Genomic DNA, 72,089 nt, shown 5'->3' with positions numbered 1-72,089 from the left:
AAACTAGAATGGGAGGATGCATAAATAGAGTTTGAATTTACCCGCCCTAATAAGTGCATCCAAAAGCTCTTCGGGTGTAATGCAACCATTGTGTTCAACATCAATGGCTTGAAAAATGCAATAAAGCTCAAGTTCCTTGTCATCCATGTACCGCTTAAACTCCAGGTACTCGACACGACCATCTTGATTGGAATCACACACACTTAACAAATCCTTGGCATACTTGTACTGGGATGGTATTTGGAGTGCAGAGAGGCCAGCCTCAATCTGTGTATAGTCCAAATACCCCACATTTGTGGTGTCAAAGAAATTGAACAGACTGCGGATTCTCAGGTCCCTCTCTTCTTTGGTCTCTCGCAGCGCCAATAGGACATGATCCATTGACACAGGCCCTGGTTTCCTCACCGGATTGCAGCACTCTTTCTTTGGTTTTGCATCCATCATATAGAAACCAAAGCTGTAATGCCCAAAATCCAAATTCTGCTTGATAACCACTGTAACCTTAGTGCTCTTGACTTGCAATTAAAATTTACCGCAATACATGCTAGAGTAACTAATTTCACAATAACAATTTATCATCAACAATACCAAGCCACAAAAAACATATTAAAAAACCTCCAAAGCAAGACAGATTATAAAATTGTCACAGTAGTAAAAAAATATTGAGTCTAGAGTCCCTAGTGCCTCCACGATCATCTGCTTGAATAAGTTGTACTTGAACCAGAAATGTTATTTAATTGAATGAGATAACTTAGTAAGAAGAGAAAACTAACACCAGAATGGGATCGAGCCATTTTCCAATCACACTTTTATACAGAGATATGTAAAAACAGTTCTATATCTTTCAAAATTAATGCAGTCCATAAACCTTCAATTCAAATTTCATCCCACTTTGGGCAATAACATCTAATTTAATATTACAAAAACCAACTCCCAATGCGTTTCCATTCTTGTCAAACACTCTCACCCCTGTAAAAGAGATGCACTTTGGAGTCTTTTAGCTATGAGCCCATATTACACAAAGAGTCTACCGATAGACCAATTCAAGAACCAACATAGTTACACAACCCCCATTGCAAATCTATTCTTCACGCCCTTATAATAGGACAAATCTATCACCTCACTTGCTATAGGGAGTATTTACAGTGCTCACCGGTATGCATAATTGGAACAAAGTAAAATAAGAATAAAAACTATAACCATATATCTATACAGATACAGCCAAATTCAGTTTGCACCTTTGCTTTTATCCAATATCTCGTCACACTCCTTTTCATATAAATCCATGGCACAATTCATTTATCATTTCCAGCATGTGCACATCACACAGAAAAAACCAATTTATCCTTTCTCAAGGCACCACTATACCTAACTCAAAATATTCCCACATTTAAAAATTCAGCTCAACTCTTTTCTTTAAACACTATTAGGAGATTATCAGTGGCAAACTCAGATTTTTTTTATGTCTAGGAACCTCTCCAAGGCCTACAGAGTAAACCCCGGTCCCATGCACCGCACCCTCGGAAGTTTCCCTACATGGAACTAGTTAAATCGCTAGCTTTTCACTAGGGGGTGTGGCCTCTCGAGATTGTTTGCACCCAAGGGGATTTGAACATTGGGCCTGGGGGAGCATACCCCCAAGCCAAAGGCCTTTACCACTTGAGCCAACCCCTAGGGGTTGCGAACTCATAGATTTAGTAAGGTCCTTCTTCATCTCGAGTTTTAAATCTGCTTTTCTCAATTTTGAACTTAGCCATTTTGGATGAGGACAAAAGAGATTGCAAGATCTTTCCTCACCCCTCGGGAGAGGGTGCTTATTGGTGTTCATATAGTAAAAAAAATTAAAGCATCAAAGATAGATCAGAGAAGCATAAAAAATATAGTAAAAGTTTCATTAAATCGCATTCACCCTTAGACATTAAAATAACACAGATCAATGGAAAATTTTCTTTAAATATATCACCAAATACATATTTCGTGTCATTATCCATTTTATAGAAAACATTGCGCTTAGGGTTACTTAGAAAATCTGGGCTAGCCAAATCTGCTTAGCCAGCGTGTGCACACCAAAAATCTCAAATTTACACACGTTTCCTAAATCAGTTTTACGCTGTTCTACAATAAAATATGTATTTTAATATTGAAACCCAGAATAGACAGTTAACATTCCTAAATTTACCGAATCTCTCATTCCTTTATACTTCAGTTCTTCAAATTAAACCCCCACCGATAGAAACCAGCACCACCTGTAATATCTGATAGCCTACTCAATCTCTCTATGCATTCGATTTTCTCAAATTCTTCCAATTTAATCAAAATCAACTAAACTTAAAAAAAAATATATATCCACATAGCAAAAACCCACCACATTTTCGGATAACTAAAACCCTATATTCAATTTTCTCAAATGATTCCTATTCAATAAAAATTAACTAAATTTAACATCAGAATATCGAGATTTGGGTCGAATTACATACCTAGAACACACCAATGTTATGAAAGTACCCTTAAATTCGAGATGGGTGAATCTGGTCTCGCCACCTCAATTAGACTCCGGGCACCAGCTCTATTTTCGGCTATTTTAGGGGGCGGCAGGAGGCGGAACAAGGTGCTCTCCTCTCTCTCTCTCTCTCTCTCTCTCCTCTTGTTTCGGTAGCTTCAAAATTGGAAAGAAAGTGCTCTCTTGTTCTTTTCTTTCATGTTTTTTTTTTTTTCACGGAGAGGAAACATTGGCTGGGAGAAGGGACACGTTTACTTCTCCAATATATATATTTACTTATCATTTAAGTCGAGATGAATTGAGGTAATTTTATATCAGTTGAATAAAATATTATTTTTTAATATTATTAATATTTAAAAATTTAAAAATTAAATTATTTATTATATTTTATATAAAAATTTAAAGAAGTTATAATAATGTGATAAGACAAATTGAGATCACTTCTCAATTCAAGAGACCTAAATTCACTGTAATAAATTTAGTCATTTCCTTTAAAATTCCTAAATTTTTTCTAAAAATTAATATCATTAACAATATATTTTTATTGAAAAGGTTTAAAAAATATTTTTTTTAGAATCTCAAAAGTGGTGGAATTCATTAACAATATGTGTAATAAAATTGTGAGAGTTTTTAATTTTATGAAAGTTTTTTTTATTTGTTGTTAAATCGGGGTAAAATGTATTAATGGGAATTATTCTTAAGATTTTTTAATGTAAAGATATTAATTTTCTGAAAATTTTAAAAAGGTATCCAACGTACTGTTAAAAAAAAAAAAAATTCTTTGACAGCACATTATCACCATCATGAGCATTAATAGGACCTAGATCAAGTCATTCAGAAGATTCTCTACAACTTTCTTTCCAAAATAGAAACAAATTTTCTTCACTAGTGTTATTAGTGGCTTGGATTATGTTCATTGCATCACCCTCAAATACAAGCCTTTCAAATTTTAGCTCAACACATAGTTACATTGCTCTCCTCAATATTAAAGCTTCAGCAACACTAGGAGTAGCCAAATGGTTGTATCTTGCACAAAGAGCTACCAGAATTTCACCCTTAGAATCTCTTACAATTATTCCAAGCCCAACCATTTTTCTTTTTCACATCTACTGTTGCATCCCAGGTTTTTGCCATCTTGCTCTGCCTCTTGCATCCATTGCTTCCCATGTATCTTGGCTACAAATTCTTGGGCTTGCTGAAAATCCTCAAGGATTGCAATGGCAGCTGAAACAACCATCTTTGGACTTTCAAAATGATTTCTAAAAATAAGGGCATTCCTTCTATTCCATATTCTTCTCATAATAATTGTAACCACATAAAGCTTCTCTTTTTTCAACTCCTCATTTATCTTCTTTCATATTTCTAAGAAATTTGTATCCGCGCATGGCCATTTACCCACAGGGTTGTTTTCCTTAGACCACACATCTCCATAAAACATGACACACAAACTCTTCTTCTTGCAGACATATAAGACATAATGCATAATCAATTACCTTTCGAACATAAAGATTCCTTTTTATAGGCGAAATTTCATGACATGTCTTCCATATAAAATCTTTTACACACCCAGGAACCTTTAATCCCATGGAAAACTTTGTTTGCAGGAGAGTTGGCGATGTGGCGTAGGAGATGCGCACGAACAAATGCGAGAGTCTACGTGGAAATTAATACGGTGCGTTTAGGAATTTTCCTAAACGGTGTGTTTCATCCCGGTTTTCCAATTTTTGAAACCCATATCGTGCTCCCCTTTCCAGTTTCCTCCTTCTCCCTCCTCCATCTCTTCGAAAGATTCATCAGAAACATTGGATGGGTTTCTGAACCCCATCTCCCTCCTCTGTCTTGCGCCAAATGATGGGTTTTTGAACCCTAGCTCTTGCCATCTCCCTCCTCCATCTCCTCCGTGTTGCGCCTCGTGATGGGTTTTTGAACCCTAAGCAAAAGCAGTGGCTCCTCATTGACACGCTGCGGCAGCTTAGCATTGACTTTAAGCCCAGTTTACCTCGTTAGCTCTGTGTGTGTGTGCGCGCCGCAGATGTGCATCTATTGCTACAGATTTTCAACTTCAGTCTATTTTGGTTACAGTGGAGGCTGAGCGAATAGCAGAGTCCAAGGAACAAGTATTTTTGCTTACAAGATAAACTTGGAGTGTACAGGATCTGGAAGCCTAATAGTTAGACAACATGACTAGCACTATCAAGAGCTTTGAGTGACTACTGTTTAAAGGACCTTGGGCTTATTTCTTTATTTCTTGTATGAATCATGTGTACATTGGCTTACATTTTAGATAGTTGCACACTTAACAGTCAAATTCTTTTTATTTGCTTGGTGCTTTGTGAATTTTGCTGGTTTTGTAATTTGAAAGTATGTCTTGGTTAGTGCCAGGTTGACTGATACAAAAATTATTTTCTCGACTATAGTGTTCTATTATGAAGTTAGTATCATATACTGTAAATTAGTTAGGAGTTCTTAACATTTTATTTCAAGAAGCATATTTTGTGTTCATCTGAAGGTCTTTATTGAGTTTGAGCGTCCTTGTTAAATGAAAACTTAATTTTTGTGCAAGGCAAGTTCTTAATTTTTTGTGTCTTGCTAAGTAACTGCTATTATACTGTAATGGAAAAATGAGAATACAGTGGTTGATGAGAGCCAAAGACAGTGCAATGATGAAGGGGCCTCTTCTAGATTAATGCAAGACAAATTCAATGGTAAGTTATAATGCTATAATCTATGTCAGGTGGAGGTTCTTGAGTTGGAAAATGCTAGACGCTTTGCATAGGAGATGGATTGCAACGATGGAGAACTGCAATTTCAAAGGTTCTCGAGTCGGAAAATGTTTGAAGTTTCTCTGTGTGTGTAGAGTTTTCCTTTTTTTTTTCATCTTTATTCACTTTTTCCTTTTTTTATTTAGTTTTTTTATTTTTTTAATACATGTTGATATGGCATCCCTGCGCAATTCTCTAACGCAAAGTCTCCTGAATGTAGCGAGATTGTAATCCCATATATGATGTCATACATCAGCTTCTGCATGCAATCTTGATGGCTCACCTCTCAATTTCTTTTTCCATGATAACTTAAAATGATAGGCACTTTTAACCGTGTATTTTTCATCCTTTGTAAATATCCAAACCATTCTATCTTTAACTCTCATTTTACTGATAGGGAGATTGTAGATTGTATCAACTTCTCGCGAGTTAAAAATCCTTGTAATGTATGTCTCCTTCCAAGAACCAGTTTCACCATTAATAATTCTAGTCACTTTTGCATCTTATGGTAAACTGTAACGGGAGATTGTACTTTAGAAGAATAATGAATTGGTAATCACTTATCACCCCATATTTTCATATCTTTCTCATTTCCAACTCTCTATATCAAACCATTATGAAGTAAGTCCAAAGCAGTCCAAAGAGTACTTCTCCATATCATTGATGGATCATTCCCAATCTTAGCTTCCAACATAGTCTCATTTTTAAAATACTTTTCTTTCTTGATCTAAGTTATCAAAGAGGATTGATTAGAAAATAGCCTCCAACATTGTTTGCCCAACAAAGCATTATTGAAACTTTCAAGATCTCGAAATCCCAAGCCACCATTCTTCTTTGATTCACTCATTTTTTACCAGCTTATCCATTTAATCTTTTTCTCATCTTTTTTATGGCCCCACCAAAATTTGAAAATCATCGATGATATGTCCTTGCATAGCCTTTTAGGCAGTTTGAACACAGTCATTGGAAATATTAGAATTACTTGAATCACTGCCTTTAACAATACCTCTTTTCCTGCTTGTGAAAGAAAATTATTCATCTTATTCCACACCTTTTCTTTTATGCTTCTAAAAGTATTGAACTTTGATTTCCCCACCATGGTTGGTAAGCCAAAATACTTCTCATACTTCTCAAAATATGATTCCACAGGAGATACAAAAGAAGTTGCAGTGGCAAGAAAGGGTAAAATGATAAGTCATTTAATGTTTACGGATGACTTTGTTCTATTTCGCAGGGCCAACTTAAATGAATGGTACAAAATACAAAGATTGCTGGAAAGATATGGGGCTACATCGAGTCAATGCTTAAATAGACAACAAGCAAGCATTTTTTTAGTTCAAACACAGAAAAATTAATGCAGTAGCTGATTATTCAAGTGGCTGAAGTATCTCCGAGTGGTAACTCACTTCTCTTTGTCATAAGATCGTTTGGATGACATTAATTTATATATCTTATATATAATAAGTGTCAATAAGCAGGTCATGGTTTATCTTTTTTTTTCTTCCAATTTTTTCTTTCATTTGTGTTTCTTTTCTGTTTCTGTCCCTCAGCTCTGTTATTTATACTGATTTTGTCCCTACTTTTTTAATTGTTTTCCCTTTTCTTCCATCGGTTTGTTTTTGTTTTATTCATGATTTTACGTTTCTACCCCTCATTTCCATGAACGGTGCCTTTATATCAAAGGTCTGGTACACATTCTTTCCAAATATGTCCCTGCTTTTCTCATTCTTTCTTACGCTCAATCTATTACTTCTTCTTCTTTTACTCTTGATTTTATAACCAAATTTAATCCTTTTTACTTTTGGTTTTCCTTTACAGACTAACAATATTATCTTCTTACATTAAATCATACTAAACTATGATCTCTGAATTTTTGCACTATGATCAAATAGATCAAACGGATATACATGACAGAAAATAAAACCCAAATATACTTAACAATTTTATTCAAAAAAAAAAAAAAGACTCAACAATATCTTTGCATTTTTATAACTTCAGTAATAAAATCATGCTCATATACATAAAACCAAACCAAATTCAAACACAATTTTTAATACATTATCCATTCCGCAGCTTTTTCCTCACTTTTTCTTCCGTTTATAATAATATCGTTGGAATACTCTATGATTATAAAAATTGGTCACATGCATCTCAAAATTGTGACTTGATTCTTGTAAATTGTTATATTATAGTTATAAACATTATACATATCATGCGTATAATATGTATTGTAAACAAGAAAAAAATTCTAAAAATATAGACATAAATTTGTCATTTTATAGTTAAAGTTTCTATGTTATGGTTATCAATATTTTGCACAACATATGTTATATTTTTTATGATCAGAAATAAAATTTTAAAATATAGATGAAACTCTATCCATTGATATTTTAAATTAAGAAATTATATGAATTTAAATTGTCATTTTGTTATTCATTGTGGATTGATAGTAGCAAATTTTTCATATTTTTTCAATTAGGCACACGTGCACGTGTCTGCCCTTACTAGTATATATATAAATATATATATATATATATATGAGCTTCAACAAATAATTAATTTACAAAAACATGGCTGTCTATATTGAATGAATTTTTAAAATACACTTTCGAGAAAAGAAAATTCTTTTAAAATATAACGATTAGGAAAACACCAAGTTTTAAAACTATGATTGCTTGAAAAAAAAAGTAAATAAAGAATATTTTAGTTAAATGTTGAAAAAGTAGGATATGAGAAATGATATTTACAGTTTTGGACTCCATAAATTTGCTTTCAAGCCAAATATTGGCTAAATCCCATAAAAAGAACCAAATTCCATAAAATAAGATTTTCTACTAATTAAAATAGGATGAATTCCATTATTTATTAAAAGGATGTTGTGATTGGCTATGCTTAATCTCAATACAAAAACACCTAGAGAAGAGTTGAAATTAGAGAAAATATTCCCCCATAAAATATTGATTTTCTTTAGATCATAATGTATCCATAAGAACAAAATTATCTCTATTTCATTTCAAATGAATGGTAATATAGAATTTATTTACTGTGGTAAATAAATATTTTATACTGCATGAATATTACCCGTTTTTAAATAAAATGATGATGATTTTTATCCCATATCATGATTTAAGATTACGCATTCCAAATATTTTTCATTCAATCATACCATGGGTTGAGAGTGCTTCTTTTGGAATGTGCAATTTGTGGTACTAATAGTTTGAGATCCAAGACCCTAAAGTATAAGACAATTTATTTTTTCCTAATTGAAATGAAAAACTCTATACGCCACATTACATCTCACTATGTAAGATGTGATACATACATCATCACCAATGGTGATATATGTGTTATATTATAGAATGAAAATGAGATGAAAATGTAGTGTATTATTAATAGGGTTGTAATCAGTCTGGTCCAGTCATGTAGGGATCATGGACCGAAAATTTCATTCCACCATTTTTGCCAGACCAGACCGTTAGCTATCGATCTAGTTGGTCCATGAACATTTTTTTCCTCTTTTTTATTTTTTTGATCGAAAAATTAATACAAAAAATTAATTTAGTAAAATTAAATTACAGATTGATAGAACCAATATATTTGTTGCAACATATTGATTCTTTAGTGTCAATATAGCTCGGTTTGTCATTTGGATTAAATTTTTTAAATAATTACAAATATTTTCATAAATGACATCTATCAAGCAATTTAAAGAGTCAACATCATTGTTATAGGGAATAAACATCTCTTTTGGAATTTTGATCTTTTCATCAATAATTGTTGGTAATGTCTTGTTACCAACTTCAATTAAATAATGTGAGAAGTAAAGATCTAATATAGATCTCATATTTTCAGTTAATTTGATTTTCTTTAAAGTAGGTCATAAATATGAAGAATCTAAAGTTGCATCAATTTGTTCTTGTCTTGTTTCTTTGCAAATCACAAGTAAAACTTGATGAAAATTTCTACCAAATACAACAACTTTGCCACCAAATGATAATTTTGTATCATTTATATCTTGTAGCATCTTATCTAATGCCTCAATAGATTGTTTTCTAGACATAGGCACTTCATCTCATGTAATTAATCTCACAACACGTAATAGTTTAGCAAGAGTTCTTTGTTTGCTAACATTAAATGTGCTAGTTTAGCAATAATTGTCGTGCATTTTTATCAATTTGATTAGTTGAGAAAAATTCAGTTAGCATCGATTTTGTTGATGAATTCGAACTTAAAACATTGTTCAAATTTTCATGTGGACAAAAAGTTACTAAATGCTGATCTTCAAGATGTAGAAGTAAACTGTAGACCGACGGATACATTTCATTAAGTGTGAAATTATATTTTTCCACATAACTACAGGTGGAGTAATCCATCAACCTGATTGAAATTGTTGGATCTCATCAATTTCTTGATTTTGTTGTTCACCAACTAAACTGGAAGCAATATGATCATGTCATTTGTATATTTACTTGTAAAGATATTTAACTAACTTAATTGCAGAATAAATCTCAACGTTGATGTGGCAATTCAATTTGAAAATAAGATATGGATTATATGGTACTACCCAACGGTTATCTAAATCTTTTCCTCTAACTTTAGTAGTTATTCCATTATCAGGACGTTTATATAATGGAAAGCAGTCAATCCCAACAGTTGTGCTAGATGCAAATTATTTAGGATATTGATTCTTACAAGTACCATTTTTTTCATACATACATTAGTTGAATTTAGTATTCCGCAAGGGTCATGCATCATATGTCTAATGACCATGTTATATAAATGCAAATTTTCTATTTTATTAGGTATTTTTATTGAAACAATTTCATCAAAAGATTTGAGAGCGTAAAATCTCCAATCTTTTTCTAGTATAATTAAGAAATGAGCATATAGAATACTCATTTTTTATGCTCAATTGTATAAACATATGCTGCAACTTTACCAAATATTTATCGCTTAAATAAGTCATCTTTCAAATCTTGTAGTTTTGCCCTAAATATGCATGCAATTAGATCAGAATGATTTTAGACTTCTTCTCATGAATTCAACTTATCTAAGATCTCTTTCCAACCTAGATTACACGTTATGGTTACAAAAATATCAAGTTTAACAAAACACTGTACTAAGGTCATTGCTTCTATACATCTTTTGCGCATGTCTCTTGAACCTCCGATAAAAGATGAATGTAAAATAATACGTTTTCCAATTTTTGAAGCATTAGTTTGTCCAATCGAAATGCTATCAACAATACTTTAACAGACCTAAAATCGAATTTCATATTATTTCGAATGAAAATAATCTAATCTTGAAGTTTCAATTTTAACATACATATCAACAATAAATTGTTGCAACAAACGACCAGATAACAACATAATAGATTTGTTTCCTTGTCTAATTTACAACTTGAAATAATAGTATCCATGGCATGAAATTGTTGGTTCCTTTCTTTTTTTCTTTAAATCTATAAAAGTTTTGGAGGGTAAATCACAAAGAGAAATATTTAAAATTTAAATATCAGAAAGTTAGAACATTAAAAATAATTTTGACCTTTTTCTTCTCTTCTAAATAATTCTTCTGTATTATTTGATTGTTGCAGATGAACTGATGTTGAAGTTTTAGCAATTAGTAATATTATTCATCTTTTCACCCTTTCTATGCCTTGATGCCAACTAAAATCACTAAGAGGAAATAATAATAAATATTGAAGTCGATCATAACAACCAAAATAATATTGAAAAATATGACTTCCACCTTTATGGTTAAAAACTAAAATATTTCGTCCTTATTTTCATTCATAATCATCATTTTCAATCTAAATAACAGCAACTTGTGACATCAATGGAGTGTTATATACACGCTGATCTAAACCAACGTATGACCTTATATAAATTATATGATTTTCTAAATATGGAATATCACCCAGACTTTGAAAGAAACCAGAGTAGGGATTAACATCGAGTATATTCATGAGTTAAGCAATAATAGATGAATCTAATCTTCTTGAGTCATTAACATAATTTTCTAATTCGTGTTTATTGTCGTAAAAATATAACTGTAAGTAGGACGACCGTCTATCTTCAGAGAGTAAATCATTAATGTAATGATAGATCTGTCTTTGAGCTCTGAATGTATAAATTCATTTATTTCTTCTACATAAGTTCCTATTAAATTTGATTTCAAATGATGTAAAAATAAATTTGTTATTGTATATGTAAACATATATGCAAAATTTTATGGCTTTAGTCGAGTTAGAAGTAAATAGTTAATAAAAAAAAGTAGATCATGAACATCATTGCTAACTAATTAGATTGTTCCATCAGTACAATAGAAATCGGTTGTTTCATGATGAAATTTTTTTACTTTATAATATTTACATAATGACACTGATGGTAAGCAATTTGCCTCAAAGTCTACAGTCTGTAGCACTTGTCTAAAACCAACGGACATCTCATGCTGCTTTTCTATAATATAAAAGAAGTATACACAAACTAATTGAGCTAATATTTGAGGCAAATTTCAAATTTTTTTTTTAAAACAAATCATCAAGTAGGAAGGAACAAATGGAATAAACTTAATGTAAAGTTACAAGGAGCAGCTCCCTTACAAAGTACACATTAGAAAAAGAAGAGACAATAATTTTAGAAAAAAGCTATTTTGCCTTCTCACTTTGACCACTTCATTTGACTGGTGGTCAATTTTTTTTTTTTTTAGTGATTAAGGAAATGATTTTAAGTGTATTGGTGTATTTTTTTATTTTTTAAAAATATTTAAATGTATTAAAAAAATGTGAAAAGAAAAGAGAAAAAAAAAAACCGCCCAGCGATAAAAGTGGGGCAGCAGAGTAGTCACACTCATAATTGTATGGTTATATTTCTTAAATAACACTATATTAACATATTAAGAATAATAACATATGTAATAATTAAATTCAATATTTATAGAATCCAAAATTGAAGGAAATAAAACGCTGCATCAAATAAGATTTCTTATTAATAGTGTTATCAATATCAGATTTGTTATTAATATAAGAATTTTTGTTGAACGATTTTTTATTGAAAAATTAATATGGAATTTTGGAAATATCAGATTTGTTATTAAACGATTTAATTTATCCAACAATCAAAAAAATATTTACATTTCGAAATGATATATCTAAAGAAATCATTAAGTCAAAATCATTAATAAAAGAAAAAAATTATATATAAATAACTCAAAATAGAAGCAAATAAGTATTGTATAAGATTAAAAGAGAAGAGTATAGTCCAATTGGTAAACTCACACTTATTTCTAATATTATTTATTTCTCACCTAAAGAGCAAAAGAAATTAATTTATTTTTAAAAAAATTGTAGTAATTTTTCATAAAGTGTGTTGGTCTGTAGAGTCCAAAAAGAACCACAAAAACCCAGCCCACCCATTTCCTCCTGCGACGCCGTTTAAAGAAAGTACTAAACCCTAATTGTGTTTTTATTCATCTCCTTCCCCTTTTTCAGCTGCTGCGCCCAGACCTTCATTTCTCAACATCCTCTCTCCTTTTCTCTCTCTCTGTTAATTACTCTCTGCGCCGACAGCCTCACCACTTTGTCACAAAACTCTCTCTCTCTCTCTCTCTCTCTCTCTCCGAAGACTCCATCTTCCAGATCTCTCTCGCTTTCTCTCTGTTTTTCTCTCCGTTAATGAACGAGACTACCTCTTCTCTTCTCGGGTTGCCGTCTCGCCAAGCTTCGACGAAAAACAACTACCACGTTGTTACTCTGCCGGTCTTAAACCTCTGTTCCGTCAAGTTTCGACGACAACCAACCGCAAACGTCCAGAAAATTCAACACACACGACGAAAACAGCTGCCGTCGCAGTTCACTCTAACCATTTCTGGGATCTGCTGAGTGTTTCTTTACAGACTGTAAGCATTTGTGAGATCTGCTGAGTGTTTCTTTACAGATTGTGTTTGGATCTATTTGTTTATTTTCAATATGTTATTCTCAATACAGCAACCCAACGATATAAACCATCCCTTCCTCATTACATCATAACAATTTCACAACAGGTTTCTAACATATCTATTCAATTTTAGAGATTATTTTCAATTTTACACCAATCACAATCTGTTTTTTGTTTACAGATTGTATTTTCAAGTTTTTTTTTTATCTTCAATTTCTACAACTTTAATTTAAAAAAAAAAGCCCAAATAAGATGAGTGGAACTTATATAAGCTTTCTTCACAAGCCTAAACCAGGTCGAGCTCATGCGAATCTGGTTAGTTTAGTGTTTAAACCAAGTTTGTTTTTCAAGAACGAATAATTTATTAAACGAGACAAGTTTGAACCTTTTATTAACGACTCGGTTCAGGCAAGTAATTAGCCTTTTTGTCTCTCAATTCAATTCTCTGCTTGGACTTGCTAAAAAAAATCAATTGTTTGTTTTTCCTTCTCAAATATATCGGCTGAGGGGACTTTGATTTCAAGGTTAAATTAATTCTTTTGTCACATTGTATATTTCTAGGATGGGCTGGATTTATTGTGAATAGAGCATTAAGAGTATAAATTTTGTTCTTGTCCATGATGGTGATTTCCAATTCTCTGTGTCCTCAATATCTGAGAGTTTCCTCTGGAGGTCGTCTTTGCATTCCTAGTAATAGGTACAGTTGGGGCAACCGTAAGAAGCAGACCCTTCGTCTTGTTTGTGCTTCTGCTGATAAACCACCGGTGAAAGACCTTTGTGTTGAATCCAAGGTACCCTACTAACTTAATGTAAAGCTATTGTTGTTTTGTTTGCATTTTCTTGTACATTAATCATTTGTTTGTATTTCAAATTGCGATTCTCATTGGCTGTTGAAATAGGAGAGTTGGTAAGGTTTGCTATGTGGCTTATGTGTGAACTAAATGTGTTTGTGCAGAGTTTTATATTGACTTGGGTAAACTTCTCGTGCTTATTCATTTGAAATATTCAGTTGGTGTCATTTCTTAGTAAAACATGATGAAGGCCTAATCAGGCTAACTTTTGGATAAATGAACTACTAGCTTCAAAAAAAGACTTATGGATTTGCAGCCTATGCAGGGCTTAGCCTGTGGTGGCTAATAAAGACGACTTGCTTTGATATTCCTGAACTAGAGCCTTGGCATAAGTTGTCTACCAGAATCCTCTAGGAACCTTAAGCATCTAATCATTTAATCTGTAAATAAATCTTTCCAAGTGTATGTTAATTGTGGAGGGGGGCAACCTTGTTGCAACATGGTTATGTATATCATGAAGCTCAATTAAACCATACGTTGTGAGGCTTTAAAAATGTGGCCACCTTGGTAGAGATTTAATACATGCCTTGAAAACTGAAGTCAAACAAGGAAATCTGGTGGAGGTGTTTCCCATTCAGATGATAAACACCTCTTGAAGCTGACTGCCATTGCTTGATTATATGTTTTAATTGTAATGCAAGCCACCTCAAGACTCCATGCTTCCCGTAAAAAAGGACTTTGAATCGTAACATCCCCTTCCCTCACACCTTCCGAAACATAATGTGATTACAACAATATATCTATATAACTAATGTTATAGTGCATGAATGATTGCCTCTATAGCTTTTCAGACAAATGCTTGTTATGTGAGTATTTTGGTATTTATCAATGCACCAACATTAATTGTCTTTTGTTGTGATGAAGATGATAGATGTGTGTGCATGCACGGGTCCATGTGCACATCCCTGTCTTAATGTTTCTTTAGCTATCAGTCCCTACACCTTGTCTGATTCTAAACCGTTTTATGGTAACATTAACCAGACATGGTTGGGTCAATACTATTAGTCATAGTAATTTGGACCTTTACGTGTCCAACAAGGAAGAAAAGGAACGACACATGGTTCAAGAAAAGGAACAAGAAGTTGAACCACTTGTTCTGTTGGGTTTGTCTTTAAGAAAGAAAGAGAAAAGTATAATAACAGAGCAGAGAAGAAAAGAAGCCAGAAGAGATAAGAGAAGAAGAAGGCAAAGAGAAAGAGGGGGGGTTGGAAGAGTGGTGGCTGTAACAAGCGGTTAATTGTTCATCTCCAAAAACTGCCCCCAATGTTTCATTACAAGCCTTTAAATAGTGTATAACACAAACCCTAAATAAACCCTAGAAAGTATATGGGCTAAAGCCCAAGCCGATTAATACAAACCGAAATAAAATAAATAAAACATAAGTAAAATAACAATAATAGGAGATGTCCTCATCAGGTCAGGAGTAACCGGATCAGTTTTTGGCATGATTTATGGTGTGGAGATGTGGCCTTGAAGATTGCTTTCCCTTCTCTCTTTAGAAGTGCTTCGGATAAAGGCGATTCTGTAGCTGATTACATGAGCAACACTGCTGGTTTTATTCAGTGGTCAGTAAGTTTTATTAGAGATGCCCACGATTGGGAGGTGGGGGCAATCACTGATTTTTACATCTTGCTCTATGCATTAAATTTAAAATCTGAAGGGGAGGATAGATTAATCTGGAATCAGCTTGGTAATAAGAAAGTTTTGGTTAGATCTTTGTACAAAGTCTTGGTGCCACATCCTTCTAGTTGTTTTTTCCCTTGGAAAAATATTTGGAGATGCAAAGTGCCTCTAAAGGTCCAATTCTTCAGGTGGTTGGCTTCTCATGGGAAAATCCTTGCTATTGATAAGCTGAGAAAGCGTGGTATTGTTGCAATGGATTGGTGATTTATGTGCAATAGGTGTGGAGAATCGGCGGGTCACCTTCTTCATTGTGATGCATCGAGGGCTTTTTGGGACGAGGTCTTTGTCAACTTGGCATTGCTTGGGTGATGCCTAAGAGTGTGGGTAATCTTTTGGCCTGTTGGAGAGAGATTCATGGAAATCGTCAAATAGCAGTTGTTTGGAAGATGATTCCTCTGTCTTATATGGTGTATTTGGAACGAGAGGAATGGTCTCTGTTTTGACAATAGAGAACGCTCAGTGGATGGGATTAGGGCTTTCTTTTCTCATACCATGTTGCTTTGGGCTTCGGTTATTGTAATGGATGGTTTTAGTTCCAATGACTTTCGTGCTGTTTTTCAGCTTTAACTAGTAATTAAGTGTTTTCTCTGGTATACTTCTTGTGTATTTGGGTTATGCCTAATTACGTGGTTTTAATAAATTTCTTACTTATATAAAAAAAAAGACATGGTAAAGGAACTGTTCCATGAACTTTATTTTTGTGTCACACTGTGAAGTATCCATTGCATAATTACTTGAATTCATGGTAACTACGAGTATTACCTTGGTAACTACGAGTATTACCTTCGTCCATGCATGTGGCTGGCTTTCTTATTATTATCTTTTTTATTTTGAATAAACCATTCTGATAATGTGTCGTAGGTTTCTTCCTATGAACCCGGAGGCATTATACTTGCATCCAGATTATTTGAATTTATTGCGTGTATGATATCTGTGTGTGAGTATCTTTGCCTCTTGTCTTTTTTCTTGTGTAATAAACCGTTCTAATAATGAGTCAGTCATAGGTTTCATCCTATGCATCTGTAGGCATTATACCTTTTCTTCTTATGGTGAAGATGATTCAAAGTTGACTTTTCCCTTCATGGCAAAGCGTAATGCTCCAATGGAAGACTCAAGTCATATGGACTATACTCCAAAATGACTAGTCAATAGTACAATTGAAGCCCCATTGGAACCATTATAAAGAGTAAAAACTTATTATTCTCACACAGTGTAGGATCCCATACACCACCTACCCTTATCCTTATCATATGTATCACACAAAGTCATAATAATGGACATTGATTCTATGACCCTCTTTCCTGTTAACTTAATCACACTGTTTTAGCTATACAAACATTATCCCCTCAATTTGGGTGAGAGTCACAATCTATGCTTGATCTTGGCTTCATGGCTCTGATTAACTTTAGTATCGTATGCTTTAAATATAAGCAGTTGAGATGACATGTCAATAAAATAGTGAGATGCTACTGATAAAAAAAATAGTGAGATGTAGGTTGAGTTCCCCTTGCAATTGATGGATAGAGAGGTTTTGTGATTTTAAAAAAGTGCATTCCCCTTGCAAGTGGCGAATGCCTTGGTCTTGGGGTATCACTCCCTTCAAGGTTCAACACCTCAGGGATGCAAACAATCCTTTGGGGCCACACTCCATGGTGAAAAGCCAGTGATTTAACTAGTTCTATGTAGGAAAACTTCCAAGGGTGTGGTGCACGGGAGCGAGATTTACTGTGCATGAGTGGGTCTGAAGGGCTCTGCCTTGGAGAGGTTCCCTGAGTTGAGGAAGTGCATTATACTGATGGTGGTTGGAGCTGTATAAGACCACCCCCTTATTTGCAGTTTAATATAAAAAGTTGAGGAAGTAAAGAGATTTATAACAGTAAAAATTCCACTCCTTTTTTAAAATCCGCTTATCCATTCATTATTTATTCTCAAATAAGGAGAAAACTTTGCATATCACATATAAATGAGAGTTTTACTAAATGGTATAATTTCAGGTTCAAACTTTGTTAGACAGTGTAAAATGGGATGAAAAAGGTTTGGCAGTGGCAATTGCTCAACATGTTGATACTGGAGCCATACTAATGCAAGGCTTTGCAAATCAAGATGCAGTCCTTACGACCATTTCCTCTCGGAAGGCAACATTTTTTAGCAGGTCACGGTCAACGTTATGGACGAAGGGAGAGAGCTCAAAGAATTTTATCAATATTCATGATATATTTCTTGACTGTGATCGTGACTCTGTATGTGTCGGAAGACTTTGAGTTGGAACATCCATTCACATTTATATTTTTTTAGTTTACCCAATACGTGAATCATCAGTCTCTTGGGTTTCTTAAACTTTAACCAATTATTTTTCAGATAATATACCTTGGGAAGCCTGATGGACCTACCTGTCATACAGGTTCAGAAACTTGTTATTACACATCAGTTTCTGACTTACAAGAACAGGTACAGGTTTTCACCGTCAACCATTTCATGTGTCATTGTCACATATCTATTAGCAAGACTTTTAGTGATTCAGATCATTTTTGGCAGGTTGAAGGAAGTAAATTGGCATTAACCACTCTGTACTCATTAGAGTCAACAATCTCCCAACGCAAAGTAGAACTAGCGGCAGCACAAAGCGGAAAACCCTCATGGACAAGACGGTTATTACTTGATAACCACCTTCTATGCTCAAAAATCAGGTAGAGCATTGGATTGTCAATTTGTTTTTAGTGGACACCTCTCTACTCTAAAATTAAAAAAACCTATAAAAATCAGAAGATCTTTAAGAATTTCAATTGTAGATTTTTATGGGTCTGAATTTTTCTTTGCAGGGAGGAGGCAAATGAGTTGTGTCAAACGCTGGAGGAGAACGAGGATAAGTCACGAACTGCCTCAGAGATGGCAGATGTCCTCTATCATGCCATGGTTCTCCTGGCAGTTAAAGATGTGAAGATAGAAGATGTTATGCAAGTTCTCCGGCAGAGATTTTCTCAGTCAGGTATCGAGGAAAAGAGCAGTCGGAGATCAGAAGGCTAGTCATGAGCTATTTAGGCTGCCCAGTCCTTGGGTTTAATAATCGAGTGCCCCCAGGACTTAGCGTTATCCCAGGCTCTTGCATCCTCACCTCAAGTTGCTGTAGTCTGGGAACTCTGGTTGGCTCTGGGTGAATTTGGCTTAAACCTTTCTGGTAAAGACAAATTTGTAACCCGTAGGGGTTGGCTCAAGTGGTAAAGCCCTTAGGCTTGGGGTGTGCTCTCCTTAGATCTAAGGTTCAAATTTTATTGGGTGCAAACAATCTCTTGGGGCCATCGGATTAGGGTATTTACCTCTTGAATTACCTGATATGCACTTGCGGAAAACTCTTTGTCAAGGACTTGTGCACTCTCGGGATTGGCGGGGACACTATTCCTGGACACCCAGTGCTATGCAGTCGGCTGATGTGGACTGTTGATGTGGCAATTGCTATTAATTTAAAAAAAAAAAAAACAAAAAACATTGTAGTGCATTTTGGATTCTATTCTTGCTTCTCATCGCCACTTCTCATCTTTTCTTTCTCTGGACTGGAATTTGATTTATGCTTCTCATCTTTGGCTAGAAAATTTCTTCAGCGATTTGTGTTGGCAATTGTATTTGGTCTGGTTTTCTTCGGTGATTTGTGCTTCTCATCTTCGGCCAGCTACAGTATTTGGCGATTTTTGCTTCTCATATTCTTGCTCTAGTAGTTCTCATCTTTGGTGATTTGAGTGTATTTTGAAACTTCTCTTACGTTGGTGCTTTGGTTTTCTTTGGCGATTTGTGGTCTTCAGCTCGGCAACTTGAACTGGTGTGGTCTTCGATAACTCGATGTTGTTTATTTTTAAGCGGGTTAGAGCTTGAGCTTCAAGTGGTTGAGTTCGTGTGGGTGATTTTTTCATTTTCGTGGGTTGATTCTTAGTAATTTTATTATGGTAAGGACTATTTTTTTTACTTGTTCATGATTTCGTGGGTTGCTTCTTACTTTAGGAACAATGTTGAGAAAATTTGTTGGTAGGAACTTCAACGTGGCACATTGGTTGAGTTTATTGAGGAAAAATGTGTTTGGACTTGTCAGCTTCTTCATAATACATGTGTAGATCTTGACAACTTGGTTAATACACTTAGAAGAACTTTGACAATTTATATAGAAACATATAAGGAAATGGGAATCCCTAATTATCGAGGACTAAGAAAGCAAATCATATAGAACTTTGAACTTGTTGGTCAATTTCAAGAATCTGTCAACACAGAGGAAGTCCTGATCACAATAGCAAATGTAGAGATATTAGGCCAAAAGCTCAACAGCTTCAGTTTCACTTGTTAGCATATTTAATCAAGTTGGTGTAATTAGAAATCAAAAGATGGAAGAGAATAAATAGTATTTCTAGGACCAACTGTTATATTTCCTATAAAATTAATAGGAAAGAAACAAACTTTATAAATGAAATATATTTAAAAACAATGTTGTTAATGTAAAAATAAGTGTGTTGGCATATTCTTATGAAAACTTTTGTAAAATTATGTTGTAACAAGTGTTGAAGTGTGTTAACGTGAAACAAGTGTTCAAATGCAATATTGGCAACGGAGTTTTGCAGCCACTAGAAACAACAAGAATTAATCACTGACCCAAAACCCCATTTCATATGAACCAAAATTATCAAAATATCTTGAAATGATGCAAGATTAGTCAATTTGATAAATTGTGTTTTGTTGAAAATAGGACATTTCATTTTATGTACTTGGGCTCTTGATTGCTTTAGAATTGACAACTTGGTTTGGCCATTGGTTTGGATATCGAACAACTTGTACAGGGTATTGGAAAAGGGAAAGAACACTCATCTCCGCTAACACCATCTAGCTCTAATCCCCCAACCTCAGTATGTTATTTTAGATTTCAAAAACTTATTGTAATGGGTATTCTCAATGTTTGTCATCTTAATTATCATTATTATTTTTATGTTAAGACATCCCTCAAACTGGTATAGTAAACTTTCTAAATTATATGCACAGTTACTATGAACTAGTTCCTACATAATCACCAGCTTTTCTGCCATACCCAGATGATAACCAATATCCAAGCAACATTTAGGTGGTTTTCAACTTCGTTTTTGTCTTTCATGTATAAGTTTGGGTTTTTTTGGAGTTTAATGTTTATTATTTTTCTTTGTTTTAAGCAAAATGCTGGTTACCAATTTCAATATAGGATGAGACCTCCAACTCCTCACATTGGTACAAGCTCCGCAACAAGCGTAAGAGTTGGTAAAGAGGATTCACTAGATTGTAGGGAAACTGAAGCGTCATATACTTCTTCTAGAGTTGATGAAGAAAGTAAAGAAGATAAACCAGATTCACGGGAAACTGATGGTGGCACTACCGGGTCACCACACTTAGTGCAAATGGATGGTGATGATATAATTGAGAAGCCAAAGTCGGGGATAAAGTTTAATTATTTTGAAGATTTATAGAGCTATTATAAGGATTATGCTAAGAAATATGGGTTTGGGATGATGACAAAAGGGAGTGGGAGGGGAGAGGTACGCCACCCCTGGTTGTGCCCGTGGATATAAATTTATTTATGATATAAATTAGATTCTGGAAATGAATGTGCAATATAACATTTATTTATGCTATAAGTCTGATTTTGGAAAGGAATGCACAAAACCATTGCATCCATTGATTATAATATAGCTATTTTACAACCAATTTAGTGCTTTTCATGCCACAAGCATAAGAGGCAAGATGCAACAAAAAAAGTCATCAACTATTACATTGCACTCACTAAACAGCCTAAGCTATAACAGTCCCCAACTATTACACTGCACTTACTAAACAACCTAAGCTATAACATAAAACCACTACCAAGTCAGTAAGTAGCCACAAACAATAACTACAAAAGCCTAATACGCCCGGAGAAGTCTCCGCGAACGTCTTATTCCATCTTTTTGCTCAAGAAGCATCTCTGATTCTCTGTCTTCTTCAAAAACTCCTCATGTCTACCATCTTGTACCATCTCTCTTTTCTCAATCTCATTCGCCCTGTTACAAAGCTCAATCTCCCTCTTCTCAATATCATGGAGTCTCTTCTCGACCTCTTCCTCATTCCTTAACAGTTCATTTGTCTTTCTTGTAGATCCAGCTCTATGTATTGATCACTATCTTCTCACTTGAAATACTTGCAGTATGGTAATCCCTGATATTTGCAAACATATATAAATGTTGTTAGATATACGTAATATTAATCAATTTATTTTAAAGTTACATTACAAGTCATGTAGTTACTTTTGTGTTATACTTTGGACACCTTAGGAATAGTCGTCTTGGATTTTTTGTAGTACTTGAATATCTCAATGTAGCTTTAAGGTCACAGAAACAGAATGCTTGACCCAAAGTACGTATACCGGAGGATGAAGTAGACAGAGTTGATGACGACATTCTTATATGAACCAGAAGCACAATGTAAAGGCACACAAATGAAAAGACATACATTCCATACATGTTCTAAGTATGCATTATGAACGAGACCACTTCTAAAGCACATCAAAGTAGGTGGACAACGCCAAAATCTTGCCCTAATCTCTTTCATTCAGACAACTAATTTTCTAAGCCAAGTATTAGCTTTTGTTGTATACAATTAAACAAACTCGATCATCAAATAGTGGCCACACATATAGTTCCATGAAGACAAACCTATCTTTATATTTGGAATTATATTTTGTCATTTCAATTTCCACAATTATCATGCAAAAACTTGTCCAAAAGAAAAAAAAAAAAAAAAAAGCTAATCATTATGCAAAGAAAACAACAATGAAGTTCTTTATGAATGTACATTTTCTTCTCCCCTTGGTGCAAGCTTCTCCTAGGCAAACTCTATAGCCTCTTCTACTTTCACATTCCAAATTAATTCTATCAACCTTTGTTGTTGAAGATGGAAAAACAACTGTGGATTGGTATGCAATATCTGCATATAAATTTTCACATGATAAACAATTAATTTAGAAAAACCAGAAGAACAAGTAATTTCCAGCCATCAAGACTCCATTATGATTCATTAGTTGCTTTCAATTCAAGTGGCTATGCAAGTTGCTATCTTCTTTTGTATAAACATAAAACTTTACCAAATTAAGTCAAGTCAATACACTATTTATTATCTTTGGAGGTAAGTAGATAAGTAAATTAGATAATATCAAACACGAAACCTATGATCAATGACTAGAACCTGTTTTCAAAAAAAAAAAAAAAGAAATATTAATCAACAAACATCAACAAATCCATAGAGAAAATGAAATAAGCCTAATTTAGGCTTTGCAAGAATATTTGAGAAAATGGTCGACATTGATATATATGTATATGTATATATATATTAAACAAATATAAGAGGGTACATTAAGAAATATCAAAACAATCCACAGAGAAGCATCTTGAATTCTACAGAGAAACCTCCTTCATAGAAATTTCAGCTAAATTTAATATCTAAGCACTTGATACAACACAAAATAAGTACTAAAATCCTATGTAAATCAGAACCTTAGCTTTCATGAAAAATTCTTGTGAAAAGTAACAAAAACCCACCAGCCAAATCCCATGTTTCCAAGGAATGAGACACCAAATCCAGAGCTAATCTTCGGCGAAAATACATATGCAATATTAACATATAAAACTATATAAGGTTTGAAATTCAAAAAAAATATATTGCAAGAGTTTGAAGAAATTGCTTGCCTTCAGGATAACTGGGAAGGGGGCTAGGGTTAGGTCTAACTGGTTTCGGGATGAATGGAATTGGGGTGGGCTATGTAGGGTTCGAGATAAGGAAACTGAGGAAGACGACGTAACGCTGTGGTTGAAGATGAAGGCGGCGGCAATTTGTGGTCTCAGACTTCCATTAGTTGACTGAGGGAGGGAGGGCAACGGGTTCGAAGGGAGGGACCGTGCCGTCGAGGTTTCTTCGGTGCTTCTAGCGGTTGTTGACTCGTGGTCTTCAACGGGATGCACAACTTCGTGGAAGGATCGAGAGATGGAGTTCTTGAGATAGAGAAGAAACACAGAGAGGGAGGGAATGAAATGGAAAAAAAAAAAAAAAATTTGAGGGAAGCTCGTGGAGTGAAACGGTACGTTTCCAATTTGCCACATCAGCAATCGCTTACGTGGGGTTTGCTCGAGTCAACTGAATGTAGAATTTTTCTTACTCATATTGCTTTGGGTGAATCGCTCATTCTCATCCCTTGTATCCGGCCATTTATTTTTCACCATCAACCGAGGTTTCTTTGCAATTATGGAGTCCTTTTGTGCCCTGATAACTTGCCCCTCTACATTTTTCCACGAAAAATTTATTTATTACCTTGCTTATTGATGCACTAAATAAACTAGCGATGTAGAAAATTAGCTTAACTTCTTCCTGCAAATTTTGTAATTTTGTTGGCATCACAAGATTTGGTTTGCAAAAAAAAAAAAAAAAAAAGATTAAATTAAATTAATTATGTCACGTAACAAATAATGTACAGGAATCGGAATATGCTGCAAATAGCAAAAGCAGAACTCTTAGGTCTTATTTAGTTACACAGATGAGATAAGATAAAAAATATATAAATAATAATGAGATAGTTTATGAATAATAGTGAAATGATTTGAGTTTAAGATGTTTTATGTGATTTTAGAAAATGATAAAAAAAAAAGTTGAATAAAATTATTATGAAATCAAATATTATTAAAATATAATTTTTATTTCGAAATTTTAAAAAGTTGAATTATTTTTTATGTTTTACTTGAAAGTTAAGAAAATTTGTAATGATTAGATAATGATTAGATAAAAAAATTAAAAAATTAAAAAATATTTATATTTAAATGTAAATGATATAAAATAAGATGATTTGGAACTTAATAACTCTATGAATATGGAAACCCAGATGAAAATGTCTATTTACAGAAAAAGTGCTCCACTTCACTGAGAGCCAGAGAATACAACAAATGATAATGCCTAATTGATAACATTTCAAATGCTAAATTAACGATAAGAAATACTCAAAAGATTTATCTAATCCTACGAACTATCAAATTGGTCACGGGCTTAGACACTGACACTTGGCTCCCTCCTAATTATCTCTGTATGGAGTCATAAATGATCAATAACTGCAACAAACATTCAAACCTAACGCCCCTGCAAAGACAGCGCAACAAATATCTGTAAATCTACGAATTGAACTTTATTAATACGTTAAATTTATTTTATAATTTAATTTATTATATTAAATTACGTTAATTTATAAATTTATTTTGATGAAATTTTTATCAAGTTAAAATATTTTTCCTTTTAAATTAAAACCTTATTTAGATTTAAAAATTATTTCAACTTATTTTATCTAATTATTATAATTTTTTTAAATTTTTAAATAAAATATAATAAATAATTAAATTTTTTTAAATCTTAAAATAAAAATAATATTAAAATAATATTTTAATAATATTTTATTTAATTTTTATCTTTTATCTCATCTTATGTAAACTTAACTCAGTATCGAACAAAGAGTAATAATTAAACATAACTTTCTTAATCTCTATATATCATATTTTTTTAAAATTTATTTGAATTTATTTTTTTAAATTAATTTAATTTTTTTATTTATTATTTATATATTAAATATTTGATAAAAAATAATAAAAATTAAAAAAAATATTATGCGTAAAGATTTTATGAATAATAAAAAGTTGTGTATATTTTCTCTTCCAACAAGACAAACAATTATAGAAACCCCTTATGATCTCACACTCTGAAATAGACAAGAAAGAGACTACTGCGGGCACCTACGTAGGTGGTACTTTCGTGAAGAAATGTGGCACAATATCTACCATCTGTTAGAATAGCCTAACCCATAGCTCACGTGGCCACCATCTGCATCGGTCATTCAACCTACCCCCATTCCCTCCTATAAAAACTCACATAAATATTGTTCAAACTATTCACGAATACTATTCCCATAATTAACAAGTGCGTACGTACGAACCTTGCTATATATATATATATATTTATATATACAGAAATCAAGAAACTAGGACCGAGCAAGAGGCATGGCGTCCATGGAGGAAATCCGAAAGGCTCAGCGAGCACAGGGTCCAGCCAACATTTTAGCCATTGGCACAGCCACTCCCTCAAACTGCGTCTCTCAAGCTGACTATCCTGACTTTTACTTCAGGATCACAAAGAGCGAACACATGACCGAGCTGAAAGAGAAGTTCAAACGCATGTGTATGTGTCCACATGCATCTATATATAATTAGATTATTATAAGAGATATGCATATATATATATATATATAGACGTAATTCTCATAATCATCTCACTATTAATTCTATCATATATATATTGAAAAAACTCGCACTAGCTAACACAGAACAATTTTGAGCTATATATTAACAGGTGACAAATCGATGATAAAGAAGCGTTACATGTACTTGACTGAAGAAATTCTGAAGGAAAATCCCAATATGTGTGCGTACATGGCTCCTTCTCTAGACGCACGTCAAGACATAGTAGTTTTGGAGGTGCCCAAGCTGGGAAAGGAAGCGGCATCGAAGGCAATCAAGGAATGGGGCCAGCCCAAATCTCGCATCACCCACCTCGTTTTCTGCACAACCTCCGGCGTGGACATGCCCGGTGCCGATTACCAACTCACCAAGCTCCTCGGCCTTCGGCCCTCCGTGAAGCGTTACATGATGTATCAGCAGGGCTGCTTCGCCGGCGGCACTGTGCTCCGACTCGCCAAAGATTTGGCCGAGAACAACAGAGGTGCACGTGTTCTCGTGGTCTGCTCTGAAATCACCGCCGTCACTTTCCGCGGCCCCTCCGATTCGCACCTGGACTCTCTGGTCGGCCAGGCCCTCTTCGGTGACGGCGCTGCTGCTCTCATTGTCGGCTCAGACCCCGATACATCTGTTGAACGTCCACTATACCAACTCGTGTCGGCAGCACAGACAATCCTACCTGACTCCGACGGTGCAATCGACGGACACCTAAGAGAAGTTGGCCTCACTTTTCACTTGCTGAAGGATGTGCCCGGATTAATATCAAAGAACATCGAGAAGAGCTTGGTGGAAGCTTTTACTCCGATCGGGATAAGTGATTGGAACTCACTATTCTGGATAGCACATCCAGGAGGGCCAGCCATTCTCGACCAGGTGGAGGCCAAACTCGGACTGAAAGAAGAGAAAATGAGAGCAACAAGACAGGTTCTGAGCGAGTATGGGAACATGTCGAGCGCATGCGTGCTGTTCATATTGGACGAGATGAGAAAGAAGTCGGCGAAGGAAGGAAAGGCAACGACAGGTGAAGGTCTGGAGTGGGGTGTTCTCTTTGGGTTTGGACCGGGTTTGACGGTCGAGACGATTGTGCTGCACAGTGTCAATATCTAAGCGCGCGCTCCAGTCCGGCCCAGACCGTGCATGGGTAGTTCCGAATATGCTTGTATATTGGAACTTGGAAGAAGAATATTCATATCGGAATAATTTTAAGTACTACTGAATTCGTTGCCATATTAATATTCATCGAGTGTGCTTAGGCGTAGGAATATGCATGTGTATGCCTCATGTAAGGGATTTGTTTTCCGAATAAAAGTATCAAATTTCAATGATCATATAAATATATATATTATATATATAATTAAAATAAAGAAAAGATATTTTCAACCGTGAATTGTACAACTGTTGCGTAATTATTTTAAAAAAATGAATTAAATATAAGTCTCACATGAAAAAAAATTAATTTTTTAATAATAGACTCTATTTTTTTTTAAAACAATTATGCGGCGTTTACGCATTTCACGATTGTATATAAAATTACTTATTAAAATGAGTTATTATATTCTTAACTGGTATACATATAGAACATATCTAATAAATAAAATATTTATATGTCATAATTTAATTTGAAAGTGATATTTTAAAATTTAAATTTTATAAATGAAATCTTACGCATGAATGGATTTAAAAGTAAAATAACTCAAAAATTAGTGTTTATAATTTTTATATTGTACAAAAATATATAAGAAATATTTGAAATGAGAAGGATAAGAAAGAGAATTAGCCAAGAGATGGACAAACCTTAAAAGACTATTTTTATTACTAACGGTGAATTAAATACAAAGGATAAGTTTTTATTTATAGAAGAATTACTTATAATTAAGAAAAAGTCAATATTTTGATAATTATGAGACAAGAGAAATGATTTGTATAAGTCTTAAATAGACAAATTATATACAAATCCTTGTAAAAAAGTAGATCCTACCTTAAAAAAATGTAAAAAAAATTATTCTTTATTAGTGAGACCTAATTTTTTATAAAAGATTTGTATGAAATTTGTCTATTTTAAACTTGTATCTACCATTACTCGTTCATGTGGTTACCGGTGCAGTTACATTCAGACTATTAACCCCTTTTTTTTACAATGACCACTATTAAACTATATATTATAATTAATTTCCGTTTTTCTTATACCTATAAATTATCATCTCATGATTTACAATTTTATTTATTTATTTTGAATTGGGTTAATTTCTTACGACGTCAACTAATCGGTTAATTATAAATTCTTCCTAAAATTATTAAAATCACGAGTAATTTGATGAGGAGGTAAAATGTGATTTTTTCATCGTTTGAATCCATGAATATTTCTCGACTCTTTTATTCTTTCTTATTTATTATTTTTTATGTATTTCAATTCAAGTTTGTAATTTTTTTTTTAAATATTATCTTTTCAAACCATTATCTCTATGTTTTTATATATATTTAATAATATTTTAATAATATTTTATTCAACTTTTAACTTTCATTTCAATTCATTTCATCTCAAATTATTTCACACCTATATATATATACACACACAAATATATACATGATACAATGACATACTTACACACATAATATATATATATGTATATAGTTAATATCAAAACGATACAACAAAACATATTAGTATTAAAATATTATATTCTAATACTTAAATTGAAATGATCATTGGATGAGAATTTAAAATATTGGTGCAAATGACAATGAATATTTTATCTACAGCTAATTATTGGCACCGATCGCAAGGCTTGGATCCGGTCACTGTTGGAAGTATTAATGCTTTGGACGTGGGACACTAGGGCCTATTTACTGGTTATGCAAATAAAATTACGCCATCTTATTTTATTTTATATAATTATTATAATTTTTTTTAGATCTTATATAAAATATAATAAATAATTTAAATTTTAAAATTTTAAAATTTTAAAATTTAAAATATAAATAATATTAATAAATAATATTTTAATAATATTTTATTTAATTTTTAACTTCTATCTTATTTAATTATATAATTAATCGAAGCTAATGGTTATGGGTAGGGGCGGGCTCCGACTCCAACGGGAGTCGGAGTTGTCGTTTCCGACCTCCGACTCCGACAAAAGTCGGAGTCGAATTGCCCCTCTGACTCCAACTCCGAACTTAGTTGGAGTCCGATTCCGATCGGAGGTCGGAGCTCCGAACTCCGATCGGAACTCCGAACGGAGGTCGGAGCTCCGACCTCCGATCAGAGTTCGGAGGGAGTTCCGAACGGAGGTCGGAGCTCCGACTCCGAATTAAATTTCCGAACTCAATAAATAAATAAATTTCTAGTTGTTGTTTTCTGTTCTTTTTTTTATTATTATTTAAATTTTGTTGTTCAATTTCGTTTCAGATAGTGAGCAACATATATATTTTTTTTAAAAGTGAACCATCTACAAATATTTGGTTTATTCAAGAGTTTTCAATAATTTAAATATTCCTTCTGATTTTGTTACTGAATTTTAATTATATCTTTAATTTGTTTTATGTCCGCCTGAAATTTAGCATTAAAAGTGCTCATGACTCATGAGTTGAAAATTACATAATTTAAAATTTTATAGAAAAGAATGATGGTACGATTTTATATAATTCGATTAATTTCAGTTGGATAATAAATTATAAATGTTTGAGAGAGGATGGATAAGTACTAATAGAAATTATAGAATAAAGAATACTTATCCCACGTCTTTGCTCGGGATAAAACTACATAAATATAACTATATAAATAGTTTAAAAAGTAAATAACATGTATGATGTAGCCATAAGTTATAACAGTCTCATTTATAACGTAATAACAATATGACTCAGCCTTAAAATATAACTACATAAAAATTAAACACGGATTTCACTCAAATGCTTTTTGTTCCATTGGTCATGCTTGAAATGAAGATAGAAAGTAGCAATCAATAGATGAAAAAAAATTGATAATAAAAAATTGAATACGGTAAAAGAATAATTTGATTCTTACCAAGAAAGGAGGTTCTCTCAACTCCATCCCAACTCTCAAGTAGCGTCCGTTCCAGACTCTCAATTATCGGTAATTATGTTAGGGTTCACAATTAAATCTATAAAATCATAAAAAGTAGAAGTTAGAAACATTAAAAATAATTAAATCATCATTTAAAAGCATATAAATTTACCCAATTCAAGCCTATAGCTCTCAGTATCAACGCCAACGGTATCTAATCCAATGTGTGTTTCACTTATCCAATTCTGTGTGCAAACGAGGGCCTCCAAGGTTGACGGTGACAATGAACTCCGATAAGCATCCAACACGCGACCTCCAGTGTTAAATGCCGACTCTGAGGCAACTGTAGTGACAGGAATGGCTAACACATCTCGGGCCACACGGGAAAGGACTGGATACTTGGTGGAATTAACTTTCTACCAAGTTAATAACTGAAATACATCACTAGGTGCCTCGACAGCTTCCATAAAATATCGTTCAACCTCAGATGTACAATGCATAATATTCCTTGTTGACATGAGTTGATGATACTGCCGTATAATACGATTGCCTCTAACCCCTACAGATGGGTCAGTATCACCTGAGGAAACTGTCGATCCTGTTGGCCTCGAATGTGAGGAGCTACCAATTGTGGATGAAGGCTGAGCACTAGTACTGTAGTGATTATATGAGTCATCAACATCACTTTTTAGCAATCTAATAAACTCTGCAGCCTTCACTGCCCCGAGGACGGAATTTACCCAAAATTCTAGAACAGCCAACTTAACTCGGGGGTCAAGGATCACAGCCACAAATAGCAATCTATTTATCTTCTCAATATTCCCCCAATATTTATCATATTTGATTTTCATCCTCGTAGCCATAGCAGATAACAATCCAGCAGAGTCAGTACAACTATTTTCCAACTGGAAGTGAAGCTCCGAGAGCTCGCTGAAAAATGAGTTCGCAGTCGTATATTTGGATCCAGATAGCCGCATGGTTATCTCATAAAAAGTTCTTAAAAATTCAACAAAATAACTCACACTGGTCCAATCATGTGTGTCTGGCGCACCGAACCCCTGTCCTACTGGCTCCAACAAAGCATACCTTAGACCCCCATCCTCGACCTCCATCCGCTCGAATGCTTTTTGGTACTTCTGTACCACATCCAACATCATGTATGTAGAATTCCATCGAGTCAGAACGTCCAAGCACAGTATACTAGAACATTCAATCTTCAGATCTTCTGCTATTAACTTAAACTTGGCAAGCCTCTGAGGGGAACCCCTCACATATCGAACAATGTTGCGGACTCGGGTTATGGAATCATGAACCTCTTTTAATCCCTCAACAACTATGAGGTTAATGATATGAGCACAACATCGAACGTGAATAAACTCGTGGGCCCGAATGACATCATCTCTCACCGTCGTGTTCCGATTAAACCAATCAATTGCTGTTTCATTCGCACTGGCATTGTCAACTGTAATACACAAAACTTTTCGAATTCCCCAGTCCTTTAAACAATCATCCATCTTCGCCTCAATGGATGCACCTTTATGATCCACAATTTCTTTAAAATCAATAATTTTTTTATACAAAATCCACTCACTGTCAATGTAGTGTGCTGTGATACACATGTAGCAGACGTTCTGTATGGAAGTCCATGTGTCAGTCGTAAAAGACACTCTCTGGCCAGTGGTAATAAACATCTTCCTCATCTCCTCCTTGTCCTTCGCATGCATTTTCATACAATCTCGCATCATTGTATACCATGATGGAATAGGAAATCGTGGCTCAAAAAAAATTTAGAAACTTTCGAAAGCCTCTTTTCTCGACTGTGATAAATGACATCTCATCAGTAATTATCATCTCTGCAAGCATGTCCCTCAACATCTTCTCACTATATTGAGAGATGACCAATTTCTTAGTCTGTGTACCATCAGTGGCTGTAGAAGTTTGGTAACTGAGGTTGGTCTGATCAGTGGCTTGCAATCCCTTCGCTATCTTATATCGTTGGCAACCATTTAGATGTGCTATTAACACACTGGTACCTTACTTCTTCGAATGGCATCCACAAAGTGATCCACAGTAATGGCATCTTGCTACTGGGCTCGCAATATCACTAGAAATTTTGGTGAAATGCTCCCATGTCCACGACCTATTTTTAGAAGGTCGTGGTGGTTGATCTTGCTCAATGGGCATCTCCTCCTCTTCGTTGAACATATCCTCATCCTCTATATCAACTGGGAGTGGGAGTCGACTACTCGCACAAGATGTAGCTGCCCTAGATGTGGCTCTAGGGGTGGAAGTACCCACCGGTGTAGGAGTTGTAACATTGGCATCCGCCACATTCCCTTGTGGACGATCATCTCCACTATGTCTAGGATCCATATCACAATCAATGAAGCTGAAAAAATTAAATTAGAAGCAAAAAATCAGTTTAAAAATAAACTAGGCTATTGTATTATACAATAGGACATGTATTATTGTATCATAATATATTATTGTATCGATGTATTATTACATCGAGGTTCGGTTGACGTGCGCTCGACTCAGCGGAACCCATCCAAAGAGGTTCGCTCGACGTGCGCTCGAAGTGGCGCTCGAGCAGAACCCATCCAGAGAGGTTTGCTCGACGTGCGCTCGAGCAGAAACCATCCAGAGAGGTTCGCTCGACGTGTGCTCGACGTGCGCTCGAGCAGAAGCCATACAGAGAGGTTCGCTCGACGTGGCGCTCGAGCAGAACCCATCCAGAAAGGTTCGCTCGACGTGTGCTCGAAGTGGCGCTCGAGCAGAACTTATACAGAGAGGTTCGCTCGATGTGCGCTCGACGTGGCGCTCGAGTAGAATCCATCCAGAGAGGTTCGCTCGACGTGCGCTTGACGTGGCGCTCGAGCAGAACCCATCCAGAGAGGTTCGTGCGCTCGACTTGGCGCTCGAGCAGAATCCATCCAGAGAGGTTCGCTCGACGTGGTGCTCCAGCAAAACCCATCCAGAGAGGTTCGCTCGACGTGGCGCTCGAGCAGAACTCATACAGAGAGGTTCGCTCGACGTGCGCTCGATGTGGAGCTCGAGAAGAACACATACAGAGAGGTTCGCTCGATGAGCGCTCGACGTAGCGCTCAAGCAGAACTCTTCCAGAGAGGTTCGCTTAACTTCCGCTCGACATATCGCTCGAGCCAATGTTGCGCTCGACACCTCGCTCGAGCCCAAGTCTTTTATACAATGTAAAATTCAGGGTTTTGAGCGCCATGATTTGTTGGGACTATATTGAATATTCAATACAACCAATTCACAAGAATCACAACTGCTGGCTCCAATTCATAAGAGACGTGCTTGAATTAAATTTAGGGCTCATAACCTTACTCTCACCGTAGGTAGAAGCTGAACAGAAGAGCAACGAGGAACGGCGGCACGGAGGAGCAACGACGAACGGCGGCACGCTGGCAAGAAAGACACGAGACGTGAGGCGCAAGACGGCTTCACTGTTCACTGGTTCAGTGAGACGCGAGAGAGAAGGGAGAAGGAAGAAGAACTGAAGAAGGAAGAAGAAGGGGGGACGGGGGACCTGGGGCTACTTTTTGGAGGGTATTTAAATATGAAACGACGCCGTTCCATATTAAGTGGAACGGTGTCGTTCAAATTTATTTATTTTAAACCCAGCTGTAAAACGACGTCGTTTTACAGCTGAGTTTAAAAAAAAAAAATTCGGAGTCGGAGCTCCTTGTAGCTCCGATTCCGACTCTAATTCCGAATAGTTATTCGGAGCTACTCCGAATTCCAACTCCGAATTCCGACAACTCCGACTCTGTCGGAGTCGGCGTCGGAGCGGAAGTCGGAATTCTCAGAATTTTGCACACCCCTAGTTATGGGACAACATTCAAGAGTCTAATTCTTAGGAGTGTAAAAAAAAACTGGTGAATCGTTAAATCAGATTGAACCGGTTTGGTTCGGTTCGGTATCGGTTTTTATTTTTCTTAAAATCAATCAAAATCGATTCGATTCTAGTTTTTCTTTTTACAAAACAGAACCAGATCGAATTGGATCGGTTCATATATATATTATAATTTTTTATTTTGTATATAATTTTTATATATAATATATAATTATATATAAAATAATTTTGTATTATATGATAAATTGGTGAAGTGGGCTGAATTGGTGAGGTCTGGCGTCGATGGTGGTAGGAGATGGGTCTACCTAGAGTGAGGAGCTCTGCGTGGAGATGAATGGTGTTTGAAGGGGTGGGTGAGGGCCTTTGAGCTTTGCATGGAGTTGAGGGGTGTGTGAAAGGGATGGGTGAAGGGGTGGGTGAGAGGGCCTTTGGAGCCTTCATTAAATCTGTGTAATGGAAACAGTCAAAAGTGAAAAGCAACGGTCATAAAATTATTTGTCTTATATGAGAGAAAGATGAGGCATGGTTTGATAGAAGACTTCTCCATACGAATTCACTTTGAGATTTCCTGAAGTCACGTTCGATTCCAAATTATATTTTAATAATATTTTATTCAACTTTTAACTTCTATCTCATTTAATTGTATAATTAATCGAAGCTAATGGTTATGGGACAACATTCAAGAGTCTAATTCTTAGGAGTGTAAAAAAAAAATTGGTGAATCGTTAAATCAGATTGGACTGGTTTGGTTCAGTTCGGTATCAGTTTTATTTTTCTTAAAATCAGTCAAAATCGGTTCGATTCTGGTTTTTTTTTTTTTTAAATTAGAACCGGACCGAATTGGATCGGTTTATATATATATATATTATAATTTTTTATTTTATATATAATTTTTATATATAATATATAATTATATATAAAATAATTTTATATTATATGATAAATTACTAATTAATATAATATTAAATTTTAAAATCTTATATCAGTACAGTCTATTATATTAATAGTTATATTAATATTATATCACTATATATTATAATATATACTATATAAAATATATAATAGTATATTATAATATAATATATTAGAATAAAAAAATCGAACCAAATTTATAAAATCAAAAATATCAATTTAGAGAAAATAATCAATATAGAATTAATTCTTAAAAATATAAAATTAATAATACATATCGATTCAATCTTAAATTAATTTTATCCAAATCGAACCAAACAGGATAGATTACACCCTCCTCATTCCAATAAAAGTTAGAAAAAGGTACGTCAGCATCAACCAAAAAGGATGGTTGGTTTGTCCTGCACCTAAATAGGACTATTTAATTGGACTATTTGAGTATTTTGTCTTGTAGCGACATGATCAATTAACTTTCTTTCTCAATGTTAACTTCACCCACCACCAATTAATTATTGTAAACCCAAATCCAAATAAGCTTTATATTTCATGTAATTAAATACAATTTTAAGCGTGCGTGCGTGCAAGTCTCTCTCACTACATCTTTTGAAAAATAATATAAAATAAATAAATTTGCACTTTTAAATTATATAAAATAACTTAAAATATTTTGACAATCTATCACATCAAACAACTTGCTTCCTAAGATAGTTTATTCTCTCTATTTTTAGGCACATCCACGTGTGACTTCTGGTCATATGAAAATTACAATAAGAGAAACATTACTCCCACCCTATTTTCCTACCGAAATTTTTTATTGAATTATATTTTTATTTTATTTAATGATTAAGAAAATACTTTTTAATAAGTTTGTGATTAATTTTTTTTTTAATTTTAAAATAATTTAAAAAATATTTGAAAAAAAAAAAGAAAGAAAGGAAAAGATGTTTACTAGAATAAATACCATAGTCGGCGAGGATCTTGCCTACGTGTATTATTATTTATTATTTACTAAATCCAGCGGTTTTTAACTTTTTCGCCCCTCTTTGTTTTGCAATTTTGCATCATGGCCCCATGGGACTCTTCTCTGTGCGTGGGGCGTGTCGCCGTGTCCTCATCTTCGATGCCAACCTCGTAATTCAAATAAAAACCTAGGGTTTTCATAAAAAAAAAAAAAATCAGAACCTAAGGTTCATGTTTTAAGGATACAACCTGTTCTCCGTTGCTTATTTATATGACGAGAAGGGGCGTTTCATTTTGTGTGTGTTGAGTCCGTTTGTTTTACGAGAAAATCTTTGGGGAAAGATAGAAGAGTGTGAGAGAAATGGCAGCAGAAGAGGGGCAAGTGATCGGTGTGCATACTGTTGAGGCCTGGAATGAACAGCTCCAGAAGGGCAATGGCTCCAAAAAACTGGTTTCTTCCCTTTTCATTTGTTATTAAACATAATTTACTATTGATATTTACTTTTGGCTTGATTTATCTGTGTTATGGATTTGACTTTGTTAGTGTTATGGTTTTATCTGTGTTATGGGTTTGTGGGTATTTTAGATATTCCAAATATTGGATCTAAGTTGTTTTATTCTTATCTGACTTATCTAGCTTAATCTGGATTTTGCGTCTGTTACATAGGTCTTGTATTAGTGCGTACGTTACGATTTTTTGTTGGGTACATGTGTTTGTGGTTTCTACTAGAACCATCTTGATGCCTTAATGGGTGACATTTATCTGATGAAGTTCTGAACTTTGGTTTCATTTTGTTATCTTTGAATCGGTGTTTTCATCCGAATATGTGCCTCTACAGGCCTGTTTATCTGTTTTTTTTTTTTTTGGTCTGGATAAATCTGTTTGAGTTTTCTTTTGTTACGAGTCTTTGTTAGGTCAATATCTCTGTACGTTTATCTCAACTCGTTCTGTGCTGCTTGGATGATGAAAAGTTATATTTTCTTTTTCTTTTCCCATATTTTCTGAGAGCCAAAGAGGGAGTTTTTAAAGATGGTTTTGGGGAAAAAGAATCTTTGAACTCACATGGAAGTTGTATTTTGTCTTTGCTTTATACTTTAATGTGAATCTAGCTGTGGGGAAACTCCAGAAAAAACAAGTTTTGATAGAATAAAATATGATAGTGGGGTCTGCAGAACGATTTTTAGCATTGTGTTGGCAACTTAATGATGGGGCTCTGGTATTGTGCTATAGAATTGAGATACAAGAAAAATCTTATGGTTGCTAATTAGTTGTGTTGAGTATGAACTTTTGGTAGGCGGGGGTTCTGGCTGGGGTTGCAAGATGTACATTAGCATAGTTATTTTGATGGAAATGTGGTCACTGGGATTAAAAGTTTAAAACAAGGCATTAGGTTCTTTTAGTGAAGTCTTTTTGAGTTGGCTTGAGCATTACTCGCCTAATATTGTAACAAATATGTGGCTCGAATTTTGTAATATATTATTATCCCATTGTCAAATGTTTCTTTAGTTTCTAACTTGACATGGCTGATACAGTTGTTTAAAAAGGAAGGTTGGTGGCTAGGGAAAGAGACTGTCAGCTTCTACAACAGAGTACAGCCTGTTGTAAAATTTTAAGAAATAAATTGAGAGAAAAATCTTCCTACCTTTGGGTCAATTTAGTCTTGTTCTTGGCACTACTGGTTGAGTTTGGAACTTGCATTTTAAATCCTACTTATTTGATGCAGATGGTTGTCAATTTGACAGTTTGGTGGCATGGACCATGTGTTTCCCATTGATTTCACATCTTTTGTCATTTTGTTGCTTTATTGGCATTGTACTCATCTCTCTCGTTGATGCAGATGGTTGTTGATTTCACAGCTTCCTGGTGTGGTCCATGCCGCTTCATTTCACCATTCCTGGCAGAATTGGCTAAGAAATTGCCAGATGTTACATTTCTCAAAGTGGATGTGGATGAACTGAAGGTAATGAAAATTCAAGATGTTGTCATGGAGAACCTTCTCTTCAAAATATCAAGCATTCATTACAGAAAAAAAAAAGTAGCAAGAAAATTTCTCGCTCAATAATTAAAAAAAAAAAATTATAGGTAGCTTTAGAAACATTTACTACATACTGCCACTCCTATAGGAAAATGCTATATATTAAACTCTTCTTTCCCTTCTATGCTACTTTGTTATGTGGCAGTACCTATAACTCTTGCATCAACTTTTTTTTATTTTCTAGAAAAAATTCAAGGGTTAATTGACAAATACGACAAGCCGACACCAATATAGTAAGATGAAAGTGGGATAAATATAATATATCTCTCATAATTAATTTCTGGTTTGCAGTCGGTTGCTCAAGACTGGGCTGTGGAGGCAATGCCAACTTTTATGTTCTTGAAAGAAGGGAAGATTGTGGACAAGGTGGTGGGAGCAAAGAAAGAGGAACTGCAGCAGACTCTAGCAAAGCACTTGGCTACAGCATAAACCTCAATAGTGATGCAGTTCAATCTGTCTGAATGGGGTTTATTGTATCTAACCATTATGCTATTTAATGTGAATCTTGTTAGTTTCTTGTTCCCATTTGTATCGAATTTCGTGGTTTTGCTTGTTTGAACTTTGCAGTTTGAATATGTTGGAGTGCCTTAATAATGCTAGATTTCGTAAAATGCAGTCGCGGTGTTTGGATGGATACCTATGGAGGTTGAAAGGCATCCAGAATTTAGGAATCATGAGTGTATATATATACACAACCCTGATATAAATTCTGGATTCATTAGGTCAGGTGTTTGCTTTCGGGAAAAATAAAAAAAGGTAAGAAAAAAGAACATGAAGAAAAGTTCAATTTGATATTTTTTGGACTTGGGCTTTTAGCGAGATCGTCTTACAGCTTTTATTATTGAAACCCAAGGTTTATCTAAGTGGTGAAGGCCTTGGTTTTAGGGTATCATTTTTTTTAAAGTTTAAAGTTCAACACTTTATGAATGCAAATAATCTTTTGAGACCACACCTCCCGGTGAAAAGTCAACGATTTAATCAATTTCGTGTAGAAATTTTTTTGAGGATGTAGTGCACGAGACCGAGATTTACTTTGTAGGAATGGGTATGAAGGGCTTGCTTTGGAGGGTTCTCCTACATTTAAAAAAAAAAAAACTTTTATTATTGAAAATTGTTATTTATAAGTTAGTATAAATGATACACGTTGATACGGAATGATTTGATTTGTTATGGAAACTTAAAACTGAATATCTTTTTAATTAAATTTCGTGTGGATGGTAGACACTAGGTATGGAGGATGCCTCCTACATTTGGGGAGGGGGTTTCAAACTCCAGATCTCTATTTTGGAGGTTGGAGATTATGTCAATCAAGTCACATGCTTATGGCCTCCCCCACATTGACTTGCAAGTAGTAAAAGAGAATAGAATCTAGACGTGTCTATAAAGACTTGGACTCGTTTTTAGTCCCATTTTGATGATAATGCATTCTAGAGAGAGAGAATTAACATTATGAACGGAGTTTCCTTCTACGAACATTTGGCAAATTTTTAAATAGGTTTGAGGAAAACTTCCTCCAGATTTAATTTTTTTTGAATGATATCCTAACATTTCCATCACTACATCTATATGAATGCATTTTTATTTTAAGTGGACAAAAATATAGATTCTTTATTATTTTTTAATTGGATGAAAAGTTATTGTTGTACAAAAAAAGTACAAGATACATCTTTGTGTAGAATAATGTTATAATAGTTTTTTAATGCTATTTTTTTTTTATAGTGGAAATTTGTCAAATCTATACACAAGTGTGAAATTATTATATTCCTCGTTCAAACGTAAATGAAAATATTTTATTTGGTTATAAATAAAATATTTTCGCATTAAGAGAAACGAAATATGAGGAGAATCTCTATATATTCAATAAAATTATTACATTTTTAGAACATTTATATTGGTCTATGCATATGTATATGCAAAGTCATATTTACATAATATGACCTTAAAATCCTCTACATTAGCTTATGCATATCCAAATATTTAGCTAGTTATGAATAATGCTTATCTAAATTTAGATAACTACTAGTCAATCTACAAAACATATTTTAATTATTATTTATTTCTCCTCTCACTCTCTCTCTCACAATCCTTTTCTTTTTTTCCTCATTCAACAACACAACAAACTTTCACTTGCACATTCATTTTATTATTATAATATATTATATATTTTTTCATTTTATTATATATTTAATATAATATATAAAAAAATTATATTTTTTATTTTTGCATTTATATTATTAATGTCAAAATGTATGTAGTGGATGTTAATTGTAAAATATATATAAAAAAATTAATTTTAGCAAAAAATTAATAATAATAAAATATATTTTATTATTATTTTATCTCAAATATGCATAAGCCAATGTAAAAATTTTGCTTGAATGACAAAGTAATTATGTAAAAAAAATAATTTTACATATACATATACATAAATGAATGCTAATGCTCCTTGTGAAAGTTTGATAAGAAAGTCACATTTTTAGATAATTTTTTTTATAGTTACCTTGAATGAATAAAAGGGAAAAAATACTCTTAAGAAGTTTGAAACGTTCGTCTTTTCCTGTGTACTTTCTAAAAATGTTCGATCAACTTTACATCTGCTAATTGCATGATAAATTGCAACACTTTAACATGGTATATTGTCCTAAAAAAAAAAAAAAAAACCTCATTTTCTTAGATTTTAGAATAAGGTATTTGATCCTACTTTTGACGAAATTGATGAGAAAAGTCAGAGAGGTACCACCACGAAGAAAGATGGCCATAGAATTGGTTTAAATTAAGAGTAATGCTAGGCTGCCGCTCACGCTGGGACTGGGCACGCCGCTTAGGCAAAATTCATGTTTTTTATTTTTTTTATTTTTTTATTTCATATTTTTTTAACATCTTTAAATATTTTAAAAAAATATATCAATACATTAATAGTCACTTTTCTAATTAGTAAGTACAAAAAAAATTAAAAAATAAATTAAATATGTGAGCAGTCAAAATGAGGGGTCAAAATGAGAAGGTAAAGTACTATTATTCTTAAATTAATCAATTGCACAGAAACCAGAGGCCATACATACTGGGATCCGCTCCCAACATGAACCCAAATTGGGGTTGATTTTTCCCCATTAATACAAACAGAAATACAGATCACACTGAACAGAAAACCACCACCTCTTTTCCCAGTTGCCCATTTCCGGTTAAAAAGGTAGGGGACTGGGGCTCTAAATTTAAACACAGGGACCAAATTGTAGGACCCCTGGCATTTACAAACTCACCTACTAAAAATCACTATTTCACACTAATTTCATTAACCTCACTTGAATTAAGAACTAATTGCCTTCGGCAGCAAGCACTTTGGCCAGAGCTACCATCCCACCTGACAGACTATATGCACTCCACCTAAACAAACTAGAATACCTTTTTCCTATACCTTCATTTTATTCTTCTTTTCTTGCTTCTCTTGCCGGTATACTAGTATGTTGTTAAAAGTCAGATACAACATTTATCAGCAGTTCTAGCCTCTTTTACCTGATTAATTACCCCAATTTGTAGTAGCCATGGGAGCACAAACAGCTTCAACTGATAACCTCTTCAACACATTTGGACATGGGTCTTGCCCGAAGTTACTATTGGATATGGTGACTGTGCATCTCTGCTTTCCTATACACTTCTGTGGACAGTTAAATACAGAAGATTAAATATAATCATCAAACCAAGGCATGTATTCTATTGGATTGTAAAAGATGAGAACCCACTGTTTGAGTACCTTCTCTAAGATAGCATTTGAGGTTGTGGCATGGCATGTTCCTTGCTGGTAACTCCCACAAGTTCCTAGAGGAGTTCCAAAGCTGGCAAATTTAATTGAAGATATGGTCTGCCCCTGACTACACTGCAGGTGAACTTTGGGTCTTTGGAACTCTTCTGATTTTCCAGAGCTTTCAATGTGCCAATTCTTTAGGGTTGGATGGTACTCAGAGACCTCAGCGCAAACACCAGTCATCGATCTCTTAACAAGAGAAATCCTTGAGGAATCCCCACCAAGTTCCTCAAAGAGAACCAGCAGATTTTGTGTTGGCTTCAACCAAGACCGAGGCACGTGGTACCTGAAAGGGGAAATATTGTTGAGCAATGCTAGGTACAGTCCTCAAATGGGGATTACAATGCAAGCATAGGCTATTTTAACTTTAAAATTTTTTAAAATTACAAAATTATCCCTCTTAAAATGATGATTTCTCTCATTTAATAATGTGCCTGCACATGCAATCCCCACTTGAGGACTGCAAATAGAATTTCTCAATATTGTTAGGGGTTAATCAAGAAATTGTCATTATTCAGAATAATTGAGTTTGTCATAGATTTCCTTTTCGAGTAGTTACCATCGTTGGGTGGGCTTGCCACAACCAAGCTGACACTTAGGCGGTTTAAATGTTCCGGCATAACTGCACCCATTGCAATTACCGCTAGCATATGCAGTCCAATATCTCCCAATGCTCTGTCCATTAATCCATATTTGACCTTTTCCCATGCCCTCCATGTCCAAGGCCAGTGGTTCATCTCCTTCTGGTGCATTGAAATATGTCTGGCAAGTAAAGAGAGAATTTTAATTTTCATTACCAACAGATCGTTTTCCACCTTGACATTGACTGCATTTGCTTTGTTTTATACCTTATGCCAAGTCAATGGCTGTTGTTTCTGTGCAGCTAATGATCCACGCGTCCATTCAACAGAGGAAATTCCATTTGGAGAAATAAGATTCATGGCCTCTCCTTTTAGCCCTACCTGTTTAGGGAGGCAGCTGTCAGGTAAAACTCTTTTGAATCAACCATATATTGCTTACAACTGGGAAGCAATGCACAGCTACCTGGTAGGTCCATTTCTGCCAGGACAAGTCCCACTTTCCCTGATCAAGTCCATGCAATGCAACTGGACCAAGGATTCCTGTGTCCCATGTCTCAAAGTGGCCACCGACGTTCTTGAATGTGAGACAGAAAAGTTAAGTCCGCAAATAAATAAGAAAAGAAATAACCATGTAATCAAAAGTTTAAGGTCTACGCAATATGATACAAGTTTCAGTATCTGAGAGTTTTGTTTAATAAGTAGAATCCGTGATTAATAAAATGGTTTAATTACATTGTTGTTTGGACTAGGCTTGATGTAAAGCGACCAAAACTAAAGAGCACTAAATCTATTGGGTATGATTTGAATGATTTGATCAATGAAGCACTTGAAGATTACATTTTACTTCAGGATTTGATTTCATCAATAAAGCACCCAAAGAGTTCTTTTTATTTCAAGACAAATTAGTTCACGCAGGTTTCCTAACCCTTTTCTCATCCTGTGTTGATTAATTAGATGAGTTACCCCAGAATAGATTAGTCTGATGATAAGTTATCATAGGTTGAGCTATCTCCCATTAGAACTGAAGTAGCAGATACCACCTTCTTTACTAAATGGTTGCACAATACTGACTTGTTTTTTGTTTACCAGCTTACAATATTACCAGGGTAGAATCACGAAAAACAATATAGGTGGGGAAAGGGAACTAACCGGCAAACCAATAGCAACACTCATTAGTGCAATTCTGTTTGTTCCAGCACGCAGATTGACCTTGCCAGTATAAGTGAATCTCCTCATCTCCCTTGTCCCAAAGGCAGATCCTAACATAATAAAACAATCTATGTTGAGTTTCTCTTTGCTAATCAGATTAAAAGGGAATCCACAGGAAAGCGAATTAAATATGTACCTGAAAGTTCTCCATTAATAAAGACATGGACAGCATGGCCTGTTGATTGAACAATGAGAGTGGGAAGTTCACCTCCACGCAGGAAGGATTCAGACTGGCCAATCTCAACACTGCAGCCAGATTGAAACGAAGATTTGGTAATAACATGTAATTGTACGATCTTTCCAAGATCATCCATTGAATCTCATAGACAAACGAATTAGGCATATGTAGCAGCACACTAACAATAAATATCAATGCTATTTAATGCATGTAAAATATTTTTCTCTTAAGGTTTTGAAATTCACCGGTATTCCATTTCCCACGTTGTGGGGTTTCTAGGGAGAAAAAAAAGAGTTGACGATCCGCTGCACCAGCACATGGAAAAAGATGCATAAAATAGACATCGAAATCACTGAAGACGGATTTATCCTCACCTAGTTATATACCATAGATAATCACTAGCATCCCTTGTGACATTTATCTGCTCCAAAAGACCAGAAGCTGTAATTGTTGAGCTGTCATCCAGAGAAGAAATATCTTCCTCGTAGCTCTCCCATGAGAGCATCTCAACATTTGTCGGCAACATTTCCAATTGTGATGTTTGAACTCCAACCTAAATGGGGAAATGAGAACCGGTCAATACCTCAGAAAGTTCTAATCTTAGATTGATAATAAAATAAGATAAGAGAAAACCTCAAGTTCATACAGTACCAAGGACGTTAAAAAACCATTAGATAAAGTTCCATACCTTTGCAGTATTGAAGACTACGTTTCTGCAATCAGGAAGGACGCTGATGGACCAAGGGGGCAAATTATAGTGCTTGTTATTGAACATTACTCTTGCAGCTGACTTTGTTTCATAGTTTGCAAGAAAAGCTGCACAATGTCCTGATTCTGATGAGTATACATAAGCCTGGACAATGACAAAAATCGACTCGAGTCAGTGAACATTACTAAATCACACATTGCCAGAAGCATGAGGGTTTAAGAATAGAAGTTAAGACCTGTTGAGAGCTCCCTAATGAAGTCACAATGGGATCGGCTGCAACCAAAGCTTGTTCGCACATTTTAATTGCCCTGTGAAGCTCCTTCAGATGATCATACTTTGGTTGCCTAATCAAACCTAACAAGTTTGTGCAGTAAAGCTTTCTCAACGAGTGGTACAAAGTATATCAGGGTGATATTACAAGTACATATGCATATATAGGTTAATACAGTTCCTCCCATGAACTATCATCCCATTCTCATTTAAAGCTGTAATCTTTTAATCATAATAAATCAGACTTCATATTTAAGTATTGGTATCAATTCTTCCCCTCCATAAAAACGACTTTTATTTTGGATAGAAATATTTGAAACAAAAACAAAACGAAATATCCTTGACATTAAAACTAAACCTTCCAATGATCGTGAAGGCTAATTTTATCTTAAAATTTTTTTGTAGAAGTTAATGGCGGTTTTAATAGAAGGGAATACCTTCTATAAACAATTTTGCACAAGCTGATAGATGGTAAAGACCTGCAAGTGTGCAAATGCATCCACTAGAATGCACCCTAGTTACCCATTTACCAAGTCAGACAGACACAGAATGGACTTTTAAGACTGGATTGTATCTCACGTGCCCATTTACATTCCTTGACTACTCTCAGCTTTCTTTTCTTTTTGGTTGCAAGAGTCTTCAAGTAGAATTGCTCAATAATACGAACTACGTGGAAAAAGAGAACCGAGAAATATTTTCCATTCTTACCATATTCATCTATTGGAGCATCATAGTCATAGCTTGTAGTGATGAAAGGGCCCCCAGCTGTACGTCCAAAATTGGTTCCTCCATGGTACTGTTTTATATACAACAGGGAGAAGTCGATTATACTCTCACAGGTTCAACCTTTAAATTGCGAATATCCATGGAGGAAAATTAAATAGAGCTAACCATGTAGTAGTTAACGAAGGACCCTCCTTTCTGTATGAATCGAGCGACTGAAAATGCCAAATCCTGGACTGGTCGCTGGTGGATTGGACCACCAAACTCCGAAAACCTAATAAAAATTATTAAAAGAAAGTGAAATGGAGTACTTTCAAGTTATAGTAAACCTGCATGTCTGTGGCCTGTATACAAATAATGAACAATTTATATGTAACATACCAGCCACTCCAAGCCTCTGTCCACATTGTGGGCTTGTAGGGTTTGTTGGGAGTGAATGAATCACAGTAGAAGCCATTGCACGTGTTTATCTATGAGCAATGAACAGGAAAAGGAGCTTTTAAACAACCAACAATTTCTTCTCGTAATTAATTGAAAACTGAATGAGTCGCTATCACACTTTGGGTTTTACATCAAAGGTCAAAAAAGAGTGAAGTAAAATTGAGATATGCTGGAAAAGAGAGTGAATATGCTTTACCACCGGATCTGGGGCATCTTCTTCCTTGCACATAATCCATGGGACCCCAGTTCCCAATTCAACAGCCATATTTGCCGCCCAAGTGACGTAATTGTGGCCAGCAGCCCCAAGTAACTTACTCTGTGCCCCATACTCATTCTCAATCTACATAAACCACAATGTACACAAATCATTATTGTACCCAATCTAGATTAGTCAAATTTACGGGCATGAGAGATGCATCTGATCTTTCTTCCTTTACCCAAGGCAATTACAAAAACTTCTATATCGTTCACATATGGTTACTGTTTTAACACAGCCAAGACAAAGTGTCGCATAAATTTTTCACTTCCAAATGGAGAAGGGACAAAATGGAAAGTCCAAAGACCTAAACCTTTTACCTGAGAGAGTATGATGGGGCCGCCCTGGGACTGAAATAGTTTTTCACTCTTCATCAGTCCAACAATCTTCTCAGTGAATCCTTTCATTGCTCTCTGCAACACCCATATGCGTGCGCTTAATACAACAAATGGTATACTAAATGCTTCATTGATTTTTCGTTTTTACTATTGATACAATTCAATGCTTCCCAGGTTTAGGAATTTAGACCTTGAAAGGCTCATTGTCTCTTCTGAAGCTGATGCCTGGGACATATTTGAGCCAAACAGGAAACCCTCTGAACATACACAAAAATAGAAATTGAAAGCAAAAAAGAAGGAATGGAAATAATCAGATCAAACCCGCGTGAAACCATACATAAGAACTGTAAAGATCAGAAGGAAAAAGTACGCGGAAGAAAAATTAATGGTGAGACTGAGTGTAAATCTAGAAAAAAAAATGGTGGGTACCCAAAATTCCACTCTGCACAAACATAAGGTCCAATGCGGAGATTAGCATAGAGCCCGGCCTTTTGTACACTCTTTATGAATCTCACCAAATCATATCTCCCTTCGAAATTGTACTGAAACCCACTCAAAAAACAGCCAACAAAGCACAATTACAGATAAAATGCTAAAGAGAAAACAGAACTCCAGCTGTTTAGCAAACAAATTCGGAGAGAAAAGTACATTGCCGGGAGAAGGCTCATGAACATTCCAAAAAACGTAGGTCTCAATCACATCCAGACCTCCATCTTTTGCCTTCTGTATCAGATCCTCCCACATCTGCACGCAGCACATTGCCCAAGAAAGTCACAAACACAAGCAGTATTCACCCAGAACACAAGCAAAGACAGAGAAACGGAAACAATTAGTGTACCTCGGGAGTACTTCTGGGGTAATGTATAGACCCAGAAAAGAGAATTCTCCTCTGCCCATTGATGACAATGGCCTTCTTATCGTAGGTGACGCTACAATGGATCGGCCGGAAACCCAAACTCAGGAACCAAACCAAAACACAAAACAAAAACAACTTGGAAACGGAGTTATTTTCCATTGCTTTCTGTACACTCAGCTGGGCTCTTTGACGAGAAGGGAAAATCACTTAAGCAGGTTATAACACGTGAAATGCAGAGGAGTGAGAGAAGGAGACGAAGTTGACGGGGTTTTCGTATACTTAAGGGTGCGGTGGCGCAGCAACAGGGTCCATTCTATTCTATGATTTGGACTCCACACTCAGGTCCCCTCCTGAGCGTCTCAGCAGATCAATTTATACACATTATACTACAAGCTTGACAGCTTTCACTTCCACTCACAAGTGGCAACAGCCATACCACTTCGTGGCTTCAAGCTACAAAACAAAGTAAAATTTACAAGTCAATAGCCTGACAAACAGGAAAAAGAAGGAAAACAAAGTAGTAAATTTAGGGACTTTTGTACAGCTCTGGCTGAAATTTGGGCCCTTTGGGAGACCCTACGATAACGTTCTCACTTTAACCTCCTTACTTTCTCTGAAAAAAGAAAATGTATTAAAATCAAAACTTAAAATAACATAATTTATTAAATAATGATGCTAGATTCAGTCTTATAGTACATAAATGTTGGGTTATTTTTTTAAAAAATAATAGAATTTATTATTAAAAAATTAATTTTTTATCATGTAAATCTCGTATTTACTCATTTTTTTTAAAGAGATTAGACAACGTTTATACATTTTACGACTGTAAAAATCATTTTTTTTATTAAATATATTAAAATCAAAACTTAAATTAACATGATTTATTGTAATACACTAAATCTATTTTAAAGTAAAAAGAATTTTAGAATACAGATCTTTCTTTTTATAAAACTTCTTATGAAAACATTCTACTTTCTTAAAACCTCTCATTCTTTCCTCTTATCCAATAAAGTCTTATATATAAGGTTTTCTTTTTCTTGTAGTCAGAAAAGGGTCACCTTTGACTCACACACACCACTTCACCGAATTTAGACTGTCTTGTAGAGTGTACAGGAACTGATCGAACCGTCCTCACCAACGGGAACCGACTGTCGGAGTCAGGAATTAGTGAAGAGTCGATTGGCCAGCGGTAGGAATTTAGTGAAACCGACGTCAGCCAGTTCGGTCCCGATTTGAACCAAGTTCAAACTATCGAACTAGTCAATATAATATATATATAAATATATATATTAAGTTAAATAAAGTTGTTTCACTTAAACTACATCGTTTTACACATATAATTTAGAAAAAAAATTAAAATGAAATGACATCATTTGGTTTGGCATCGTTTGGAATTAGGGTTTGAAAACCCCTAGTCCCTCCCATCCCCATTCTTCTCTCGATCTCATTTCTCTATTCACTTTCTCACTCCTCTCTAACTCTCACGTAGCGGCATCACATCTCTCTCTCTACTCTCTCACGCAATAGGGCCACCTCCCATCTCTCTCTCTCATTGCACCTCTGATGTGGCAGTGCGGCACTATTCTCTCTCTCAACGTGCCACCAACGGGACACAACATGATTTACACTGAGACCGATGCAATTTTCTCCCCTTAATTGGCCAGTTTCAGCCGGTTTTAAACATATTTAAAAGTTGTCGGTTTGATTTCGATTTTGGACCCATAGCTATCGATTTTCATCCTTAGTAAAATGATTTGAGTTAAGATATTTATTGAGTTTTGAGAAAGGGGAGATAAAAAATTGAATAAAAATATTATAAAATTAAAATATTGCATTAATATAATTTTTTAATATAATTTTTATTTTAAAATTTGAGAATTTTGTATTGTTTTTTTATGTTTTGTTTGAGAGTTTGAAAAAATTATAATAATTAAATAATAATTATATAAAAAATTGAAAATTGAAAAAATATTTTATCTTTGAATGAAATATAAAAGAATAACCAAAAATAATCTTGTACACCAACTGTGCCTAAAACCACCGATCATCTAAGAACATCCTCAATAGATTAGCTAAAAAGCTAATCCATTGAGGATTTAGCTATTAGAACATAAAATGACATTACAATGGATTAGCTAGCTATAGTCACTTTCAAAATAATTTTTAAATTTGAAAGTAACTATTCATACATCAAATACATTTTATATTAATAATTTCTTTCTCCATTTTAAATGACAATTGAAAAAATATAATTAGAATATGATTACTAATTAATATATAATATTACGAATAGTAAAATATGATAAAATAAAATAAATTCATAATTAAAAAAATTAAAATATTTTTAAAATTATTAATTACTCATTACTATATAATAAATAAATAGATAATTCAATGTAGAAATTTGATGGAATAGTCAAAATCAAAATCAAAATCATCTTATATTATTTTATTACTATATAATAAAAAAATGATTATTTTAATATGAAGACTTATATAAATAAAATAGTCAAAAATTAAATTTATTTTATATTTATAAAAAATATACTTTAATTTTATTTAATTAAGAGTGTTCTTAAACCAAGAAGTGCGGCCATCAAACTAACACGTGAGGTTTATACACGACCTCACCTGTCTGATATTTATGCGAGCAGTAGAGGTTTATGTCACTTTGACACCTACATGCATAGCAATTAGCATTCCTTATTCACATTATTTAAATAATAATTTTTAATTTATAAAATATTTTAATTTTAAAATTTGTCTTAAAAATTAAATTTTGTTTCACAAAAGTTGCTGTCACTATTTTAGATTTCAGATAGAATAATTAACTCACCACGCTTTTTCTTTTTTCTTTTTTTCTTTTTGAGAGATAACTTTATATTAATATATATATATATATATATATATATATTTGAGGTGTCCACATGATCATAATTAAATAATGAATTAAACAGGAAAAACTCAATATGTACGTACTCAGTTACCAGCAGGAAATACGAGAGTTAAATCGCGTAATCATCTGATCAGCACGTGTATCTTCTCTCCGTGACAATTAATAAAGCAAAGGAAGATATGGTGAGATCTAAGCGAGATTTATTGCAGAAAGAAATAATATAAGTTATAAAAAATATATTATACGAAAAAAATAATTTCCATAAAATTCTACATGATGTATGAGAAACTAATTAAAAAAGAAAATCAAACGATACATGCCATGCCCCATGCATTAGCTACGTACTTTCTTCTCACGGCAACGTGTTTTAATATACAGAAATGATTTAAATAAATCTTAAATAAATAAATCTCATATAAATATAAAAAAATAGATTTTATCTAAAAAAAAATTAATTTTTATTAATGAAACTCACTTTTTATAAAACATTTATATATTTAAAACTTATACATAATATTATTCTTTAAAATAAATATATAACTTGACGTGTTTTATAAATATTACTCTAAATATTAGAGTTATATAAATAAATTTAAAAGATTAATCCATAATATGCATTTCACTCTAAACGCTTCTTTGTTTTTTTTTTTTTTTATAAAGTTCTTGGGAATCCAAAAACTCCATTATTTTGGTGCCTCATGCCCCCACAAGCTGCTGCTATATATATATATATATATATATATATATATATATATATATATATATATATTATATTTATATATTATAATTGATTTTTGTTACAATTCTTGCTTGGAAATGGAGACTTTTTTCTGTCCCTCAAATCCTCTTTGTACTCATGATCCGTAGATCCGGTGGTATATATATTGTCGAAGACCACAAGCTGCTAGCTGGAATAGCTGTCACTCCAGCTAGGAACCAATAATTTCAATACCGATGGTGCTCATGTTGTTGCCGATTCATTTAATGTATGGTAATAATTGAATGCTCAAATTTATTTTATTATATATTACCATATATAGTGTCAAAATAGTTGGTCTCCATCTTATATCAATTTTTTTTTTTTTTTTATTTTTTTTTTTTATTTTTAAATATGGGAAAATTGCTCTTGTTCATACTAATTGATCAAAGAATGTATACATGAAGGAATTTTCCTTCAATAGAATGCTCTCCTTAGAGAGTTTAAGTGCATTCATACTGGTGCATGAGCCACAACATGATTAGAATTTCTAGGAATGAGTACTCTTGACAGACCAATGAGACATCTTGCCCAACATGTTTTTAACTTCTCTAATAATCAACCCAGGCGAGCTCCAATATTTCTCTGTAGGACATACAACCGATGTCATTGACCACTGACAAAGCATCACCCTCAAGTATCATTTTCTGCAATCCTAACTCTTGGTAAAGAATAGAAGCTTTAAGTGGTGCATGAGCATCAGGAAATAGATTCCTTGGTGATCTGACTATCTGAGTCTAGCTACCACAAGGCCTTCCCAGTTTCGAACTACGACTCCCACTTCTACCTTGCAATGTACTTTATCTATGACTGCATCCCAATTAATCTTGAAGGTGTTGTGAGGAGGTGCACTCCAATTTTAATCAACAAGAACACTAGGAATTTCTCTGCCAGGCAATTTCTTCACATCATCCTTATATTCAGTAATAGCTTTGTGAGCCATTTGTACTACTTTACAAGGAGATTGAAACTTTTCCTGAAAAACAAAATTGTTCCTTCTCATAGGCTAATTCTTCAAATTCCTCTTTGTTAAGGAGAGAAAATAGATATGACAGTACTTACTTGAAAGGTTTCTCCATGATCAACTATAATGTCACAATGGAATACCCAACCTACATGACTTATACTTCAAAAATACTAGTTAATGATACAATTAGAGTACTATTGGAATCTTATAAAGAGCAATGACATATCATTCCCAAGTAATGTGGGATCCCATACACCACTTATCCATTATCCTTATCATACAAGTCTCCTTCATTTCAAGCAGAAATCAAATTGCAGATACATTAACGAAGCCCATTTCTTCTGCTTGTTTTCATCTTTTACGTTCAAGTCTCACACTTCTCACTGTGCCGCTTGAAGCACGGGAGGATATTAAGGCAATGCAACACATTCCTCTGCCATAGCACAACATCATAGAGAATATTCAGAAAGAATAGTCTGCAGCCTCCTTCTAGAGCATAGACCTCTAAATAAAAAATATTCTTATACAACTATCAATATTTGATTGGTCAATGTCCAGAGTTTGTTATGTACTGAGATTATAAATATGTGCACTATTATGTATGAAGACAAGGCCTATAATGAGAAGCTGAGAATGTTTATTCAGTCTGTTTTGAGTTGCGTATTCCTTCAAACACCTATTCTTCATCAATTCTTTTCATTGTTTCAATATCTTGAAAGGTTAGGTACCAAGAAATTAAAATGTGCATTAAGGAAGGTGGTTGATTCAATAACGTACTCATAATGTTGTAGATCACTTTCGAGTTGCCTAGCTACTACATTAATGGGGCCCTACGTACAATTAATAGGTTATTATATGGAGCTAGCTGCATGCATATTGCGCTTGCAAGTGTAGATTGTTGTTGGGTATTTTTTTGAATAAACCCACTTAATTTCTTGTAATAGGTAAAAAGCATTATTATTTGTCTAAAATTATAGATCGACGACCTTCATGATATTCAAAGGTTAATTGGTCCTACACATAAACACATTCTATATATCTTCATCCGCCCTAAGTAAAAATATAAAGAAAATTACAAGTCTGTATAATAATACATCATTTATATTATTGATGTGGTACGATTTGATTTGTAAGATTTAAACTTATAAATTTTTTTTGTAAATCAAATTCTGTCAAATCAGCTTGCATGCCGATCTATAAATTAAGGAAAAATGTTCTATAAACCACACAACGATAGAAGAAGTGTACAAAATGAACCTACTTAAATAAGGGTATTTTTTATTTTTGAGAGTGTACAAAATGAACCTACTTATTCATTTATTTGTTTATTTAGTCATAAATTAAAAATGATATAGACATTTGATCTATAAACTAATAAATAAAAGAATATTGGTGGGCTCAATTTATTAATTGGCATAAGATTCCCATGCAGCCTTCATTGTCTAGATGGTTTGGTTGGCCGATTGAAATAATTTTTTTAAGAGTATTACTTACTTTCCCTTCCTCAACAGATATTAATAAGCAGTACTCTCTTCCCTACGCCGTATGCAACACCCACCTTGATATAAATACGAGAATTTGATGTATATTTAATCAATGGACCCCACTAATCGTAGAATAATTATTACATAAATTTTAAAACTATTATTTATATAAAAATGTCAATAATATAACATTTCGTAATAAAATAAAAATATTGCATAAAAATGTTGCATTGTTCAGGAAAAGAATTATTAATTCTATTTTTCTTTTTAAATTCTGATAAAAAGCAATATTTATAGAACAAAATTTTCCATTTTCCATACATATTTCGGTTAAAGATAAGGGAGGGAAATAAGTTTTGTGTAAAAAAATTGGAAAATAAATTTGTAGAGAACAAATTATTAAAAAAAAAAAAGAAAACCAGAAAATTCTTGTGGACACTAGATGGAGATCAGAGACCACCTCAAATTACATTATTATTATTATTATGAACTCAACATGTTTCTTTCTATTATTATCTAATTTAAACAAAACAACAAAAGATCAAACAGAAAATTGAGAGGTTTTCTTATCATTGGATGGCCCTCCGCCCATTAGCGTCGGTGTACGTGGCTTGCGTGATTGCCGGGGGATATGGAGAGCTCACCGCATTTTATTATTATTTTTAATTGTCTTATTATATTAGACTTAAAATAAGGAAAATGTTTGCTACATTCAGGTTTGGATAATGTTTACTTATGGGCGTGATTGCTAGTTCTGAGTTCATTCAAATTTTTTAAATATATTTTAAATATTTAAAAAGTATAAATTCATTAATCGTAATTCTGTTCAACATGTAAAAAAATAAAATAAAATAAAATATAGTATAACTTTGAGCGGTACATTTGAGGAGGGCTAACTAGCATTTTTCTTAAGATTTTATCCACGTTATATAAGTTTATGCCAATAAATAAGATAAATGCTTTAGTCTTTGATTGTAAAGAAATTTTATAAAAATAAATTCATAAATTGACATAATCTACGTCATATAATAAAGTTAGTCCTATTTGCAGCGCCTTTTATAAACAAACAAGATAACTAGATAGATAAATGAAATTTGCAGTCATGAATGTGCAAGTATCGTACAGTCGTTTTGAAAAAAATGAATAAATATTAGACTCACATGAAAAAAAATTAATTTGTTAATAGTAGACCCCACTCTTTTTCAAAGCGACTGCATTGCGTTTATGTATTTCACGACTGTATGTAGCATTACACAATTAGATATACTACTCACGATTAATTCGTTCAAATTTAATTTTTATACAATTTATTTATTGAATAAACTATTAATGAATATATAATAATATATTAAAAAATTATGTAAAATAAATATATATTAATATAAACTAGCTAGTAAAATTAATCTTCCATTAGCCACGTGGCTACACAAAAATGAAAAGGAGCAAAACATAAGTAGGTAGACGTTCTAAAAACAATGATTGATTAGCACCATATAAATTTCTCTATATTCCTTCGACAAAGACCACATGACTTGTAAAGCAGAATATTGGATTCCTTGCTTTGGCAGGCCATAGTCAACAAAAGCACTTGACAAAGCCTTTTTTTGCCACCAAGCCAATTTCTAGTTGAGATAGGCTTTAATACTAACGTCCTAATAGAAGGTCTAAACTACATGGCTTATACTCTAAAATGATTAGTCAATAATACAATTAGAATTATATTAGAACCTTATAAAGAGCAAGAACTTCTCATTCTTAATTAATGTGAGATCTCATACACCACCTACATTTATTTTTATCATATGGGGTATCACACTAACCCATTTTGAAACCTTTTAGAAAAACATCTCCACACATCCTGACTAGAGATGCAAGACCCCAAAGAATGAGTAATAGTTTCTGGATCTTTCTTGCACACTGGACAATTAGGAGACTATTATTTTCCTCTTGAACATTGTTAACTTGGTAGGCAAAGATTCGTGACATGCTCTCCAGAGGAAAACATTGACTATATTAGGGGCGTGCATTTTCCAAATCTTAGACCAAAACCCTGTGGTAGGAGAACTGCTTGAAGACTGACCCTTCATGCTCTCTTGTATGCCTCATAGTAGATGATAAGCACTTTTAACTGAAAATTCTCCATCTCATGTACATCTCCAAGTAAGCTTATCTGGGGCATTACAAAGACTGATGGGGAATCTGCTTATCAACTTTGCTTCATCCTCAGAAAACACTTCTTTTAGCAAAGATACCTTCCATTGATTGCAATTTGTGTCAATTAGTGTTTTAACCAGAGAATTCTCCTCCAAAATTCTCACTGGGATTGAACCTTGAGGGAAGAAGGTTGAGGAATCCACCTATCGTGCCAAATCTTCACTGACTCACCATTTCCAATCTTCCAAATCAGGCCTTCTTTGAGTAACTGCTTTATTGCCAGGAAACTTCTCCCAATAAAGGATGCATTATTGCCCAGCTTGGCATTCAAAAAATCTGATTTATAGTAATACTTAGCCTTAAGAACTCTAGTTGCCAGTGGTTGAGGATGTTGAATTATCATCCAGCCTTGCTTAGCTAGTAGAACTAGAAAATTTTCAAAGTCACGAAACCCAAGTCCACCTGCTAATTTAGCATTGCCTAGTTGTTGCCATGACAACCAGTGAATTTCTTAACTATTTTCCCTTTGCCCCTACCAGAATTTCTGCATAAGTCTATTGATCTCGCTCAAAATAGGCTTTGGAATCTTGAAGATGCCCATCTAGTAGGTTGGAATGGCCTGAATAACAGACTTATAATGATTTCTTTGCCTGCCTAAGATAAGAACCTACTTTCTAGTTGTTCATTCTGCTCCTGGTTCTATCTAGTATTGGCCTAAAAGCAATTGATTTATGTTTCCCCACATAAGAAGGAAGGCTAAAATATTTCTCATATGACTTGGATACTCTCAACCTTGCACTAGATAGGATGGACTCCTTAACATGTTGTTTGGTATTCCTGCTGAAGAAAATTGAGGTGTTGTCCAAGTTCAATCTTTGACTTGAGGCTTGTTCATATGATTTCAAAAGCTTGAATAACTTGCTCCATTCCAATGGACTAGCCTTGCAAAAAAGAAGGTTATCATTTGTAAGAAAAAATAAATGGTTAACAAGCAAAGACCCTCAAGCAAAAGGAAAGCAGAAATGTGACTTTTTTCTTAGCTTTATCCAACGTATGACTTAACACCTCTTAGCATAGGATAAAAAAGATAATATAGGCCTTTCTTGTATCTTAACCTTCATTTTATTTTGATTTTTATTTAAGTATTAAAAAACTTCTTCGCTTACTCATTAAATTAAAGATAATATATATATGCCTACAATTACAAATGAGGAAAATATATTAAAATAATAACCAAGTTATTCATGTTTCATCTACATATATGTATGTGTGTGTGTGTGTCATATACATATATAGATATAAGCGTCATATATATATTTTTGGGTCAAAAAAATCGGTAGAAGAAGTGTACAAAATGAACCTACTTAAACAAGGGTATTTTTTTTTAATTTTTGAGAGTGTACAAAATGAACCTACTTATTCATTTATCTGTTTATTTAGTCATAACAAATGATATAGACATTTGATCTATAAATTAATAAATAAAAGAATATTGGTGGGCTCAATTTATTAATTGGCATAAGATTCCCATGCAGCCTTCATTGTCTAGATGGTTTGGTTGGCCGATTGAAATAATTTTTTTAAAGAGTATAACTTTCTTTCCCTTGATCCCCAATAGATATTAATAAGCATGTACCATCTTCCCTACGCCATATGCAACACCCAGCTTGAAATAAATACGAGAATTTGATGTATATTTAATTAATGGACCCCACTAATCATAGAATAATTATTACATAAATTTTAAAATTATTATTTAATTAATGGACCCCACGAAATTTTCCATTATCCATACATATTTCGCTTAAAGATTAGGGAGGGCAATAATTTTTGTGTAAAAAAATTGGAAAATAAATTTGTAGACAAAAAATAATAGAAAACCCAGAAAATTCTTGTGGACACTAGCTAGAGATCAGAGACCACCTCAAATTACATTATTATTATTATTTTTATTTCTTTCTATTATTATCTAATTAAAACAAAACAACAAAACATCAAACTGAAGATTGAGAGGTTTTCTTATCATTGGATGGCCCTCCGCCCATTAGCATCGGTGCACGTGGCTTGCGTGATTGCCGGAGGATCTAGAGAGCTCACCGCATTTTATTATTATTTTTAATTGTCTTATTATATTCGACTTAAAATAAGGAAAATGTTTGCTACGGATAATGCAAGTGGGCCGGCCACTCTTATTTATGGGCGTGATTGCTAGTTCTGATTTCATTCATTTTTTAAAAAATATTTTAAATATTTAAAAAATATAAATTCATTAATAGTAATTCTGTTAAACATGTAAAAAAATAAAATAAAATACACTAATTATAACTTTGCACTGTACATTTGAGGGGGGCTAACTAGCATTTTCCTTAATATTTTATCCATGTTATATAAGTTTATGCCTATAAATAGAAATACTTTAGTCTTCAGCTACAAAATTTCTTTTATAAAAATAAATTTGACATAATCTGCATCATATTATAAAGTTAGTCCTATCAGCAGCACTTTTTATAAACAAACAAGATAACTGGATATATTACTCACGATTAATTAGGTCAAATTTAATTTTTATACAATTTATTTATTGAATAAACTATTTGTGAATACATAATAATAATAATAGTAATAATAATAATATTAAAAAATTATGTAAAATAAATATATATTAATATAAACTAGCTAGTAAAATTAATCTTCCATTAACCACGTGGCTCCACAAAAATGAAAAGGAGCAAAAGATAAGTAGGTAAACGTTCTAAGAACAATGATTGATTAGCACCATATAAATTTCTCTATATTCCTTCGACAAAGACCACATGACTTGTAAAGCACTAGAATATTGGATTCCTTGCTTTGGTAGGCCATAGTCAACAAAAGGACTTGACAAAGCCGTTTTTCTGCCACCAAGCCAATTCAGCCAAGAAAAGTTTTGCTAATCCTAAAATCCACACCTCACATATTATATTTATTTATTTATTTCTTATCAAATATGTGGTATATAGATGATAAGTAAAATAATTGAATTTGTTTAAGAAGAATAAAATCAAAAATTAAAAAAAATTAAAAATTAAAAAGAAACGTGATATATGATGTGTGGAGCTAATGAATAATAAAACTCTTTAATCAATGCCAGTTAGTTAATAAGATTTTTATTTGAGTTTAGGTTGGGAAATTTATGGTAGCCGTTGATGAAATCAGATAAAGAATGAAATACATTAAATATTAGAAAATAAGGGTTTGAGAAACAAAATAACTTCTGTAATGCCCCTAACTTTTAAGATATTTTGTTTGTAGGAAGGTTTGCGAAGAAAAGTATGGAATCTTGGGTGGACATGCCAACTTTGGGTTAGGATCATCACTTTCCTTCTTAGATCTTCTAGCTTTGTGAAAAAAGGATTTAGATTTCTTAAACTTTTACTTGGACTTTAACCTCTATACTGAAATAGAGATAAACATATATATAAAGTAGGTCTCACAGTATTTATTAAATATTTAATATTATTTGGAAAATTTACTCGATATATAGTTGTAAATGTTATTGAACCTACATAATTTATCCTTATTCCGTTTTGAGAAGTGATATTTACAGTCGTGCTATGTGCAAGCTCAGAGTACTTATTTTGAAAAAAAAATAGTATGTATAAAACTCACATGAAAAAAATTAACTTTTTAATAGGGAACCTCAATCTTATTTAAAAAGAATACGCAAAATTGGACGCATTAAAACTGTATCAAACATTACTCACTCGCTTTAAGCATTAGAATTCGAATAAAAACTCTAATAAATCCAAATTCTTGCAAAAATGTCATGCAGAAGAATTGGTGGAATATTGATCTTAATATGGGAAAAAAGTGCATACTATACAAGTACCACCCACATGCATTTTAGTAAATAGAAACTCCTTAAACTTAAACTTAAGCCAGATGGTAGATACTATATATCCTGCATTGTGTAACGTTGTGATTTTGACATTCATTGCTCAAACGGTTGGGTGATGATGTTGACTGCCAACGTTACTTAACCCTAATAATTAATATCGTTTAGGTCATGTGCCCAAAAGCTTTGAACTAGCCGTTACTTTACCATTACCATGTGAAAATCTTTGATTTATAAATGAATTTATAAAAAATATATAATTAAACTGATGTGTTTTGATATGATCTATTAGATTATAAAATAATTTTTATTATAAAATAAATATAACTAATTGTAATAAATAATATATTATGATAAATAATATATTGTGATTATAATATATTATGATACAATAAATTTCATGTAAATCTATTTTTAATTGTAAATTTTTAACCTCTCGGATAATAATCTTTGTCTCATAGAAATACCACTTTTAACTAATGATGTCTCTAATTACCTATTTAAATATCATAAGTTATGATCTGTCCAGAATTAAAGACATGAGGCAATAATTGTAAACTTTGTGGTACAAAGCCTCATCCAATGGGCAATCTTCAACAAAGCTGGCTCTAATAACGTTGTTTTGGTTGTGTCATTCAAAAGGTTAACAGTGCCAATAAAAGAAAGATTAACAAGTAATAGCGCCTCCTCATTTAAAGATAATTACGTGGCTTCCAATCCCAAAAACCAAGCAGGGAGTAATCATTTTAATTAGTTCCATGCTCTACAAAGTATATACCTGCACCTACATTCATATATACTTGTAATAAATAAATAAAACCACCCGAGCTAGAAAACTATCTAATATCATTAGTCACGATTTATATGTTGAATTTGTAAAGCCTGATTTATTTTTATGACGGTCCGATTTGATAAGGACTAGTCACAATTTTTTGATAATTTTCAAAAAACAATTTGACCCTCTTTGGCACGCCATAGTCAACAAAATGACTTGCTTGACAAAGCCCTTTTTTTGCAACTAAGCTAATTTAATCAAGAAAAATTTTACACATCATCCACACACATTATATATATTTTTTTCTATTATTAAATATGTAGTGTATGGATGATAAGTAAAGAAATTCAATTAGTTTAAGAAGAATAAAGCAAAAAAAAAAGAAAGTATGGTGTGTTGTAGGGGTGGGCTCCAACTCGGAGTGCCCACCTTCGACCTCTGAGTCGGAGGTAATCGTGTACTCCGACTTCGACTCCGATCCCATTCGGCTATTCAGTCTGAAAGTCACCATTGTTGTGGTCATGGACCAATCAATAACTAAATACTTTTCATCCTGTGTTTATGGAGTGGAGAAAAACAAGTGATTTTGTATTATAGTAAACCACAAGAATGTTATCTAATTCAAATGTAAAACATGGCTATAAGTAGTAGAATTCATTTCTCATCAATAAAGGGGGTTCTCCATCCCATGGGCATGGTGTGTTCGTCTCAATCATTTGTAATTATGCTAGAGTTCACAATTAAGTCTACAAAATCATAAAAATTAGAAGTTAAATATTAAAATATTAAAAATATTTAAATAATCATTTAAAAGTATATAAAGTTACCTGATTCAAGCCTAAAGCTCTCGGCATCAATAGTATCTAGTCTAATGTATGTTTCACTTAGCCAGTTCTGTGTGCAAACGAGGGCCTCCACAGTTGACGGTGCCAATGAACTCTGATAAGCATCTAACATGCAACCTCCGATGCTAAACGTCGACTCAGAGGTAATCGTAGTGACAGGAATGACTAGCACATCTCGGGCTATTCTAGAAAGGGTTGAAAAATTGGTGAAATTAACCTTCCACTAAGTTAATAAATGAAATGCATCACTAGGTGCCTCAACATCTTCTATAAAATATCACTCAATCTCAGACCTACACTACATAATATTTCTCGATGCACGGATTTGATGATACCGTTGCACCAAAACAGATGAACTCTGTGCATGTGTGTCATCTAAAGAAGATGTCGAGCTGGTCGGGTGTAAGGATCTACCACCTACGGTAGAAGACTGACCATTGTTACTATATTGGCTATATAAGTCATCAATATCACTTTTTACTTGTCTAATAAACTCTCCAGACTTCTTTTTTCCGAGAACGTCCCTAATCCAAAAGTCTATAATGACCCACTTATATCGGTCAATGATTGCAGCCATAAATAGTAATCAATTTATCTTCTCAATATTTTCTCAATATTTATCATATTTGGATTTCATCCTTGTAGTCATACCAAATAACAACCCCAAATTGTTAGGACAACTCTGTTGTAAGTGGTCATGAAGCCCAGAGAGCTCGTCGTAGTATAAGTTTGCAGTCGTATATTTGGATCTAGATATCCGCAGAGTCATGTCATAAAACAATTTACACAATTGAATAAAATATTTCATATTGGTCCAATCAGATAAAGAAAGAAATACATTAAATATTAGAAAATAAGGGTTTGAGAAACAAAATAACTTCTGTAATGTCCCTAACTTTTAAGACATTTTCTTTGTAGGGAGGTTTGCGTAGAAAAGTATGGAATCTTGGGTGGACATGCCAACTTTGGGTTGGGATCATCACTTTCCTTCTTAGATCTTCTAGCTTTGTGCAAAAATGATTTAGATTTCTTAAACTTTTACTTGGACTTTAACCTCTAAATTAAAATAGAGATAAATATATGAAGTAGGTCTCACAGTAGTTATTAAATATTTAATATTATTTGAGAAATTTTCATATAACAATTTGATTATGTTTGTGACTTAAGAATCTCCAAACATAAAGTTCACTTGGCGCTCATATGACAGGTCACTCTAATATTGAAACTCAAGCAGAGAGTTTGTTTGGCACTCTCTCAACATGTCGCTCGAGTGAACACTATACATAGAGTTGGGTCAAAACTCTCTCAAGCGAATAATACAATAATTATGAAATTAGGGTTTCTACTATATAATCCTATAAATATGTAATTAATGAACAATATGATCATTTGGAATAGTGTATTTTTGCCTCATAGTGTATCTCGGCATTCTTCAAGATAATAAAATTCTCTACAGTTCCGTAGACGTAATCATGTTGCCGAACCACATAAATCTTTATGTCGTGCGATTAATTTCTTGTTTTACTTTACTTTTCTTACATTATTTTTCACAATATTATATAGTCTTAGATTGTGCAATTCTCACATACTTTATTTTAAAAAGTTGATAAATACGCGACTCGCATGAGAAAATTCAATTTTTAATAGTGGGCTCTAGTTTTCTTTAAAGGGAGTGCGTAATTTAAATATCTTATGACTGTATCTATCATTACTCTAAGTCACTTTAACCCAATTAGAAAATTAAAACCATCATTTGCCATTCCATTTTGTGTGTGTGTGTATAATATATATATATATATATATTTATTAAAAATAACATTTGTTGTTTATTCAATATACGTAATTTAGGCAATAAATGGGTTTGGTTACCTTCTGGTTATGCCTACTCAAAAGGGTTCTGTTTATTAAAATTGGATGAGACCAAGATCAAGCATACTGGTCCATCTCAAACCGATGTGTTTCTCACATACACACAACACACACACACACACACACACACACACACACACACATATATATATATATATGTATGATTAGGTGCAGAGGCCCAGAACATGTTTGGTCACTAGAAAAAAGCAGAAGGTTTTTAAGATTCCAACTCCATTTATTTATAAGGTACTTATTAATGCGTATTGATCAATTTGTTGAACACATCATCTTGTCTTTAATGTATTGAAGGATCCGCTCGCAGGCCCTTTTCATCTTTTTTCATACTTTTAGCTTCGACCCTTCTGAGCTTTATTTTTGGGTGGGCTGGGCCTTTTACTGATAACCGAGCTGACTGGATTCTAGGGCCAATCCTTACTAGCCCATAATTTAGGCCTATTCCTTATTAGCTCATTACATTGAACATCTTAAAAAACCTCGTCCAAATTTAAGAGTTTGAAAAGAGAGTAAACACGTTAGAAGAACGTCACAATATTTCTCTCTCTCTCTCTCTCTAGTATTAAATACTTCATAAATATCATAAAATTCATTTTCCTAACTCAAGTTTTTGAGTATAGATCATCACAGGTGTGACCATTTTTTGTCAGTCCAGTGAGTCCACCTAAAAGTAATTCTATTCTTGTAGTCATACCAATTCTCCCTCCCTTTCTCCGTCTGCGAAGTTTTACTCGGTAGCTTTCAACAGATCTTCTTTCGTAGCCAATTCGCCATAGTTTTCACAACTTGAGATTTGGCAAAAAAAAAAAGTTTGCAGACAGAAAGTTCGCTCGAGTCTCACTCAATAGTGGGCTCGAGCGAAGCCCAGGCATAGAGTTCGTTTGATAGTCGCTCGACTTGACGCTCGAGCAAAAATCAGACAAAAAATTCGCTCGATGCGTGCTAGACACTCCGCTTGAGCGAAGATCGCAGAAAAGTAAAAATTAAGACTTCCGCCGTGTAACCCTATAAATATGCTTATTATAAATAGTATGATCGTGATGAGCAATAATATTTTACCTCTTATCCTCAGCATAATAAAATCTTCTGTAACTTTGTGGAAGTAGGCATGTTGCTAAACGACGTAAATTTGTGTCTTGTGATTGATAGTTTGATTATTTCTTGTTTACTTTTGTTTTATTGTCTTTGTTTTTCGCAACAATTGGTATCAAGAGTCATTGTTCTGGTTTGAAGGAGACCGATGACTAGGGAAGAAGTGAAGGTATCTAGGGTCGAGAAATTGGACGGCATAGACTTTAGATGCTGGAGAATGCATATAGAGGACTACCTCTATGGGAAGAAACTCCATCTTCCACTATTGGGGAAAAAGTTGGACAGTATGGATGATGCTGATTGGAACCTGTTAGATTGACAGGTCTTGGGGGTTATTTGTCTGACCCTTTTGAGATCAATTGCACACAATGTTATTAAGAAGAAGACTATAATGGATCTCATGATGACTTTTTCAGGTATGTATGAAAAATCATCTGCGGATAGCAAGGTGCACTTAATGAGAAAGTTATTCAATCTAAAGATGGTTGAAGGTATGTTTATTGCCCAACATCTAAAAGAGTTGAATACTATCATAAATCAATTATCTTATGTTGAAATTGAGTTTAATGATGAGATTCAGGCACTGATACTGTTAGCATCATTACCAAAATTGTTGGGAACCCATGAGAATGGTTGTTAGTAATTCTGCCGGGAAGATGAAATTAAAATATGATGATATTCGTGATTTGATTTTGGCAGAGGAGGTGCGCATGAGGGATTCCGGCGATATCTCGTGGTCAATTTCTGCACTGAATGTTGATGCTCGAGGGAGAACACATGACAGAAACTCAAATAGAGACATATCAAAATCAAGGAACAAGGGCAAGAGCAAGGCAAGGCCTGGACAATAGGCAACCTGCTGGAATTGTGGCAAGATTGGTCACATAAAAAGGAACTATAAAAATTAGAAAAAGACGGAAAATGACATTGCAAACATGGTAACTAAAAAAGTACATGATGCACTATTACTTGCAGTTCACAGTTCGGTCGATGATTGGATACTGTATTCAGGGGCTTCCTTTCACACCTCTTTACACCAAGAGATCATACAAAACTACGTTACTTGTGATTTTGGGAAGGTATACTTGGCTGATGGAGATGCACTGAATGTGGTGGGAATGAGAGACGTTGACATTGTACTCCCTAACATGAATGTGTGGACCTCGTAGAAAGTCAAACACATTCTTTAGCTGGAGAAAAATCTCATCTCTATAGGATAGCTTGACGATTGTGGCCATTCAGTATTGTTCTCCAATAGTATGTGGAAGGTTACTAGAGGAGCAATGGTGCTGGCTCGAGGTAAGAAGACCAGTACTATGTACATGACATCAGGATCGAGTGACACTATTGCTACCACCAAATAGAGAACACTACAGAGTTGTGGCATTGCAGACTTGGCCATATGGGTCAGAAGGGCATGAAAGAACTACTATCGAATGGCAAGCTACCAGAACTAAGGTCAATTGATCTAGGTATGTGTGAAAGCTGTATACTGGGGAAGTAAAAAAATTTCAGTTTCATGAAGAGTAGTAGAGCATTGAGATCAATAACGCTGGAACTCATACACACAGACTTGTGGGGGCCTTCCCCAGTGTTGTCTCTTGGAGGCTCTCGATAATACGTCATGTTCATCGACGACCACAACAAAAAGATAGGAGTTTACTTTTTGAAATTAAAATCTCACGTGTTTGATGTGTTCAAAAAGTGGAAAGCTCTAGTTGAGACAGAGATAGACCTAAAGTTGAAATGCTTGAGGTCTGACAATGGTGGAGAATACATTGATGGAGGGTTTAAGAAGTACTACGTAGCTCATGGTATCAGAATGGAGAAGACAATCGTAGTGTTGTTGAGTGCATGAACAGAACCATCAATGAGCGTGCTAGAAGCATGAGATTACATGTTGGGCTACCACCTACATTTTGGGCAGATGTAGTTAGTACTGTCACTTACCTAATCAATTGGGGAGCATCAGTTCCATTAGAGTGCAGACTATCTGAGGAGACTTGGATAAAAAAAGAGGTTAACTTTTCTCATCTTAAAACTTTTGGTAGTGTTTCTCACATTCATGTTAATTATGATGCTCATAGCAAGCTTGAGGCCAAATAAAAAAGATGTTATTTCATTGGCTATGGAAATGAGGCATTTAGCTATTGATTCTAGGATGAGCAAAGTCTTAAAATCATTAGGAGCATGAACGTAATTTTCAATGAGAAAGTTATGTACAAGTACAAGTCCGATACAATAGCTGATGCGACTCCTTAGGAGTCTGAGTTCGTGCGTTTGGATGACCTACCAGAGGTTACAATGCAGAGTAGAGACATGAGTGACGGGGAGAGTGGGCTTAGTGCACCCATTCCTATTATTCCTCAATTAGATCCAGAGTCGTCCACATCTGCAGTTGCAGTTGCAGTTCGTAAGTCTATCAGGAACATTCGACCCTACGGCTATTCTCACCCATTTTGAACTATATTCTGCTAACAGATGGTGTGGAACTGCACAACTATGAGGAGACATTGCAGGATAAAAATTCAAGCAAGTGAGAGTCAGTCATGAAGGATGAGATTGATTCCTTGTTAGGGAATTAGACATGAGAGTTGACAAAACTTTCACCAGGAAAGAAAGCATTGCATTACAATTGAGTATACCAGGTGAAGACTAAGCATGATGGCAGTAAAAGGTACAAGGCAAGACTTGTTGTTAAAGGTTTTCAGCAGAAAAAAGGGCATTGACTACTTTGAGATCTTCTCTCCTGTGGTGAAGATCACGACCATCAGGTTAGTATTGACAATGGTGGCTATTGAAGATTTACATCTTTAGCAGTTAGATATGAAAATAAGTTTTCTTTATGGGGATTTGGAGGAAGACATCTTTATGCACAAGCCTGAGGGGTTCGTAGTAAAGGAAATGAGAGTTCATTTTGCAAATTGAAGAACAACTTTTATGGCCTGAAACCAGCTCCTAGACAGTTGTACAAGAAATTTGACAGTTTCATGTGCAGTTTAGTGTACATTAAATGTTAGGCAAACCATTGCTACTATGTTAGGTACTTTGAAAAATCCTATATCATTATGTTGTTGTATGTGGGGGAAGCATCAAAAGTTTCTATTTTCATGCACAAAGGATCCGAAGCTATCAATAAAAAGCAACTTAATTTGCTGAAATCCACGTACAATTTATATCTTCTCTTTCTCTCTCTCTCTCTCTCTCTCTCATCTTTTTGGAGAATTACTTGGAGCGAAATTAGGCAGTACTAATTAGATAATTATATATAATACCATCATCCTTATCATCAATCTCTTTATGATCATTTTATGAGAAGATCCTGATATAGATTGCAAACTCATTGGCTCCCCCAAAAACCCTATCTTCCTCAACAAGCAACCCGATGGATCCAACCATATTTCCACCCATATATATATATATATATATATATATATATATGTATGATAACTCATGATCTTTTGTTGTGATTAGTTTAATTCCAAACGTGTCTCTCTAAACTCTCCTTTCTACAGATCATCGATCGATGCATGCAAATATTAATCCACATGAAGGCCCCAATATTTACTCCTTAACATTAATCACCTTTTTTATGCCCCTTGATTATTTAATCAGCAGATTTGGTTCAAGCAACCATTGCATAATTTTCCAAATAATGCAAGAAGTAGGCTTGATTATACCTTCATATTTGGTTGAGTTTCTTGCTAGCCACAATTTCCAAAGTATTATACACAGGGAACTAATTGAGTAGTTATATGAATATGATTTGTCCTATGGAAAACTGACCACCAAGTTAGCAATTTATCTTTCTTTCCCAAATCTAATAGACCTAAGACACCAAAAGTCTATGAGAACTGAAGTCATACAGATATAGCAATATCACAATCATTAAAAATATGTAAATCAGACTTTACAGTCTTGCAGCTACAACTACACTTAGAGGCCAAGCTTATGCCACATTTTTTAACATTTATGTCCAACGCTACCTCATTATTCAACAATTTTCATACAAAAATAGAAATTTTCATTGGAAGATTCTTACTCCAAATATATTTGGCAGTAGAAAGTCAAGAGTGTTGGGTTCTAAGAATGTTCTATTCTGACAGAGTAGTGAATTTACCATCATTTGTATGCTTTATATATCTATCATCATCACCACTTATTAGTTGTATTTGAAAACTAAGAACATGATGCCTTAATACAGGATTTTGTAGAATTTCAAGCTTATCTCTCTACCAACCAGCTACAGAATATAAATAATTTAATCTCAGATTTGGTAAAGTGATAAGAAAACCCAAGGATGCAATGGACCCATTAGCCATCCAGTTATCATTCCAAAACTGATATTACCACTTCTAATATTCCACTGACTTTGAGATTGTATGAATGGTAGATATACATATATAGATCTCCAAATATGAGAATGTCATGGCCTTGCTTAAATTTATTCCAACGGTACAACATTAGAAAAATACTTTTTGCCTCATATAAATTGCCCAAAGAGAGGTTGAACTTACTAGATTCCAAACAAGTTTGCATTGTAAAGCTTTTACAACATCATATGAATTTCTTATGCCTATACCACTCTCTTCAACAGGTCTACATATATTTTCCCAAGAAATTCATTTTTTTTAATGCCCTTCACTTTCTCCCCAAAAGAATGATGCAAAAGCTTGTTGAATTAAATCTAGCACCCTTTTAGGAGGACAAATTACAAAAATAATATGAACTAGAACGGAAGACAACACTACCTTAATCACAGTTAATTTCCCTCTAGCAAACAACAATCTACGTTTCCAACCAACAACTTCTTTTTCTAATTTTAGCAAGAATGGTATCAAACAAGTCTATAGTCAATCTTCCACAATAAAGAGGTACTCCCAAATAGGGGATAGGAAAATTACCTTCCTTGAAACTAGTGGCTCTAACCACAATCTGCCCAGATGTAGAGTTGTGCATAAGAAATACAATTTTTTGGGGATTAATTCGCTACCCAGATATTTGCTCATATTTGGAGATAAACTCCATTAATGAATCTAAACTCCTTTTGGATCCATTAGAAAACATTAACAAATCATTAGCAAATAAAATATGAGAAATGGTAGAACAACCTCTTGGCTAGGGATGTCAAATCGTGTTAATAGGTCGTGTTCGTGTCATGTTAAGGCATGCATATTATACTATATGGGTCAACCCCAACCTGACCCGTTAAACTTATCGTGTCAAAATCTCAGACCCTAACACGACCCATTAACATAACGGGTCGTGTTGTGTTAACCCGTTAGTAAATACTACGATATAGGTTAATATGACTCGACCTGTTTATGTAAAAAAAAATTCTATTCATTATCCCAACACACCACACTCCACATTTTTTTTTTCTTTTACCAAATGTGTGATATATGAATGATGAGTAGAAGAATTCAATAAGTTTAAGAAGAATAAAATAAAATAAAATTTAAAAAAATAAAAAGAATGAAAAATAAAATAAAAAAAAGTGTGGTGTGTAGGGATGATGAGTAGCAAAGTTCAGGTTGAATAGACCCAAAATTAATCCGTTTGACCTATTAAGTTTAGCATAATTTTATATAAATGTTAAAATTACAATATCTATAAAAAATATAATTTTAATTACAAGTCTAAAATTACAATTCAAATAATAAAAATATCGAAATTAAAATCCCATCAATTTTACTTTTAAGTATAAGGGTATAATTGTAACTTTAACTTTCTTAACGGGTTGACCAGTTAAGTAATCGTGTCTTAACTTCTCAACCCGTTTTGACCCGAACCCGTTAAGATTAAACGCTAATCCATTATTATCGTGTCGTGTTCGTGTTGGATTAACGGGTCGTGTCACATATTGTCACCCCTAGGTTTGTAAGGAATGAAAGAAGACTCTTGAAGCAACTGTGACAGCTCCTGCTTAAAACTTCTTCACTTAAGATAAAGAGTAAAGGTGAGAGTGGATCCTCTTGCCTCAAACCTCTGATGGAATGGAAAAAACCTTTATGAGCTCCATTAAAAACAACAAAGGAAAATGGACCTGCAAAACAATGTTACAAAAGAGAAACCCAAATTTCGAAAGAACTTTTGACAAGAAAGACCATTCAACACGATTAAAGGCCTTAGCCATATCCACTTTTCATATAACATTTCCCCATCTGTTTTTTTTTTTTTAGAAGCTGTTAGCAAGTTCTTGGGTAAGAACAATGCTTTCAGAAATAAGTCGGCCATCAACAAAAGTACCCTGTTGTGGAGAGACAAGTCTAGGCATCAAAGCTCCAAGCCTAGTTACAAGAATTTTAGATATAATTTTGTATGAAACTTGGCAAAGGCTTATTGGCCAAAAATCAGCAAACGTGATTGGATCATTCACTTTGGAAATCAAAATAATAAAAGGATGTTGCAAAGAAGTAGGAAGAGGAGACCTCTAAAAAAATCAAGCACTGCATCCCAAACATCATAACCAACGATTTCTCAACAACTATAGAAACAAACTGATGAAAAACCATCTGGCCCTGGTGCTGATAAGCTAGGATAGAATCTACAACAACTTTAACTTCTTCAAGAGTGGGTGGCCTCAACATATTCACATTATCCTCATCTTTAACCAAGTGTGGAATGACTTGTATACTATCAATGCACCATAAAACATTCTCTGAAGTTAAATGGGCCTGAAAAAAATTCAACAAGAGCAGATATTATATCACCATGATTGCAAGAAACAATACCATTAGGAAGAGTTAAAGAAACAACCATTGATTTTCTCTTTTTATGCAAAAGCATTTGATGAAAGAATTTAGAGTTTCTATCCCCTTCTTTGAGCCAGCTTATTCTAGACTTTTGCTTATAAAAACTTACTTCTTGAAGCGAATTTGATCATACTCAAATTCTAACTTATGCAAAAGACTAAGGAGTTGGTTGGATACAAGAAGAATCTCAACTTATCTGATTTAATTATTACAAATTTTCTAAATTTTCACACAAAATGCAACAAATAATTCAACTTCTTCAAATCTCAAAACAAAAATAATATTAAAAAATAATATTCTAACAATATTTTATTCAACTTTCAACTTTCATATCATATCATATCATCTCAACTCATTATCCAAACCTCTTCTAAGATTATTCTTTGAATTTAATGTTTGTAGTGCCAACTCTGCCACTTGAATATTATCTCTTATTTCAGCTAGTTTCTTAAAATTGTCACCAAAAATTGAGGCATTCCAATCCTTTAGAGCAGTTTTCAGTCTTTTCATTTTTAAGACCATCCTTTTTAAACCAATCTTATTACAAGGTTGGTTCCAATTATGAGCAAAAAATTCCACAAAATTTGGATGAGTAATTCCAAAAAATTCTAACTTTTTACACAACAGAGGGCAATGATATGAATATATTCTTTCCAAGTGTATTAAAACAGCATGTGGAAAAGAAACCAACGAAAGCTCTATCCGATGTTTCCCAAATAAATTGCCCATCCCTTCTACAATGCCACATGAATTTTGATCCAGAGAAAGGATGATCATATATTGCCCATCCTTTCTAAATCACTTTTAATGCTATTAAAATTCTCTATAAAATCATCCAGGATTTTTCAACTGTTTCCACCCTTAACAGGGATCCCCACAACTCCTTTCTAAGAATAGAACTACATTTAGCATACATCGCTAAAAACAAAGCTTCCGAACTCACGAAATCTGCAATAAAAAGAAATATATTGTGATGAAGATGACATAAGAGAAATCGCTATACCCTCTTTTGCAAGCAGCCAGACTTTTCTCCCTTCTACCTCGTTCGAAAAAGATTGTGATATACCCAACCTTCTTGCAATTTCCAAGGATTTATTAAAAGCCACCATTGGCTCCAACACAACAGCTATACATAGATTATGTAACTCTTATTCAATCCCCTGTCCGGATTGTAAGCAATTCGGGTAGGGGTGGAGGAGAGAGAGGTTTTGGGCCCGACATTCCTACTTGAGTCATCTATCCCAAATTGTAGGTCCACAACTCCCTCTCCAAAAAAAGATGACTATCATGATGTGATTAAGAATGCATGAGGTACCTCATTCCATTAAAACAGTAAAATGGAGATTGCAAAGGTGGGATTGATTAGATGCAGAAGATGAAAGCTAAATAGCGATTCTATAATGCAAATA

The 72,089-nt window shown here is 33.9% G+C and overlaps 5 protein-coding genes and 1 long non-coding RNA gene across 6 annotated transcripts in view; 3 read left to right on the top strand and 3 right to left on the bottom strand.

Moving 5' to 3' along the window:
- LOC108992046 (calcium-dependent mitochondrial ATP-magnesium/phosphate carrier protein 2-like) overlaps window positions 1-2,735 on the bottom strand; it is a 5,201-nt gene extending 2,466 nt beyond the window's left edge. Inside the window, exons 1-2 of the mRNA XM_018966494.2 lie at window positions 2,478-2,735; window positions 42-480 (exon numbers count right to left, since the gene is read on the bottom strand). Of these exons, the coding sequence (XP_018822039.1) occupies window positions 42-444 (403 nt within the window). The 5' untranslated portion in view covers window positions 445-480; window positions 2,478-2,735. The remainder of the gene's footprint in view (window positions 1-41; window positions 481-2,477) is intronic.
- Window positions 2,736-12,746: 10,011 nt separating this feature from the next.
- LOC108992032 (histidine biosynthesis bifunctional protein hisIE, chloroplastic) lies at window positions 12,747-19,423 on the top strand. The gene is made up of 6 exons (XM_018966473.2): window positions 12,747-13,158; window positions 13,758-13,987; window positions 17,725-17,970; window positions 18,089-18,178; window positions 18,266-18,417; window positions 18,550-19,423. Exons 2-6 carry the CDS (start codon window positions 13,814-13,816, stop codon window positions 18,752-18,754), a joined length of 867 nt encoding a protein of 288 aa, XP_018822018.1. The 5' UTR covers window positions 12,747-13,158; window positions 13,758-13,813; the 3' UTR covers window positions 18,755-19,423.
- A 1,962-nt stretch (window positions 19,424-21,385) lies between these two features.
- LOC118343839 lies at window positions 21,386-23,434 on the bottom strand. Its single transcript, XR_004797619.1, has 2 exons — window positions 23,302-23,434; window positions 21,386-21,922 (listed from the first exon to the last, which is right to left on the bottom strand). It is a non-coding gene; the product is annotated as an uncharacterized LOC118343839 (long non-coding RNA).
- Window positions 23,435-25,681: 2,247 nt separating this feature from the next.
- Window positions 25,682-27,359, top strand: LOC108992049 (chalcone synthase 2). The gene is made up of 2 exons (XM_018966498.2): window positions 25,682-25,969; window positions 26,141-27,359. The coding sequence occupies exons 1-2, from the start codon at window positions 25,792-25,794 to the stop codon at window positions 27,130-27,132; spliced, it is 1,170 nt and encodes a 389-aa protein (XP_018822043.1). The 5' UTR covers window positions 25,682-25,791; the 3' UTR covers window positions 27,133-27,359.
- Window positions 27,360-35,898: 8,539 nt separating this feature from the next.
- On the top strand, window positions 35,899-38,468 carry LOC108991996 (thioredoxin H-type). The gene is made up of 3 exons (XM_018966430.2): window positions 35,899-36,249; window positions 37,637-37,759; window positions 38,126-38,468. The coding sequence occupies exons 1-3, from the start codon at window positions 36,160-36,162 to the stop codon at window positions 38,261-38,263; spliced, it is 351 nt and encodes a 116-aa protein (XP_018821975.1). The 5' UTR covers window positions 35,899-36,159; the 3' UTR covers window positions 38,264-38,468.
- Window positions 38,469-40,914: 2,446 nt separating this feature from the next.
- Window positions 40,915-47,579, bottom strand: LOC108992047 (beta-galactosidase 3-like). The gene is made up of 19 exons (XM_018966496.2): window positions 47,180-47,579; window positions 46,990-47,085; window positions 46,771-46,883; window positions 46,532-46,598; window positions 46,324-46,416; window positions 45,944-46,087; window positions 45,688-45,776; window positions 45,475-45,580; window positions 45,292-45,379; window positions 44,549-44,667; window positions 44,293-44,457; window positions 43,979-44,157; window positions 43,563-43,672; window positions 43,367-43,476; window positions 42,681-42,791; window positions 42,485-42,598; window positions 42,196-42,398; window positions 41,586-41,922; window positions 40,915-41,489 (listed from the first exon to the last, which is right to left on the bottom strand). The coding sequence occupies exons 1-19, from the start codon at window positions 47,354-47,356 to the stop codon at window positions 41,352-41,354; spliced, it is 2,559 nt and encodes an 852-aa protein (XP_018822041.1). The 5' UTR covers window positions 47,357-47,579; the 3' UTR covers window positions 40,915-41,351.
- Between the last annotated feature and the right edge of the window lie 24,510 nt (window positions 47,580-72,089).

This window comes from Juglans regia, chromosome 11 (genome assembly GCF_001411555.2).
Source record: "Juglans regia cultivar Chandler chromosome 11, Walnut 2.0, whole genome shotgun sequence".
NCBI lineage: Eukaryota > Viridiplantae > Streptophyta > Magnoliopsida > Fagales > Juglandaceae > Juglans > Juglans regia.
This window is presented reverse-complemented; position numbering and strand designations above follow the sequence as displayed.

Excerpts from the sequence above, each read along its gene's own strand:
- LOC108992049 (XM_018966498.2), top strand. The coding sequence starts at position 25,792 with ATGGCGTCCATGGAGGAAATCCGAAAGGCTCAGCGAGCACAGGGTCCA. Across the intron at positions 25,970-26,140 it reads AGAGAAGTTCAAACGCATGT|GTGACAAATCGATGATAAAG; the intron begins GTATGTGTCCAC and ends ATATATTAACAG.
- LOC108991996 (XM_018966430.2), top strand. The coding sequence starts at position 36,160 with ATGGCAGCAGAAGAGGGGCAAGTGATCGGTGTGCATACTGTTGAGGCC. Across the intron at positions 36,250-37,636 it reads GCAATGGCTCCAAAAAACTG|ATGGTTGTTGATTTCACAGC; the intron begins GTTTCTTCCCTT and ends TCGTTGATGCAG. Across the intron at positions 37,760-38,125 it reads TGGATGTGGATGAACTGAAG|TCGGTTGCTCAAGACTGGGC; the intron begins GTAATGAAAATT and ends TCTGGTTTGCAG.
- LOC108992047 (XM_018966496.2), bottom strand. The coding sequence starts at position 47,356 with ATGGAAAATAACTCCGTTTCCAAGTTGTTTTTGTTTTGTGTTTTGGTT. Across the intron at positions 44,668-45,291 it reads TGCTCCAATAGATGAATATG|GTTTGATTAGGCAACCAAAG; the intron begins GTAAGAATGGAA and ends CAAACTTGTTAG. Across the intron at positions 43,673-43,978 it reads TATCTATGGTATATAACTAG|TGTTGAGATTGGCCAGTCTG; the intron begins GTGAGGATAAAT and ends ATCTGGCTGCAG.
- LOC108992032 (XM_018966473.2), top strand. The coding sequence starts at position 13,814 with ATGATGGTGATTTCCAATTCTCTGTGTCCTCAATATCTGAGAGTTTCC. Across the intron at positions 13,988-17,724 it reads ACCTTTGTGTTGAATCCAAG|GTTCAAACTTTGTTAGACAG; the intron begins GTACCCTACTAA and ends GTATAATTTCAG. Across the intron at positions 17,971-18,088 it reads TTGACTGTGATCGTGACTCT|ATAATATACCTTGGGAAGCC; the intron begins GTATGTGTCGGA and ends ATTATTTTTCAG.